This window comes from Ipomoea nil, unplaced genomic scaffold, assembly GCF_001879475.1.
Source record: "Ipomoea nil cultivar Tokyo-kokei standard unplaced genomic scaffold, Asagao_1.1 scaffold2036, whole genome shotgun sequence".
In the NCBI taxonomy this organism is placed as follows: Eukaryota; Viridiplantae; Streptophyta; class Magnoliopsida; order Solanales; family Convolvulaceae; genus Ipomoea; species Ipomoea nil.
This window is the reverse complement of record NW_017618464.1, coordinates 3466285-3530794: the sequence shown is the minus strand read 5'-3', so window position 1 is coordinate 3530794 and position 64510 is coordinate 3466285. Positions and strand designations below refer to the sequence as shown.

Genomic DNA, 64510 nt, shown 5'->3' with positions numbered 1-64510 from the left:
TCACCGCCTGCAACAACTCAGCCTATTCCAGAAGATCACCCTACAAATGAGGTGCTTGTAGCTTGGGTTTTTGTTACAGATTGTTTAAAACTCTGAGATTGTAGTTATTTGATATGCTTGTTACAGGTTGATGTAGGAGATGAGGTGTGGCATAACCTAAATGTGTCATTTTTTCCAGAAAATCCAGCACATGAGGTACTTTTAATCCAACATTCTAACTAGTTTTAAACTTTAATGTGCTTGTAGTGGTTTAATGTGCTTGTTGCAGGTTCAAGTAGGACATGAGGTGGTGAATAATCAAGAACTGCCAATGATACAACCTCCCCCCTACTTCTAAAAAATAGAAGACTCGTGAGTTAAGAAAGCAAGTGAAGACAAAGGCCTCAAAGAAAATACAGAACAAGGTCTACCATTGGTTTAAGTCCAAATTTAAAGGAAATTTCAGTGAACCAATTGAACTTGAATGAAATGTGGTTAAACTAAACTGTTGTGATGGTTTGTTTTGGTATTTTGTTGCCAATGGTGGGAATGGTTTGTTTTTTGTATTGTTAGTTCCAATTTTTTTTAAAAGTCTTTCAATCATAATATAAAAACATTATTGCTGCAGATTTCATTGGTTCAAAGATGTATGGAATCATAAATTTGCATATCAAATCTGTGGTTGTACTTTTGTCTTCTGGGTGATAGGGATTATAGTATAACTAAAATTTGTTAAAAAAATAAAGAAAATAAAACAAAATTATTTTGACTCTAACCTTAGTGGATGTTTTCCTACTATCATTTTGAATTTTTAGTAGGACAAAGGACCAAAATGCATTCAAGCATCACTATTAATAAGAGAAAGAAACACATAAGAAACTTAGAGTGAGAAATATGAGTAGTTTAGCAATCACAATAATGCAATTTAAAATGATTAAGTGATATTTTCCTTGATAAGTAATATTTGTCAAGGTATCATGTAAATATACTTGATATTGGAAAGTGGTTGCTGTAATTTGGGGCAAACAAATAATACCCGGAGTATTCAGGTTGTCGAACCACAGAGAGGTGGGGTACTAATCACTAGCTACTAGGTTACTCATATGAAACTAGTCCGAACAAAACTTGAAGGTTGATTGATTGCATAAAATAACAAGCAGAATAAAATAAGTAGCAAGGTTTTGTAGACAATAGAGCAAAATAGGATTCTTGGGGTCACAATGTTTAATCACCTAGTGCCAATTAACGTTTGTAATATTTGGTTTGGAATTAAGATTTGTATGGGAATGCAAAGTGGAATCGAATTACTCCCGTAATCTCTATTCCTAGTGAATTTCCACTCCCATGGCTTAAACACCCAATAAGATCAAAGATCAGCATTCAATTATTCCTAATTACTACCATCTCCCGATGAGCAATAATCTAGAATAAACTTCCCCTAATAAGTTCCCCTTTCCCAAGGACCAACCATTAGGTGCAATCGTGTGTGCCCTAATTTATGCTCCAACTCCCATTGGTGACACAAACATGACTGTGAAGCTAGTAATTTAGGCCTTTAACTACCAACAACAACAGATTAAAACAAGATTACAACACAAATCATAAAACCAAACATAAATATATTAAGAAATTAACGAACTAGGCACATAGGTTTATAAACAAATTCACCCAAAAATCCTTAAAGAATTTAGCCGAGCATGGCTAAATTATACATAGCAAATATGAATAAAGGATTACAAATCATCAAAAGAGTACAAGAATTAACCAAGCGATTCTCCCAAATCTCCTTGGCTTCCTCCTTGCTTCCAAAGACAACTTGAGCCTCTTGATTTCTCTATTTCTTGTCTACAAAGAACTCTAAAAATCTCTCGGTAATCTCCTAGGGTTGAGGAAGGAGGGATTTTATAGTGGGTACAAAGTTGAGATGAAATAGGAATCTTGTACAAAATTGGACTCAAATTATAATTCCTATATTTAAATAAAGAAATTGCCGTATTTAATTTAAAATTGAAGTTGGAATTGGAATTCAAAATTGAAGTTGAATTGGGATTTGGAATTGAAGTTGAATTGCTGAAGCCAACGCCCTTTTTAATTCCTTTGATTTCAGCGCCTTCGGAAGAATTGTTGCGGCTCTCGTTCGACGCGTCGAATTGAGGCTCGACGCGTCGAGCCTCTTTGGCTCAATTTTCTGATGCTACTGGAAATTTTCGACGCGTCGAGTCCTCTGGGGCCCGAACTTGTCCAAAATTGCTCCAAACTCATCCTTGAACTTCCCTTGCTCATAGAATTGACCTACAATGGTTCAAAACACTAACAAACACCGTAAAACATTCAAAACAAGTGTGAACCATAATTAAATGATAATAGCAATGAAAACATGTATTAAATAAGCAAAATTAAAGAACTTAAATACTAAGATGATTCAAAATAACTATAAAAACAAGCAAAGATGTGATAACATCACCCCCTCACACTTAAGCTTTTGCTTGTCCTCAAGCAAAATCAAGGAATAAAATCACAAGTTAAAACATACAAATTACTCATGCTCTCTCTTGCACAACCTTTCAAACCACCAACCAACTTGCTACAAAACAACAAGCTTCAAGAATCAAATTAGTTTGGCACATAAGAGACCCATTTCCAAGCCAATAACCAAGCACCAAGAATTTAAAGTATGTGAGGATCAAGTGTGAACAAATACTCAGTTGAGATTATGCAAGACACGGCTCATGAATGAGATTCCATAGGCTTGCCCTTCATACTCCCCTAGATCAAATCTAAGAATTCATGCTAAGATCAAATAGGACTTTATTAAGCTTGTAATGGGGCTACGGGTGACAGCTAACAAAGAAGTGGTATGGAAAAATTAATCAAAAAGAGAGAATGTCACAATTTATCTAAACTTTTCAAAATTTGGAAGAGATGAGATAATCATAATTCCAAGGAGCAAATTTCTTTTAAGAACTTAGCAACTCTTTGGTAAAGTGGGGATCCAAACTCAAAAACTTTCAATCTTTTTTTTTTTCTCATTCTTTTCTTTGTCTTTGGACTTCTTTTGGATATAGCAAGATAATTTTAATCCAAACTTTCATGACCTCCACACTTGAAGATTTGTAACACTAGCTGCTTTTTTTTCGTAGCACAACTCCATAAAACTCTTCTTACGGAAAAGATAAAGATAAAAGTTTCATTCTCTCAAGGGTGGAAGGGAAATATTTGGCCACGGGCTAAGGGTTATAATAATGGGGTAAATCAAAGAAAAACAATCACAAAGAGGGGATAAGTGCTTAGCACTTATTTGAACAAACAAAAGGCACAGTGGGGACACGAAGGATAAAAATATATATAGGGACGGGTTTAAAGGCTATGGCTAAACAAAAATGGCCTAAATCACTTCAAAACATGCAAAACTTAGACATCACTTAGGGAGTAATGAGGCAAGTTCTAGCAAAACACCCATGACCGGAATCTCACATAAGCCTTCACTAGCGATGCAAAACACAAGATCAAGAATTTATCCAATTATTAAGTGGTTAACAAAGCTATTGGCAAGGGAATAGATCAAATATGTGTTACACCTCAAATCATCCATCACAAATTGAGATGCAGCAAGCACCACTAAAACAAACCACAAACCAACAAGAGAGAATAATTGTAACTGCATGCTAAGACAAGTAACTTATTCACCAAAAATAGCATATGAGTCATCCAGGCAAAAGCAAAAATTTTAAAAATTTAGAAATATCCCCAAATTAATGATTCCTCCGCCTCACACTTAAAACTTTGCATCGTCCCTGATGCAACATAAAAGAAAAGTAGAATAAGAGAAAAGAGAAAACTAATAATCACGAACTAGAAAGCAATAAAACTAAATAAAACGAATCTAGAAAGCAATAAAATTAAACTAGAAAGCAATAAATATGAAATAAATAAAAGATAACATGGGGTGCCTCCCATGAAGCGCTAAGTTTAACGTCGCTAGCTCGACCTAACCTCGTTATGGAGTGCTCATCCTGGTTGATCCGCGAGTTTGATCTCATCACCCCATAGACTCTTCAAATGCAAATACTCATCATGTGTCACCTTGAGAGTAGGGTCGATGTGCAAAATTGACTTGCATTCAATGATTTTTGGCTCATCAAGAACATTAAATTCCACCTTTTCCTCCCCAAAGTCAAAAATCATGGACCCTTTCCTTGCATCAATCATTGCTCCAATAGTGGCTAGGAAGGGTCTCCCCAAAATGAGTGGAACGTCTAGGTTCCTTCGGACATCTATCACAATAAAATCACAAGGCACAAAATACTTGTCCACGCGAACTGGGACATCTTCAAGAATTCCAATAGGCTTTACGATGGATCTATCCGCCATTTCTAAGGTGAATTGGATTGGTTTTGGTTCTCCCAACCCTAACCCTTGACAAAGAGTAAGAGGCATAACACTCACACTGGCTCCTAAATCACAAAGGGATCCCTTTAAAGGTCGGCCTCCAATCACACAAGGAATTGTGAACTTCCCCGGATCTCTATGCTTAGGTATATTCCTCCCAATTCCCGGGGTCAACGCTTGATACTCTTGTGCCACAGCTACCATCTCTCGTTCCCCATATTTCTTTTTCTTAGCTAGAATCTCTTTCAAAAATTTTCCATAAGAGGGAACTTGTGAAAGCAAATCAAGTAAGGGAACTGAAACTTTCAAACTCTCAACAATCTCCAAAAACTTTTTCCACCTACTTTCTTTTGTTGTTTCAAGATTTTGAGGAAAAGGCAATGGGGGTACATACCTTCTCACAGGTTTCTCTACTTCCTTTTGAACTTGTGGATTATTTTGCACAGCAATTGGCTCATCTCCTATACCATCAAGTATCTCTTCAATCTTCTCCTCAACTGTCTTTTTAGGAATTGATGCTTTGATTGGAAGAGGTGGCTCTTCAAGTACTTTGCCACTCCTTGTAACAATTGCATTTACATGCTCCCTTGGATTTTCAGGCATAGCTGGCAACTTCCCTGTGACTTTAGTACTTGATATAGAAGGTTGATTTGCTAATTGCTTTTCAACCATATTTTGGCGAGCATCCATTTTATCCATCCTTTCTGTAATCTCTAACTGACCTTTAATCAATTTTTCCAACAAAACTTCCGTATTCGATTGTGGTGGGGCCTCTAAAACGGGAAATTTAGATTGAACTTGAGTACCTTGAAAACCCAGAGGACCTCTATTAACAAAGTGTTGAGGGTTGGCAGCTCCCATTGGGTTGCTCCATGAAAAGTCGGGATGGTTCCTTGAATTATTATGATGGTAGGTCCCTTGAGGTTGGAAAGACTGTTGATGAGGCCTATTATATCCCAACATATTAACTTGCTCCATAGAGATTTGGGAATTTAACTCGTCGATACAATCCCCTGACTTGTGTCCACCACCACAAAGTTCACACATCAAAACTCGTCCAAGAGTAGGAGGGTTAGAAACATGACTCACATTGTGATTTTGGATGGTGATTTGGGCAAGTTTTTGAACCATGGAGACCACATTATCCAACTTTGTTGAAAAATCGGCTAATTGCCCCGCATCATGAATTCCTCCTACAAGCTTTTGTGGGGACCTCTCCGTGTACCAAGTAGATCCATTCATAGCAATTTTCTCCAATAGTTCCTCGGCTTGTGTGGGCTCTAGAATCGTGAACGAACCACCCGAAGAAGCATCCACCAAAATCCTAGAATTATCAAGCAATCCTTCATAGAAAGACATCATCAAATCCCAACTTTGAAATCCATGGTGTGGACATTGCCTCTTCAATTCCTTAAATCTCTCCCATGACTCCGTGAGGGACTCAGTTGCCAGTTGCTTAAAGTTTTGAATTGCCCTTCTCATCCTTTGAGTTTTGGAGATAGGATAGAACTTCTTCAAAAATTCTCCATGTAATTTGTCCCAAGTGTCAAAATGGTTATCTGGATGCGAGGATAACCAATCTTCAGCCCTGTCCTTCAGTGTAAAGGGAAAAAGCCTAAGTCTGACAGCATCTTGAGTGACTCCATTTATCTTGAAAGTGCCACAAAGTCGTAGGAACTTGGTGGCGTGAGCATTGGGATCTTCCGTGGGCATCCCTCCAAATCGATCTGCCGCAGCCATGCTGAGTATGGCCGGATTGATCGCAAAGTTATTGGCCTCCACATTTGGAATATTGATGCTACCATGCTCCTCAACATCCGGAGCAAGATAGTCAGACATTGATCTCCCTTCAGCTTGGTTTTCTTGTACCTGTGTCATCCTAGTTTGTTTCCTAAGAAACTTGGCTCTTTTCTCAATCTCAAGATTCAAAGGTAATAATCCTTCTTTCCCAAGAGATCGTGTATGCATAAAAAGCCAAGTTCTTAGATTCAAAGCAAAATCACACTCAAGAACAAGGAACTTGTTATGGATTAGCAAATAAAATAAATAAATAAATAAATAAATAAATAAATGGACTAGACTCCTAAAGTAAGACTTTCACTAATGTCAGTACGTAACGCCACCTCCCCGGCAACGGCGCCAATTTGGTTGCTGTAATTTGGGGCAAACAAATAATACCCGGAGTATTCAGGTTGTCGAACCACAGAGAGGTGGGGTACTAATCACTAGCTACTAGGTTACTCATATGAAACTAGTCCGAACAAAACTTGAATGTTGATTGATTGCATAAAATAACAAGCAGAATAAAATAAGTAGCAAGGTTTTGTAGACAATAGAGCAAAATAGGATTCTTGGGGTCACAATGTTTAATCACCTAGTGCCAATTAACGTTTGTAATATTTGGTTTGGAATTAAGATTTGTATGGGAATGCAAAGTGGAATCGAATTACTCCCGTAATCTCTATTCCTAGTGAATTTCCACTCCCATGGCTTAAACACCCAATAAGATCAAAGATCAGCATTCAATTATTCCTAATTACTACCATCTCCCGATGAGCAATAATCTAGAATAAACTTCCCCTAATAAGTTCCTCTTTCCCAAGGACCAACCATTAGGTGCAATCGTGTGTGCCCTAATTTATGCCCCAACTCCCATTGGTGACACAAACATGACTGTGAAGCTAGTAATTTAAGCCTTTAACTACCAACAACAACATATTAAAATAAGATTGCAACACAAATCATAAAACCAAACATAAATATATTAAGAAATTAACGAACTAGGCACATAGGTTTATAAACAAATTCACCCAAAAATCCTTATAGAATTTAGCCGAGCATGGCTAAATTATACATAGCAAATATGAATAAAGGATTACAAATCATCAAAAGAGTACAAGAATTAACCAAGCGATTCTCCCAAATCTCCTTGGCTTCCTCCTTGCTTCCAAAGACAACTTGAGCCTCTTGATTTCTCTCTTTCTTGTCTACAAAGAACTCTAAAAATCTCTCGGTAATCTCCTAGGGTTGAGGAAGGAGGGATTTTATAGTGGGTACAAAGTTGAGATGAAATAGGAATCTTGTACAAAATTGGACTCAAATTATAATTCCTATATTTAAATAAAGAAATTGTCGTATTTAATTTAAAATTGAAGTTGGAATTGGAATTCAAAATTGAAGTTGAATTGGGATTTGGAATTGAAGTTGAATTGCTGAAGCCAACGCCCTTTTTAATTCCTTTGATTTCAGCGCCATCGGAAGAATTGTTGCGGCTCTCGTTCGACGCGTCGAATTGAGGCTCGACGCGTCGAGCCTCTTTGGCTCAATTTTCTGATGCTACTGGAAATTTTCAGGCTCGACGCGTCGAGTCCTCTGGGGCCCGAACTTGTCCAAAATTGCTCCAAACTCATCCTTGAACTTCCCTTGCTCATAGAATTGACCTACAATGGTTCAAAAACACTAACAAACACCGTAAAACATTCAAAACAAGTGTGAACCATAATTAAATGATAATAGCAAGGAAAACATGTATTAAATAAGCAAAATTAAAGAACTTAAATACTAAGATGATTCAAAATAACTATAAAAACAAGCAAAGATGTGATAACATCAGAAAGTCAAAATTAGATATTTATTTGAAGGAGCCAAAACTTTAATATGCATACTATCAGGATTCAGTTCTAATAATAAATTAGGCAAATTTTATTAAAATATTTATAAATATATACTTATATTTTCTATATTTATATATTTTGCTCATTTTCGTATTTTGTACTTTTAATATTTTATTGTTCAACCCTATTTTTTTATATTCTATGGATTATAATGGAATTAAACTTTAGAGCAATAATAGTAAATTTATAACAATTGCATAACTTCAATTATAATAATAGATACAATCAAATCAAGTGATTGTTTCATTCCAACACAAATCGGATACAATCAAATCAAGTCATTATTTCATCCCAACGCAAATCAAGTTTATGCAAGATTAAGACGGATATAATGAAGTGTTAATTCAAAAGTGTCACATTCGATTTCTAAATCTAGTTTCTGGCCTTGAATATCAAAGAAGCTGACTATTAATCCTCCATATTCAATAACCATGTTGTTTTCCATCCCCTCCCAAAAATACATTGGCTCCATTGGGTTCTACTAGGGGTGGAAATAAGCCGAGCCGAGCCGAGCTTTGGAAAATTAAGCCTGGGCCTGTTACGAAAATCTAAAGCATGGGCCTGGGCCTAAGCCTATATGTAGGCTTTTTGTTAGGCTCAAGCCTGAGCCTGCAATTAGCCTGGCCTGGCCTGAAGCCTTTTTAAAAGCCTGTTTAATATTTAGGTCATTAAAAATGCTTCAAAGTATGTCCTACCTTAGCCTATTAAAGCCTACATGTTAAGACTTTTTAAAAACTTTAATATATCTAAATAATATATACTTGGGGCTATATTGTAAATATACAAATATTAGGTATAAAATAGAATATATATATATATATATATATATATATATATATATATATATATATATATATATATATATATAGGCCAGGCCTGTAGGCCTGAAGGCCGAGCTTGGTATATATAGGCCTGGCCTGTTTAGTTTAATAGGCTTTGAAATTGGCTCAAGCCTAGCCTTTTTACTAAACGAGTTAGGCCTAACTAGGCTTTAATTAGGCCAGGACATAGGCCCCTACAAGGGGCTTGGCCTATTCTCACCCCTAGGTTCTACAAACAAATGGAGAGACGCATTATTTTGTAGAAAGCGAGTTTTATCACTGGTTAAAAAATTTTCTAAAATGTAAAATTGTACATTCCAGGGGTTATCACAAAATGTAATGGGTTTTTTTTTTTTTTTTTCCAATCAGCCTCCGGTTGCATCACAACCTTGTTTAAGAACCCTCAAAACTCTTTTCAACCATGATCTAATGGGTAAATTGCTAAGTCTACATCCCCATCTAAGTTCACATAGGTGACCCTCTAATTAGCCTAAGGCCACAAACATGTGGGAACATTTCATCCGGTGCTGCCTCATTAGAACAACGACACTCCTCGTTAACAAGAGTGGTGTACCAATCATCTACAACAATGCGACCCATTACGATATCTTCGTCCATTCCTGCTCCATGACGTCTGATTACCACTAGGAAAGTATCATCCTCTTCGTTAGAGTCGGGTTTTTTTTCTTGCTCATTAGAATTATCAATATGTTGTTGGTGCTAATATTTTGTTGGATCTATGCAAAACACTATGCTTACTTCCTATTAGGTCTTTCATTTCCGATTAGGTCCTATCAATCACGTGACCTTAGCTCTGATACCAGTTGTTCAATCTTATAATGCACTATGCATACTTCCTAGTAGCTCTGATACCAATTGTTGGATAGATGCTTTTAGATTGGTCTTTAAAAGTGTTTTAATATTTTATTGATGATAATCGAAGTGTTAAGACTATTGGAAAGTCAGAATTGGATATTTATTTGAAAGAGCCAAAACTTTAATATACATAATCTGGATTCAGTTCTAATAATAAATTAGACTAATTTTATTAAAATATTTATAAATATATACTTATATTTTCTATATTTATATATTTTGCTCATTATCGTATTTTGTACATTTAATATTTTATTGTTCAACCATATTTCTTTATATTCTATGGATTATAATGGAATTAAACTTTAGTAATAATAGTAAATTTATAATAATTGCATAACTTCAATTATAATAATAAATACAATCAAATCAAGTGATTGTTTCATTCCAACACAAATCGGATACAATCAAATGTCATTATTTCACCCCAACACAAATTAAGTTTATGCAAGATTAAGACGGATATAATGAAATGCTAATTCAAAAGTGTCACATTTGATTTCTAAATCTAGTTTCTGGCCTTGAATATCAAAGAAGCTGACTATTAATCTGCCATATTCAATAACCATATTGTTTTCCATCCCATCCCAAAAATACATTGGCTCCATTGGGTTCTACAAAAAAAATGTAGGGACGCATTATTTTGTAGAATGCGAGCTTTATCACTAGTTAAAAAATATTCTAAAATGTAAAATTCTTTGTTTAGGAACCCTCAAAACTCTTCTCACCCATGATCTAATGGGTCAATTGCTACGTCTACATCCTCATCTAAGTTCATATAGGTGTCCCTCTAATTAGCCCAAGGCCACAAAACATGTGGGAACATTTCATCCGGTGCTGCATCATTAGAACAACGGCGTTCCTCATTAGCAAGAGTGGTGTACCCATCATATACAACAATGCGACCCATTACGATATCTTCGTCCATTCTTGCTCCATGACGTCTTATTACCACTGGGATAGTATCATCTTCTTTGTCAAATTCCATTTTTTTTTCTTGCTCATTAGAATTATCAATATGTTGTTGGTGCCAATATTTCGTTGGATCTATGCACAACGCTGTGCTTACTTCCTATTAGGTCATCCATTTCCGATTAGGTCCTAACAATCCCGTGACCTTAGCTCTGATACCAGTTGTTCAATCTTATAATGCACTATGCTTACTTCCTAGTAGCTCTGATACCCATTGTTGGACAGACGCTTTTAGAGCAATAATAAATTAGGCTAATAATATTTTATGTTAAGACTATTGGAAAGTCATAATTGGATATTTATTTGAAGGAGTCAAAACTTTAATATGCATACTATAAGGATTCAGTTCTAATAATAAATTAGGCTAATTTTATTAAAATATTTATAAATACATACTTATATTTTCTATATTTATATATTTTGCTCATTTTCGTATTTTGTACTTTTTTTATGTTTTATTGTTCAACCATATTTCTTTTTATTCAATCGATTATAATGGAATTCAACTTTAGAGCAATAATAGTAAATTTTGTTAAAAAGATTTGATGCCCATTGGCCCGTTAGCTTCTAACCGGTGGATTTGCAAGAACAAAAATAAAAGTACACTATGGAAATAGCTAGAGAATATGAAGACCCCAAGAGAAGGAATCAGCCATTGTATTATGAAGAATCAAACTTTTATAGTACAAAGTGATGTCTGTTACAAATCAATACATAATGACTAATCAATATCACTAAATGGGAATAATGTCCATAAATAATATGTTTTGTAACACTCCCCCCTTGGACATTATTTAACCATATTCATGCCTCGTTAAAAACTCACTAGAAAAACCCGGTGGGAAAAACCTAAGTGAGAAAATAGTACACGACATATGGGTAATGCATGTGTTGCTTCGGTTGCCTCATTAAAAACCTTACATTGAGAAAACCCTGTGGGAAAAAACTCAGTAAGGGAAAAAGAGTACAACCGTAAACCTTCTGGGTTTAGGTATAAATCATAATAATATATCTTGATCTTCTGGATCAAAGTGAATGAATTAATCTTCTGGACTAACAATTTCATTATATTTAAAGTGTTGTTGCTCCCCCTGAAGACACCAGTCTTCCTAATCTACGCATACCAATTTTATATACATACTTTTCAAAAGTAGATGTAGGTAAGGACTTAGTGAATAAATCTGCTAGATTTTCACTTGATTGGATCTTTTGGACTCGTATTTCACCACTCTTCTGGAGTTCATGTGGATAAAAGAATTTTGGTGCAATATGTTTGGTGAGATTACCTTTAACATATCAATTACTCATTTGTGCAACACATGATGCATTGTCCTCATACAGGACAGTGGGGATCTTTCCATTATTCATTATTCCACACGAGTCTTGAATATTATGTATTAATGACCTCAATCGTACACATTCTTTGGAGGTCTCGTATAAAGCAATAATCTCAGAGTGGTTTGACGAGGTAGCAACTAATGTTTGTTTAACTAAATTCCATGAGATAGCAGTACCTCCTAAAATGGAGTACTACCATTGGAGTACTAAGTGGATGAGACTTATCCATGTAGAATTTCTCCAATAACTTGTCTGTGTATTTGAATTAGTGTATGCATATCCCTTCAGGGAGGTGCTCGATCTGCAGGCCGAGACAGAACTTGGTTTTTCCCAAGTCTTTCATTTCGAATTCCTCCTTTAAGCACAAGCATGCCCTCTTGACATCCTTGTTTGTCCCTATGATGTTTATATCATCTACATAGATGGATATAATACAGAAACCATCAGTTGATTTCTTTGTAAAGATGCAAGGACTAATACCTTTATTTTCATATCCTTGTTTTAAGAGGAATTCACTCAATCGACAATACCACATTCTTCCTTATTGTTTTAAGCCATACAATGACTTTTGTAGTTTTACGCTGAACATATTTTTATTTGTATTTCCTTTACATAAAGGATTTTGGATGCCCTCAGGCACTTTCATATATATGTCAGCGTCTAGTGACCCATATAAATATGCGGTCACGACATCCATTAACTGCATTTCTAAATTCATTTTTATTGCCAGCGATATTAGATAACGGAACGATGTGCCATCTAAGACAGGAGAGTAAGTTTGTTCAAAATCTATTCCAGGTCTCTGTGAGAACCCTTGAGCTACCAGTCTCGTTTTGTATCTGACCACCTCATTTTTTTCATTCCTCTTCCGTACAAAATAGCCATTTGGATCCTACTAGGATCACGCCTTTAGGGGTAAGTACAGGAGGACTAAACACTTTTCTTTTATTTAGCGAGTTGAGCTCAGCCTCAATTGCTTCTTTCCATTTCAACCAATCGGAGCGCTTCTGGCACTCCATTATAGTTTTTGGTTCTGGATCCAGATTATTGAAAGAAATGTGAAGAGCAATTGTAGAGGCGAATTGGTCGTCGACGACTGTTACATTTCTATTAAGATTTTCTCCTGTTTTGAAAAAGTTTATGGCAGATTCTATATTTACTTCAACCAAGTCTTTCTCATTTTCTATCATATCTTGGTGAAGGTGTTCCGTATTCCCAGTGTTAGATTTATTTGTAGCATGTGCATTTACACTGGGTATTTCGTCTTCAGGACGATTTTGGAGTAACTGTGGTTGTTTACTGTTTTTAGTTTTCCGCGGATTTAAATCTTTTGTACCAACTGGTCTTCCACGCTTCTGGCGTTGGGTAGTGTCGGTGTTAGTATTTGGTCCTTTGGGGACAATTATTCTTGATGGAGCATTTTCTGCAGGAATATAGGACCTAGTTACTCTTTTATAATCAGTAAATGCATCTGGCAGATTATTTGCTAGTTTTTGCAAATTTATTATTTTCTGAACTTCAAGTTCAGTTTGATTAGTACGTGGGTAAAGATATTGAAGATCTTTTTCATCCCATGAAATTTCGTGGCATTTTTTCAAAGTTAGGTTATTCTCTCCCCCTAATGCCGGGAAATGATCTTCATCAAAAATGCAGTCAGCAAACTGGGCAGTAAACTGATCTGCTGCCATAGGCTCGAGGTATTTAATGATAGAAGGGGATTCATACCCAACATAAATACCTAATCGACGCTGCGGGCCCATAGAAGAACGATGCGGAGGTGGCATAGGTACGTAAACCGCACAGCCAAAGACACGCAAATGAGAAATGTCTGGCTCATTACCACGTACAAGTTGTAGAGGGGAATAATCGTGATATGCAGTTGGCCGGAGTTGAATTAGATTTGCAGCATGCAACACTGCATGTCCCCAACAATTTACTGGTAGACTAGACCGTTGCAGTAATGGTCTAGCTATTAGTTTAATTCTTTTGATAAGAGATTCAGCTAAACCATTCTGGGTGTGGACGTATGGTACAGGATGTTCCACCTTAATTCCCATGGCCATACAATAATCGTCAAAAGCTGACGAAGTGAACTCACCAGCATTATCCATTCTTATGTTCTTAATAGGATAATTGGGGAATTGGGCATTCAACCTAATGATTTGGCTCATGAATTTTGCGAATGCCATATTTCGAGTGGAAAACAAGCACACATGTGTCCATCTGGTGGAAGCATCAATAAGGACCATAAAATATCGAAATGGTCCGGATGAAGGATTAATTGGTCCACAAATGTCACCCTGTAGCCTCTGCAGGAAGACAAGTGACTCAAAATCAATCTTAGGACGCGAGGGAAGAACAATAAGTTTTCCCTGTGCACATGGAACACATGTGTAATCTTTTGTAGAAAGAATGTTTGTCCTAAGAAGGTTATGTCCAGTTGAATTTGAAAGAATCCGGCCTATCATAGTTTGCCCAGGGTGACCTAAGCAGTCATGCCATAGACTGAAAGAATGTGTATCTTTAAATTTCACTGCGATTGCAACGCAGGAGTGCTGGGGCCTGATATAGGAATAATACAGGCCTGAAGAAAATGAAGGAAGTTCTTCAATTTCCTTTTTCTGGTTATTGACCGTTTTGGTCAAAACAAGGAATTCGGTATTGTTTTTAGTTTTAGCTTCTATGTGTAAACCGTTGGACCGAATATCCCTGAAACTGAGCAAAGTTCTTTTTGATTGAGGATATAGGAGGGCTGAATCAATTATCAACTTTGTTCCGTTAGGAAGAATAAGTGAAGCTCTGCCGGAGCCCACAATAGGAATATCATCATTCGCTATAGTTGAAAGGTTGCCTTTGTGTTCTTTGAACTTTTGGAAAAATCTTCGATCTGTCAGAATAGTGTGCGTAGTCACACAATCAACCAAGCACAGGGTTGATTCGTCTCCCATATCTCTAAAGAAAAAGAATGGGTATCAAGATAATGTGTAAGAAGGATCCATTGAATTTATTCAAATAGAACAAAAGTGTTCAAAAAAAAAAAGGATCCATTATTCATATAGGACAAAAGAGTTCAAATATAAACATGCACGCAGGCATGAAGTAAAAAGGATGTCCATAAGGGAAAGAGAGTAAAGAATAGGAGTATCACTCCTGATCTCCATAATCAGCTAGTTCATCGCCTAGCAAGTCATCATTCCCTAAGATGAGGGCATTTGCTTCAGGCAAAGATGATTGCCCAGAATCTTTCTTCTTTTGTCTTTCTTCCTGCTGGAGCATCTTTTGGTAAGCCTCAACCAGATGCTTAGGAGTCATGCATGTCCTAGACCAATGTCTTTTGCAACCACATTTATATCATGGCTGCGACTGATCGGAGTTATGTTGTGACTTGCTTAGTCTATTTCTTTGAGTTTGCTTGTTCTGAGGACGGGAGTCACTACAACTAGCTCCCCCTCTGCCACCTCACTTTGGTCCCCTGCCACGACCTTTCTCCCTTCCCCGGCTTCGACCCCGCCGATTGTTGCTCTGCTGGGCAACAGTGTGTGCTTCAAGCACAGGTGCAGCGCCAGTTGGACACACAATGTGATTATGCATCAATAACTGGCTATGCTTTTCAGCCACCAGTAAAGCTGTAATGAGCTCTGGATGCGTATCATACTTTGTATTCCTGTACTGCTTCTGGAGCACAAGGTCATTTGGATGGAACGTGGATAGAGTTTTTTCAATCAGATCCTCGTCCGTAATTGTTTGCTTACAGAGCTTCAATTGTGACACAATTTTGTGTAGGGCGGAGTTGTATTCAGTCACAGACTTAAAGTCTTGAAATCGGAGGTTAAGCCAATCATGTTGGGCCTGGGGGTGGACCAATGACGTCTGTTGGTCAAAGCGTTCCTTAAGAGACTTCCAGAGGACATAGGGGTCTTTTTCTGTTAAGTATTCATTCTTGAGATCGTGGTTAAGATGGTGGCGGGGGAAAATGAGCGCTTTTGCCTTCTGGGCTGCAGTGCTTGTAGATGTCTCTTTAATGGTGTCCAGCAGTTCTGTAGATTGGAGATATATCTCAACATCAAGCGCCCAAGTGAGGAAATTGCTTCCATCGAGGGCGAGTTCAGCGAATTCTCTTTTTGCGAGAGCAGCCATTTCTACCGAAAATATTTAAATGAGGACCATGGAAATAGAATGTGAGACCTATTTAAATAAATTAAGGCCCAAAGGAATATATCACAAGAAATGGTCCAACAAAATAGAACTTGAATGAGTATAAGAAAATAGCCCATTAAAAATGGTCCATATAAATGATGGTGATCCAAAATAAAACAATGGCCCAAAAAGAATATCAATAGTAGTAGATTGATAAAGGAAAATTATGCTATGCGCACGTGCGCACCTTGCATGACCTTGCAAGGTGCGCACGTCTCTAAAACAACATCGTTTTCAGGGAAAACGACGCTGTCCTAACTAAAAAAAAAAAAAAAAAATTGTTCAAAAGGCCGTTAACGGCGTTAACAGCGTATTCGTTATGAAATTATGAATGTACAGTTATGACATTATGAATGTACAGTTATAGAATTATGAATGTACAGTTATGGAATTATGAACTTACAATTATGAACATAGAGCTTCGAAAATTATGAATGTACAGTATGAAATTATGAATGTACAGTTATGGAATTATGAATGTACAATTATGGAATTATGAATGTGCAGTTATGGAATTATGAATGTACAGTTATGGAACTATGAATGTACAGTTATGAAATTATGAACACAGAACTCTGACATTATGAACTTACAATTATGAACATAGAGCTTCGAAAATTATGAATTTACAGTTATTGAATTATGAATGTACAGTTACGGAATTATGAATGTACAGTTATGGAATTATGAATGTACAGTATTATGAACACAGAGCTGTGAATATATGCTCCGATAACGAAGCGGTCTAAAATTTAAAAAAAAAAAAAAAAAAAAGGAAGATAACGGTGCCACTGACGACACCGTTACCGTGCCCATGATGCACGCTGGGCACGAGTCCACAGCATAACGATTGATTGATAAAGGGGAAAAAGCCTAAGTCAAAGCCATCCTAAGAAATAACACTTTTGGCGTTAATTTATTTAGGAATAAAAGCTTATTAAAACGCTGCTAGCGTTTATTAGGCTGAAAATGAGGCATTTATTTTATGCCAACTGTTTCGATTAAACCGAAGGGGAAAACGAAGAGGCCTCCAACCGTCGATCGCCATCACCGCAGCCACCATCTTCGCGAGCTACCGACAGTCGCCACTACCGCGTGAGGAAGCCGGCCATCACCGCCTCCTCCTGCCGCTGGTCGTCTTCGCCGCATCAACGGTATCACCTCGCCGCCGTGCACCGATCGTCATCTCCGATCGTAGATCGCACCGCAGAACAGGTAAGGGTTATATATAAAAAAAAATGCATTTTGTTTTGTTTTTTTTTTTAAATAATTTTGGATTCAAAGATTCGAAGGAAAGAAAAACAATGTAAACAATCTTTGTATTTCGAAAAAAAAAAAAACAAAAAAACAAAAAAAAAAGGTTGTTTCGAACTAGCCGTAAAAGAAAGTTCACTTCAGTTTTTTTTCAAAACTTAATACATTTTTTTTGAGAAAAAAACTGAGAAAATTTTGTTATTTCCGAAACTTTGTTTTTTGTTTTAAAAAAAATTGTTTTTGGTTTTGAAAAAAAAAACAGTAAACAAAACTGTATTATATATAGACATATTGAAAAAAAGATAATATTATACTGGAAATGCATATATATATATATATATATATATATATATATATATATATATATATATATATATATATATATATATATATATATATATATAAATATAAATCAGATAAGATCACAGTATCAAAATATACTATTTATGCATATATGTGCATTACCTAGTAAAAGTATAATCATATTCCCAAAATTCACATATTCACATATATGAGTTAAAAGGTAAGCATATTTCAAAGTTCATATATTGATAGATGCATAAAACAGATATGTTATTAGATGCATACATAGAGATAAAAACATTTTTGAATTTATCGTCCATATGAAATCCTCACATAGTAATGAATATCATAGTGAGAAATAAGCAGTACATATATTCATTTACAGATAGTGAAGCAAAGCACGGATATGATAGTTTTTAGCAACTATGGGAAAAAGAATACTGTTCACCGAAGAAAATTGGGAGCGTGCAGATAACGTGTTAAAAGATTTGATGCCCGTTAGCCCGTTAGCTTTTAACCGGTGGATTTGTAGGAACAAAAATAAAAGTACACTATGGAAGTAGCTAGAGAGAATATGAAGACCCCAAGAGAAGGAATCAGCCATTGTAATATGAAGAATCAAGCTTTTATAGTACAAAGTGATGTCTGTTACAAATCAATACATAATGACTAATCAATATCACTAAATGGGAATAATGTCCATAAATAATATATTTTGTAACAAATTTATAATAATTGCATAACTTCACTTATAATAATAGATACAATCAAATCAAGTCATTGTTTCATTCCAACACAAATCGGATACAATCAAATCAAGTCATTGTTTCATCCCAACACAAATCAAGTTTATGCAAGATTAAGACAGATAGAATGAAGTGCTAATTCAAAAGTGGCACATTCGATTCCTAAATCTAGTCCTGGCCTTGAATATCAAAGAAGCTGACTATTAATCCGCCTTATTCAATAACCTTGTTGTTTTCCATCCCCTCCCAAAAGTACATTAGCACCATTGGGTTCTACAAACAAATGGAGGGACGCATTATTTTGTAGAAAACGAGCTTTATCACTGGTTAAAAAATTTTCTAAAATGTAAAATTGTATATTCCAGGGGTTATCACAAAATGTAATGGGTATTTTTTTTTTCCCATCAGCCTCCGGTTGCATCACAACCTTGTTTAGAAACCTTCAAAACTCTTCTCACCCATGATCTAATGGGTCAATTTCTACCTCTACATCCCAATCTAAGTGCACATAAGTGGCCCTTTAGTTAGACCAAGGCCACAAAACATGTGGGAACATTTCATATGGTCCTGCCTCATTAGAACAACGACACTCCTCGTTAGCAAGAGTGATGTACCCATCATCTACAACAATGCGACACATTATGGTATTTTCGTTCATTCCTGCTCCATTATATATGATTACCACTGGGATAGTATCCTCTTGTTCGTCAGAGTCAGTTTTTTTTCTTGCTTATTAGAATTATCAATATGTTGTTGGTGCCAATATTTTTTTGTATCTCAGCACTGCACTGTGCTTACTTCTTATTTGGTCATCCATTTCCGATTAGGTCCTAACAATCCCGTGACCTTAGCTCTGATACCAATTGTTCAATCTTATAATGCACTATGCTTACTTCCTTCCTAGTAGCTCTGATACTAATTGTTGGATAGACGCTTTTAGATTGGTGTTTAAAAGTGTTTTAAATTTTATTGATGATAGTCGAAGTGTTAAGACTATTGGAAAGTCAGAATTGGATATTTATTTAGAGGAGCCAAAACTTGAATATGCATACTATTAGGACTCAGTTCTAATAATAAACTAGTATAGTACCCGTGCGATGCACGGATAATAATATATATTCAATAATTACATTATTTATCAAATTTAAATAATGTAATTAAATAAATAAATACTCAAAATATTATATAATATTCTAACAATATCTTATTATAATAAAGTATGTATAGTACTTAATATCAAATTTTGCTTTATAATGACTTAGTGTTGGTTATGTGTATTGTTTAAGGTGTTCAAGATAATATATTTCTTTAGTAAATGCAGCTCATGCGTGTTGCTTCCATGGTGGACCAGCTGGGTCACCTTCCATGGTGGATCATGGTCCAAAACGACATCGTTTTATATCAAATGTCAATTAGTACATCATATTTTATAACATTATCATAGACTATGTTCATAATGTTTGTTCTATACGTCCATAAATCAAACTTTAGTGTCCATAAACATAAAACTAAATATACATTATATGCATTTTCATTCATCTATAGTTTGTTCATAATATTCATTCTGTATGTTCATAAAAATAAAGCTTAATGTTCATAGACAATATACTATGAACGCATCATGTTTAGTAATATTCATTGTGTGCTATACTCATAATATTTGTTATAGATGTCTATAAACATAAACATTAAAGTTCATGAACATTAAACTAAATATACATCATATGTATTTACATTCACTCTATAGTAGGTTCATAATGTAATAGGAACCAGCACACATGGAATCCAATAAGGGTCTATAGTGGGCTCATCACAAGGCCAAAAAGTACATCCTTAAAGCATCATTGGTGGAAAAAATCAAGGAATTCCAATAATAATTCCATTCGATAGAGGAAAGTATTATAGTGGCCCGTTTCAAGTGATGTCACGGATCGAAGACAATGTTTATAAGATTCGAGGTCGAATCATTTTTCAAGAAGGGGAGGATGATGCGGCCCAACATAATGAAGATCCATTAAGATTACAAATTGGGCCAATCACAAGATCCGAGGCCCAAATCAGCTTTATTATTTGTGGTCATCATTTATTTTAAATTGTTTAGAATTAAAGAGAAAACACTAGTTGTATTTAGAAAGGATTCCTTAAATCCTTTTCTAAATAAAACTCTATTTACTTGTTTTCTAGATTAGGTTTAGGACTCTTTTTCCCATTGTATTTAGATTACAATGCTGCCCTATACCTATAAATAGGGCACATCCATATCAGTTTTGAGGAGGCTTTAATTCAATAAAATTCTTAAGTCTTTCTTTACACTTGTGTAAGAAACCTTATGGCTAATTGTGGACTCAATTAGTGGCTAGTCGTGGACTCGACTAGCAAATTGATTCGTGGACTCGAATCAATCTTACTTTCTTCAACCTTAGATTTAGGTTCGTGGACTCGTTCTTGAATCGAAGGAAACTAGATCCGACTCTAGTTGATTGAAGATTGCAATATCAAGGTACTTGAAGCTACATGGGATTCTTCCAAGTCTTTGAGGATTCGAGACAAAGGGTTTCTTGTGAGGTCTAAGGTATTTTGATCCATCTCTATCTTTACTTGTGAGAGCATTCTTGGGATAATATTCCATCTTTATGTGAACCTTGGACTAGATTCATATCATAATGTTAATAAAAACCAAGTTTAATGTATATAAATATTACTATAGACGCATCATGTTTAATAACATTCATCACGTACTATGTCAATAATATTTAGAAAAAATTTCACTTTTAGTCCCTTGGCAATAATACATGAATCACATTTGGTCCGTGACTATTAAAATTTTTTAATTAGGTGCATGGCTATATAATTTGTATCACATTTGGTCTTGTCGTCCAATTTCCCAACTAACTATTGTCGGAAGTGCTGCATTTGCTTCTTCCGGAATGACTACTTATGGAAGGAGCACTGCATGCATTTACTTATTCCGGAAGGAGCACTTCCGACAATAGTTGGCCGAAAAAATACATAGACATGCACCTAATTAGAAAATTTTAATAGTCAAGGACTAAATGCGATTCATGTATAATAGTCAGTGGACTAAATGTGAAATTTATTCTAATATTTATTCTATATGTCTATAAACATAAGTTGTAATGTCCAAAAATCCTAAACTAAATGCACATCATCATATGCATTTCTATTCATTTTATAGTAGGTTCATAATGTTATTTCTATATGTTAATAAAAACAAAGCTTAATGAGTTAATGTATATAAATATTACAATAAAGTAATGACTTTATGTACCTATAGATTTATTTAAAAATTAAAAATAAAATATATCAATATGTATGTCATTCAAAATATCTTAATTAGAGCTGTTTAATGATACATTTTTTATACATAAGTTGTATTTTAACAAAAAGAAAAAAGAGAAAAACATAAACTCAAGTTAAAATTAACATAAAATTACCATATGAAAAAAAAAAAGTGTAATTAATTTTAATTTTAAATGATATTTTTGTTCAAATAATTAATATTACAAAAATGCTCCTAAATTTTGGGGGAAAACCTTTCCAGACACTTCTATTATTATTATTATTATTATTATTATTATTATTATTATTATTATTATTATTATTATTATTATTATTATTATTATTATTATTATTATATATATATATATATATATATAAAAGGCTAATTTCATTAAAATATTAAATACATATATGCTTATATTTTCTATATTTATATATTTTGCCCATTTTCGTATCTTGTATTTTTTTTATGTTTTATTGTTCAACTTTATTTCTTTAGATTTTATCAATTATAATGAGATTAAACTTTAGAGCAATAATAATTAATTTATAATAATTGCGTCACCTCAATTATAATAATGTATACAATCAAATCAAGTCATTGTGCTATTCGAATCAAGGTTGCAAAGTGTTCCTCGCCTAACACCTAGGCACCCGTATTTTTTTTTAATTTAAAAAAAATTAAATTCATTTAAGACTTGGTAATTATAAACTATTTAATACTTTAATAGTTAGTACTAAAATATTATAACATCTAGAATTGTAAATTGTATAAAAATTTAAAGAATCAAAACACAACACAAATTATTAATATTAGAGTACCTGATTTTAATTTTTAATTACATTTGTTGGATTTGTCACCAATTTGAACCATTTTGGGCTATTTTAAAATTATTGATTAATTATTAAATTAACAATTTTGAAATTATGTATTTATTATGATTTATGAAGTTTCTCTTTTCTCAAAAGTTTGAATTCCCAATTCAGAACCCTCACACTTCAATCAAACAGAGTGTTTAGGAGTCAATGACTCAGTAGATATGTTCAAATGCTACTGTATATCTATTTACGGGATCTGTCCATTTTAAACATTTTTTGAAGGGGTCCATTTTGAACATAATTTCACACTGCTGTTACAAATTTTGGTCTCTTTTATCAAATACTCTCTCTATTGAACTAGTGAGCTAACCTCGTACGTGCATTTATGAAGTTTCTCTATGGATGGAAGATGGACGTGTAATATTAGCGGTAAAAAGTTGGATTCGATCTCCTTATCCACACTTTCCTTTCATCATCTCCAGCAAAGCCACGCTTTCGCAGTTGAGCTCGCTCGCTCGCTCTCATTGAAGCTCAGCTCAGCTCAATGACAATGGCTGCTGCTTCTTCTTCTTCATCTATAATCCCAACCCTGTCCTCCTCACCCTCCACCTTATCCCTGCTTCATTCTCCCTCTCCTTCATTCGTCGTCTTCAAGGCCGTCCCCGGCGCCTCAAGGCCACTGCTGCGCCACAAAAAATGGAACAAGCATTCCGAGGTGGTCGTCAAGGCCGAAACATTGGAGTTCTCCGGATCGTTATTTGAAGGCGGGATTGGAGAAGACGACGAGCCGCCATCGATTCCCGGCTGGGGTATTTCCAATATTGAAGATAAAGAGGAGCCCCAGTGTCCTCCGGGGCTGAGGCAGTATGAAACCATGGCGGTTCTGCGCCCTGACCTGTCGGAAGATGAGCGCCTAACTCTCGTCTCCAAATATGAAGAGGTATTCAACTTAATCCTGCCCTTTCTTGCTCAATCCATTTTTTTTCTAGTGTAAATTGTATAATATATATATGCTCAATATATCAAGTGTGTATGTGTCAAAGATTGAAACCTTTGTATATACATGATGACATAACCCAGAGCTCATAATCATAATTTATTCAAAGATTAAAAGGAAAGTTTCAGGTTTTGTTGAAAAAAAAAAAAGAGGGGTGAAAGGGGACCCTTTACCATTTTATGGTAATGTAGGATATTGAAAATTTCAGTACATAAATACATCAAAGAATTCATTTCATTGGGTCATAATGTATGAGATTTATGATCAATACATGAGAGCATAAAAACATGGGGGGTGTGGATCCTTAACCAAACGTCAATGGTTCGATCTTTGGCTTTGAATATGGAACAACCTTAAATCTCAACCTTGTGGTTACCAAATCAACACCTTCACCAACTTGGTTAAGGTTGCCCCTTATTTATTGGACATTTGATAGGGGATTTGAGATTGATACATGAGGGCATATGGCATAAAGCAAGCTAAAAGTATGTAAACATACCTTTATGAAATAATTGGAACAATATACACCAGGAAACTAAATGAACTTTTCCCTATAGAGCTCTCCAATGAGTTGAGGAGACCTAGCACTCTTTGCCTGTCTTATGGGCCTTCCATTCAGTATCACACCTCTTATATTTAGAGTTCAAGTCTACTTTAGAATACCATAACTTTCTGGCCTTAAAAAATATCTCAATATTGCCCAATAAATAATTATAATCGAAATGAATATAATATACAATGAATGACAGCTCACATGAACATTCCAACACATAACACCAATAAGACAGTGTAGTAAGTAAGCATTACAGTTCAGAAATAAGGACAAGGGGCTTATGAATTACGATTAAAGTCTTCATGTTGCTCCATCATTTGTGATTCTCATTGAGAGATAGTGGCTTATGTCTGGGGCTTTCACCGTTTCTTACACTGAGATAAGTGCATTTTTGGAATGTACAGAAGCCAATACAGGTAAAAGCAAGATGTTTGTTTGATAATTTCTGCTAATCTAGCATTCTTTATAGCTTATCATCGTATGACAAGTGTTTTGGCTTTCAAGTCGATCTCAGTTTCTTATTTTTACTTATTCCCTGGCCCCCTATGTGCATAAGACATCAACTGCTGCTTCTGCTTAACGTTTCTAAGCTTGCGTTTAGTATGGCATTACGGAAGCTTGACTCGAAGTAGTTGAAACTATGAGGAAAAAAAAATCAGAACTAATTAAAACAATAAGCAATTTTCTATTTTCATTTTCTTTACTTTTGTTTGCACGGTGATTGCTGAGCATATAATATATCAATCTATGAGCTTAGGCTAGGCTTTTAGTTGAGATGGAGCATATGCTTCTATTGTGATATCTATCTTGGAGTTACGCTTTTGCACCAAATTGAATAATAGAAAGGTAATGATAATACACATTTGCTTGTGATGGGAGCTGAGGTTTAAATATTTTAAGCATCAGAGCTCTGCACTAGAAAGTAGAAACCTTAATAACTTTTAAGGACATTGACATAAATGATGCCACTAAAATAGTTAAATCACTGTTAATACTAAATACTTGAAACTTTGAGCTCTGCATTTGAATTTCTATTTTTCTTTCCTAGAGGGATCTAAAACAGTAAAACCAGCAATTTGTTTAAGCCATACTAACAGCAATAGTGAATTCCTTAATAGTGGTAAGATTGTATCTTGTAAAAAATTTTCAATTTTGACTCGGTGAATCCCTCTTTAGTTTATCCCACGTACTTCTCTGATTGTATCGAGTCCTGGGATCGTTTTAACTAAAACTGCAAGATCCAACATTTGTGAAACCTGGTACTGCAATTGAGGTTTCGACCATGGCTAGCTAACTCTAAGTGCTCTTCTATCTGAGTTTTTTTTATTTTCTTGGCAGTTGCTTGTTGCTGGTGGCGGGATGTATGTGGAGGTGTTTAACCGAGGGGTTATTCCTCTCGCTTACAACATCAAGAAGAAAAACAAAGCCGGAGAGACCAACACCTACATGGATGGGATTTATCTCCTATTCACCTATTTTACCAAGCCGGAGTCCATAGCAGCCCTTGAAGCCACAATGAATACCGACGATGATGTCATCCGTTCATCCAGTTTCAAGTTGAGGAAAAGGAAGTTTTGATTTGCTTGCTTGCTTACATCATCCAGGAAGCTGTTCTTTTAAGATTTAGCCATGTTTTTGAGGTAATTTGGAAATAAGGACAAAAAAAATGCAGGTATATTTGTTTCTACTGACAATCTGACATGTACAATGCAATTTCATGTTATGAAGCTGTGCATAGGATTTTAGTATGAGAATCTGATTAATCCCCAGATTCTGCACTAATCCTTAAACAATTATTCTTCAACTCAAATTTGATCATGAAAAATTTTTCCACTGTCAGTTTGTGCCAATACTTTTTATGCTTGCCCACTTCCCAGATATGCCTATGTAATTGCTCATTCCCCAGATATGCCTACTGCCTATACAATTACTTTTTTTTAAAAAAAATTATAATTACATTACTTTATACCAATGATATCCAATTTCTTTGGACATATTACAACTAACTATAGATACAAACACTCTGACCAAGTTAACAATTATATATACATATTATGCTTTAGAAATTTTGAGTGTATACAAATGCGGGAAAGTTTGCAGCCGTTATTGGATGGTGCATTTTGGGTTAAACCCGTCTTGTGATCCTAGCTAACAAAGGACTATAAAGAAGTGAAGCAGCATAGATTGCCTATAATGATCGGTTCAAACAAAGGGTGTGTGTAGTTCGCACATGGGAATCGGAATTGGAATGAGAATCAAATACTTGTTAATGATAATGTGTTTTGTTAAAAGTATTTTGCATATTTGATAGTATGGTGGAATTGGAATTATTACCAATATTGATGTTTGGTTGTGTATGATCCTATAATGGGAATAAAAGTTTTAAAAATACAGAAAAACAAAAACTCAAGGCAATTGATCTTAATATAATAACATCCAAAGCATCCATATTAACAAAAATCTAAGAGTACTAATCCAAACTTATAAATTAGATTACCAATAAGATGGAATGATGCCATTTTTAATTAGAGAATAAAATTTTTAATTGAATGGATAATCAAATCTCATAGTTGTGTTTTAAAAAGTTGTCAATCAATCACTAATTATAATTTTAATTCGCATTTCTAGTATGTAAACTCATGAACCAAACGCACCCTAAATGCGTATCCAATACTTAATTATAGAAGATATGAATATTCTTATTCTGTCCTTTTGATCATATCTTTAGACAATCTCATACATGGTGGTGGGGTTTGATTGATCCCACTTTGAGAGAAAGGGAAATGAGGAGAATCTTCATAATCCACACCCAACAAGAAGATCTTATCCAGGGCAATAGGGCATTTAATTTTCAGGAGTGCCTATAATGAAAAAAAAATAAAATAAAAATTGAAAAAAGGTTAAAATGTTTGATGACATGATCTACAGAGGGGAAGAAAAGTCAGACTTAGAAAAGATTAAGGTGGATTTGCATAACTAGGTTTAGATATTTCTTAACAATGATTTGTCAGTCCACCTTAATATAATCTCAGTGGCCAGTGGCCACTGCGTCATTTCCGAACCCAAAATCCCATTTTTTGTTTTGGAAAAATTAAGGAGAAATATTTTGAATAAAATATTAGGGTAAATGGTCGTCATAGCCAATAATTCGAAAACTTAATTAGTATGATTTGGGTGGCCTTGTATAATATTATGTTAGGTCATTTGGTAGACTAGTAACATGTCGTAGAGTAGGCTCTCATGTTGCATCACGCTTGGTGCACATAGTTAATTGTTGGTTGGCAGTCTGAAAAATGAGAATCAGAATTAGAGGTGGTCAAATCTCAGATCTGAACTGGTCTCATACTGGGTTCGAATCGGGTCTGAGCTTAAGTTAGCACTGATCAGGACTGACTCTTTCAAGTTTTTTTTTTTTATTGTGACGCTCAACTAGAAGGTAAATAGTTGATCAGGTGGCTTAACTTTGATCCATTAGTCTCAACTAGTTAGTTAACAAGGTTGAAGTCCTGAACTATTCTTCCGTGAATTTGCTTGGTCAAAGTATTTATGAGATCCCTATACCATAGTGTTTTGTTCAATTTAGTCTTTGTACTCAAACATTTACTATTTGAGATTGAGTGACATTCATCTTAAATTATAGTCATTCCGTATTAAAATTAGGGATGACAACGGGACGGGGCCCGGCAGGGAATTAAAAATAGTCCCCATCCCCGCCCCCGCGGGGAATTAGGCGAAGACGAGGATTCCCCGTCCCCAGTTGACTCCTTGTCAAAATTTTAAATTATTGTAATTTTTAATTTTAAAAATTAAACTTTTAACTTTAAAAAATTAATATATATATATATATATATATATATATATATATATATATATATATATATATATATATATATTTATTTATTTATTTATTTATTTATATTTATATTTATATTTATATTTATTATTACTATTATTATTTTTAATTTTTAATTAAAATAATTAATCGGGGACGGGGCGGGGTGGGGTATCCCCATCCCCATTTCCGTCCCCGCCGGGGAATTTCAAAAATTTCCCGTCCCCATTTTCAATTCCCGAAATTTTTCCCCATCCATGTTCCCATCCCCAACGGAGACAGGAATCCCCAATGGTAACGATACATATTACCATCCCTAATTAAAATCATTATATTATACTCCTACACCATACAATACGATTTATATTCACTGTCTATATGAATTGTTAAATAAAAAGTATTATATTAAATGTGTTTTTTGTTTCCAAACAATATAATAATTCGGAAAAGTTGAAGAGAGACTGTTGTGCGACAAACATAAGGCATATAATGTCTGTTGGATGGGCCATCGATCAGTACTAAATTGCTATTACTTTACTCATCGGATATGTTTATCTCTCAATTTATAAATTAAAGACCACTTGAGCTGAGTGTGATAATATCCTGGAAATCATCTTCTTTAATTTGTGGATGACAGGCAGAATAAATTCTGTACTTCATACATTATATTATGCACAATAAACAATCCCACCTCTTGCTAACCGTTAATCGTGCCAACATTTCAAAACTTTTAATTATAATTAGTCCAAACTAAAAATCTTATTAATATTTTTTTTTAATGTCGAGTTTAGTTATAGATTTGAACTAATGTATGTTGGCTGATATGATTCAAACTTCTCTCGCTTGAGTTAATGTTTTTTTGCTAATTTAACCAACAATTTAAATGGGAAAATGACGCTTTTCTCGTTTTCTAAGTATTTGGGTATAGTGAACTTAATTTCTCAATTATAGATATTTTGAGTTTTGATCCTCCAGTTATAAGCGTAGTGGCTTTTTCCCCCTCTTCAAAATGGAGTCACTAGAGATTGCTAATTTCAATCTCAAAATCTAATTTCTTGGGACTAATTAAACTTGTAAATTCACCTTATTAGTTGTCTATTTCCTCCAATAGATGGATTACAGTGACAAAATCCCTAATTTTTTTTCAAAATCTATAACTTTAACAAAATAACTTGAATGCATATGTTTTTCCTCGATGTGGAGAGAAGGGAAAGATGGGAAATTGAATATATGAAGGATGAAAAAACTAAGGTAAATTTACAAGTTTAGCCTTGAAAAATTAAGTTTTTAGGTTGTAATTAGTTGCCACTAGCAATTTTGTTTTTATGGAGAGAAAAAGCCACAAAACTAATAATTGGGGGACTAAAAATAATCGTAGGATTTGTGAGCAGTCTCTTGTTTTAGGAAGCAAAGCGGTGGAGGACATAAAGTGCTACTAGTGGAGGACAAAAAGTGTCATCCTTATAATGGTAGGATTTAATATAATATACTATATTGTTATAATTGGAGGACAAAAAGTGTCATTTTTTCGAAAATATAAATATTTTTTTATACTATTAGAAAAAGGAAAATATACATGATGAAGTTTTTCTATTGAAAGAGTTGATAGTTACATACATGCATAGAAGGTTTTTTTTTTTTTTTTTTTTAAAGGTGATATAGCAAGTATTGTTAACAGTCTTAGCAACAACTGTTCTGAAATTGCTTTTTATTTTTTATTTTTCTTTAATATTTGTGTATAAATGATAATAGTAAAAGTAAGATAAAGTCACACTAAAATTCAAAGATGGTAGGAAAAAATATATTACTTTAGTAAGTGTTAGGAAGATAATTGTTAAGATTAGGCTATGCTTAATAAAATAATGGAGTGTAATTAAGTTAAGGCTGTGGGGGTTGGAGCTGTAGTGGGAAGCTATGAGCTTGTCCCATCACTGCAACAACTAATCATGAAATGGTTGATCAGATCAGATCACTTTTTTGATCTCAAAAAGCACTCTCATTTCTAGCAGTCTCTACACTAATTGAAAAGAGTTTTATGGTAGTTAGTTAATGGCCAAATAAAGGACCTGCAAATTAAAGGCAAGTAGATGTTATGAATTATATTGACTGAAGGTGAGTTAGGCTTTCATCTATGACAAGAAATAAAGTCTAAAAGTGTCTCAAGACATAGCTTGGTTGGTTAAGTAATTCAAAGAGAGTTAATAATTCTGTTTTGTTGAGAATTGCAAGGTGTCAAAAGGTATAGCTTATCCTCTCAGCACTTGTCAGCAGTGTTGCAAAAATCGCGTCTAGGCGGTCGGCTTCCTAGGCGCCCGTCTAGGCGTTTTAGGCGGCCGCCTAGGCGCCCTAGGCGGTCCCCAAGCGCCTAGAGGGCGCCTAGCGATTTTTTCAACATTGCCTGCGAGCCATGTTTTCAAAGGAATTCAATTGCACAGCATGCTCTTTAAGCCGACATGTTCTGATATCAATTGTCAAGATTAAACGCTTACCATTATACCAAAAACTATAGCTAGTAGCGAAGATATAATATTATTTCCTAGCTTAATTAACAGTGAGGGCCACGTTGGAATGATTGAATATATGCTGGACTTGACTCTCTGAGCCTCAGCCAATAATTTGTTTAAAGAATAAAGCTAAAAAGTGGATGATTGCCACTTATTATTCTTAAAAAATGGAAGTGGGAGTGACAACAAAGGAGGGTGGGGGTGGCTATAGTGGGAAGCTATGAAAGGGTTGATCACTTTGTTGGATCTCAAAAGCACTACTACCATTTCCAGCAGTCTTCTACACATGATTATTATTATCTTTATCAATGATCATGTCTTCCTAAATTTCATCAAATCTTGATTCCTAAAACAACACAACACAACCCTTTTTTTTTTTCTCCTCTTCCCCTATATTACCCACCATCTCTCTGCACAATCCTCTCCTCAACTGCCCTTTTCTCAATTTGATCATCAACTAAAACATCTGTTTTCTGCTCTTCTTTACCAATTAAGTCTTTGAGGTTGATATCATGGGGATGCCTGAAAGCAGTACTGCCAGTAGCCCACCTCACTTGTACCCTCAAACACTTCAACTCAAACTCTACCAAGCTTTCATTTTCTCAATCCCAATACTGTTCTCCATCATACTGTTTCTCTTGTTTTACTTGTTCTATCTCAAGAGAAGGATTTCCAATGCCTCACCCACTCTCCCAACAAGATCAACTAATCATCCTTCTCTGCACACTCCCATGGTATACTAATTTCTTCTTCTTCTTCTTCAATTTCATATTTCTTGCCTAGTAGGTACTACAGATTGAAGAGTCGAGTCGAGTCTAGCATACTGTTATTGAAACGTAACTCTAATTGCTTGAAGATGATTATATTGTCTTCCATTTTTGCAGAGTGGAGGAGGTTTAAAAGGGGTGATCCAGAAGGTCAAGCTTCCAGTAATAGTGTTTGGTGAAGATTCTGCTATGAAGGAATCGCAGTAAGATCAAACACTTACCTTAATTATTTGCTGCTAAACTTTTACTGCATAATCAAGAAAATAGCAAAATTAGCCCACGTAGCTCAGTCTTGTTCCTAGGTGGTAGTTTGTGGACAAGTATACAAAGTTGAGTCCCCGTACTGGAAATAACACCTAATATGGTGGGTTCTTTGTGGGCACCGGCCAAATTCTCTCACATGAACTGTTAAGTTACTGCAATTTAATTACCCATTTCACTATCAAGTTGGATCGAAATGGGGAGCCCTAGGCAGAGAGAATTTCACCTTTTGTGGGCAAGAAAATAACAAAATTATTAAATTTGCAGGTGTTGTTGTTGCATTTGCTTGGGAGAATTCGAGGAGAAAGAGGAGTTGCACCAGCTTCCACCATGCACGCACATATTTCACACTCAGTGTATAACCCACTGGCTGCGTTCAAACTCCACTTGCCCAATGTGCAGAAGCCCCGTCGTGGTCGTCACGACGGCGCCCAACTACCCGCCGCCGGCTTCCCCTCCGGCGGCATCCAGTATTCCCGACATCAGCAACGACCAGAATAATGCCACACGACATCCTCGTACCAACGACGACGACCAAAACGAGGAACATAGAACGACGGACGACGGATTGTTGTGTAGATCCGATTGTGGCAGCAGAGAAGAGGAAGTGGTGATCACCATTAATCTGCAGGGCTCATCATCATCATCATCATCATCAAACAGCTTGTAACTAGCTAGTAGAACTTAGATAGATAGTGCTTCCAACAAGAAAGAGAAAGTCAAACCAAACTTGTCATGATATGCCATAGGAATCACAAATGAAACCTGCAATCGCAACAATTGTGTCACGTTGCACTTTTTTTGGATGACATACCCAGAATTTCCACAGTCTAACATAGTGACTAATCCCTAACTGAATTGTAGGCACCTCTTTTGGGTGTGACGTCCCACTTTAACAACTCATTAACTACTCTACCAATTCCATTTAATTTGGATCATATCATGCCTACCAGCACCATCTACTTTTGTACATACAACTGTTTTATTAGGGTGAATAAAGAGTACAAGTCAAGTGAAGTTAGACTAAAGGAGTAGTTAGGTGATTGGTGATGGTAGATTGAAGCTAAGGGTTCCTGTCTTGTATATATGCTCATTTTGATCTAAAACATGAGAAATGTGACATTTATAGTGGAAGGCGGCTATCAATCAAAATATCAAATGATAGCTTTTGTATGAGAAAAATTGACGTGTCATTAATAGATTATGAACTTAACTGATATTATTGATGTAAAACAATCAGCTTTAAATAGCATACAAGGGAGAGAAGATAGTGAGGAGTTGACAGGTTGTTGTAACAACCAGTCTAACAATGCTACATAAAAGGGATGCAACTAGATTTAATTATATACAAAATATGTCAGCCACAAATATCCTTAACACGCCCCCGTAAGATGGGGGAGATCGGAAACTCCAATCTTGGAACGGAACCGAAGAAACAGCGAACGGCCCAACGGCTTTGTAAGAAAATCAGCAAGCTGAGCCGACGAAGAAATATGTCGAACCACCAACGAACCATTAGCAACCAAGTCCCGAACAAAGAAATAGTCGAGCGCGAGGTGCTTCATGCGTGAATGGAACACTGGGTTCTTACACATATACGTAGCGCTGAGGTTGTCACATAGTAGAACCGGAGGCCCCAACAGCTGCAATCGAAGCTCATGCAACAGGTTCTTAACCCACAAAACTTCTGCAGCAGCATTCGCCAAGGCTCGATATTCGGCTTCTGTAGACGAGCGCGAAACTGATTTTTGACGAGTGGATTTCCAAGAGACGAGATTGGTCCCAAGATACAATAGATAAGCGGTAGTGGACCGCCCACTGGCAGTGCAGCCACCCCAATCAACATCCGTATACACACTTAGTGAGAGAGGCTGCCCGGCACGGAGGTACAACCCATGGTACACCGTACCCTTCAGGTAGCGTAACAACCGTTTCGCAGCTTGCCAGTGCACCTCCGTAGGCATATGCATGAACTGTAAGACCGGTTAACTGCATAGGACACATCAGGTCTAGTGATGACCAGGTACTGCAACAAGCCAAGAAGACGCCGATACTGAGTTACATCCACCGTAGCAGTACTAGATTGCGCAGGGAGTAACTTGTCTGATGTTGCAAGTGGTGTTGAAACAGCTTTTGCACCATCCATATAAAAACGAACCAGTATGTCTGTGATATATTGACTCTGAGACAGGAACATGCCAGTGGGTGTTGAAACAACCTCAACACCTAGAAAGTGATGCAAGGGACCAAGGTCCTTAAGGGCAAAGCGAGCTGCCAAAGTTTCAACAAATTGATCAAGCCATGCAACATTGTTTCCTGTTAGTATAATATCATCGACATACACCAGGAAATAAACAATAATATCATTAGCAGAATAAACAAACAAAGATGCATCTGCCTGTGACTTCAAAAACCCACAACGCAACAAGAACTGGGAAAGTTCCAAGTACCAAGCCCTGGGAGCCTGTTTAAGACCATATAAGGCTTTGGTCAGTTTGCATACATGAGCTGGAAAGGACGGATCAACAAATCCGGGAGGCTGCTCCATAAAAACCTCCTCATGCAATGTTCCATTAAGGAACGCATTATTGATATCTAGCTGGCGCAGACCCCAGCTATTACTCAAAGCAATGGTCAGAACGATATGGACCGTGACCGGTTTCATAATCGGGCTATATGTCTCAAAATAATCTCGACCAGCAGTCTGCAAGAATCCTTAGAGACAAGCCGCGCTTTAAAACGATCAACCGACCCATCCGATTTGCGCTTAACACGGAAGACCCATTTGCAGCAAATCGGAACAGCCGCTCCGCGGGGAACCAGTTGCCACGTGTTGTTACGTTGCAGCGCTTCAAACTCCTCATCCATTGCTTTCCTCCACCGAGCATCTTTAAGAGCCTGGGCGACAGTAGAAGGTTCTAAAGCAGGAGGCAATGGATGGGAAGTGGTGTGGTTAATGACATAATCGGAATACCTAGGATTAGGACGACGCTCCCGAGTGGAACGACGAACATTATTCAATGGTTGAGACGATTCTGAGACAGTGGGAGACGATGAATTGGACGCAGCCGACGGCGATGGTGTTGGAACTGGAGTTGGAATCGGAGTTGGAACTAGACTTGGAATCGGAGTTGGAACTGGAGTTGGAACTGGACTTTGAACTGGAGTTGGAACTGGTGTTGGAACGGGTGTTGGAACTGGTGTTGGAACACCCACGGGTTGTACCTGTGTAGACAAAGGAGACGATTTGCACAAAATATGACGTGAGTCTAAAGCATTAGAAGCAGAAGGTAAGCTGGTAGATGACTTCTGCAAATCGTTATAAGGAAGCACATAGGGCACAAATCTAACATGCCTAAATACATAACTACGATTCGAACCAAAATCTAGACATTTATAACCAGATTGGGTGTTCGAGTAGCCAAGGAAAATACATGGACGTGACTTTGGTTGTAGTTTCTTGGTGTTATAGGGACACAACCAGGGAAAACACAGGCAACCAAAGGGTTGTAACTTGGCATAATTAGGCAATTGTTGGAACAAGACATAAAATGGGGATTGATTACCTAAAATTGGAGTAGGGAGTCGGTTAATAAGATATACGGCTGTCTGAAAGGCGTAGGTCCAGTATGAGGATGGCAAAGACGCGGAGTGAAGAAGAGACATGCTAGTTTCCACGACATGCCTGTGTCGTCGCTCTGCGACACCATTGTGCTCTGGAGTGTGTGGCGGGGTGGTGAAATGAGAGATACCGTGAGTATTAAAAAACGGCCTAAGTCTCATGAACTCGCCCCCATTATCTGAGTAAACAGAAATAATTGACAGGTTAAAATATTTTTCCACTAGCTGTTTGAACTGAATGAATATTGTAAACACATCCGATTTACGTTTCATGGGGTACAGCCAAATGTATTTTGAGAAGTGGTCTACAAAAATGACATAATAGCGAAATTCATCAATAGGGTTCTCAGTAGGTCCTCACACATCAGTATAAACAAGTTGCAAAGGTTTAGTGCTAACAAGTGTATTTTTAGAAAAAGGCAGTTTATGACTTTTATGAACATTGCAGGAGGAACAGTAAAATTTTCGCAGAGATGACATGGAGACTGGAACATTACAGCGTTGCAACACCTTATTCGACGGGTGGCCAAGTTGTTGGTGCCACTGAAACAAACAAGCCAACTGCGTAGCATGAACTGTTGGGTGAGAGGCAACTGGTCCAAAATAGACATCATTAATGTTCACTCCCCATAGCAGCGGAATCCCCGTTCGAAGTTCCTTGACCAGAAAATGAGAATCAAAGAATTCAACAGACACACGATTAGTCTTGCATAATTGGGAAATAGAAACTAAATTAGTGTGTAACTGTGGGACACGCAAGACATTATCTAGAGTGAGAACATTAGAAGGAGCGGGAATGACAGATTGGCCAATATGGGATATATGTAAGGAATTACCGTCACCCAGACGCATTTCATCCGATCCACTATACTCGGCGAAAGTCTGCAGAGGAGCGAGACTTGGTGTCACATGGTGCGACGCCCCACTATCAAACATCCAGGGAGGAGAAGCCCTAGTCATTAAATTGGCTGTAGGAGATACATAGGATTGCACAGGAGGAACATCATGCTCCTTTAAAAATCGGGCTAGCTTGCGACACACCCTTGTTTCATGACCCGTAAGATAACAAAACTTACAGACGATACCTGAGCGATTGTGTTCCCCTTGTTGCCAATTGGAGCCATAATGATTGTTATTGTTGCGGGCCCTCCGGTTGGTGTTGGACTGGTGGTTGCGCCGCGGAGGTGACGAGGTGCGTTGACTCGTTGAGTAACATTAGTAGTAAAAAAGGACTGACGCAAAGCATCTGCGTTTGTCAATTGGCGTTCATGGTCAGTCAGCACATCTGCCAACTCGCCAAAAGAAAGAGGCTTCTCACGAACGCGGATGGCCGATGTGATAGAACTGTAATTCTCGCCTAGCTGAGTCAATACGTAGACGATTAGATCTTCGTCAGGTACGGGACACTGAGCCAACGCTAAATCATCAGCTATGGCTCGCATGTCATTGAGATAAGTGGTAATGGACCGAGACCCTCGCGGATTCCTCGTGAGTTTAGCCTTGAGGGATATGATACGTCCTCGTGAGGCATTGGCGTAACTAGCAACAAGACGTTGCCACGCATCATGGGCTGTCGTAGCCGAGGAGATAAGGGGCTGTATGGTGTCAGTACAGCTCCCAAGTAGAGCACTGACAATAACTTGGTCTTGACGATACCAAGCTAAATGAGCCGGGTTGATAGAAGTTTGAGCAGGATCAGTGAATTTGGCTGGTTCCTTGGTTGTACCATCAACATAGCCAAAGAGATTAAACCCAACAAGTGTGGCATGAATTTGACGCCGCCACACCGGAAAATTCACGGTTGTGAGTTTAATTGGGAAGTGTGTTGGGGCATTTAATTTGATTATTATGGTTGTAGTAGCGGAAGCCATTTGGAAGGGGGAGGAGAAAAAAAAAACTTTGTAGGAGAAATTAGGCTCTGATACCATAATAGATTATGAACTTAACTGATATTATTGATGTAAAACAATCAGCTTTAAATAGCATACAAGGGAGAGAAGATAGTGAGTAGTTAGCAGGTTGTTGTAACAACCAGTCTAACAATGCTACATAAAAGGAATGCAACTAGATTTAATTATATACAAAATATGTCAGCCACAGATATCCTTAACGGTCATTACTTCATGAGTTAGGTAGAGAGTCAGTAACGTGACAAATTAAACCTAACAAAATATATAGTGACTCACTCATTACAGGTAATGACAATGTCGCAAACCTATATGATATGTTGAGAAGTTAACATGGAATGTTTGGTCCAAGGGGATCGATGTTAAAAGACGAAGAAGTGTTAAGCCATGATATTGACGTGTATATTATCGCAAGTTACGTTCAAGAACCTCTTTGACTTGATCATCTTGTCTAGATTAACCTTTAGAGCTAGGCTAGCTCTTTGTTGCATCATGGTATTGGGCTTAGTTGCTATATTCTGGCAATCTAGCTATTGGACTCAATTAGTTATTAGATCTTGGACTAACTATTGAATTTGACAAATCTAACAAAAAAGTTATTAGTAGCTTGCTCATCGATTAAAAGCAATGATGGTTTGATCTTGCGTTCTAGATATATGAAGCTTTGTTCTTAGATTGCAGAAATAATGATAGTTATAGTGTTGATATTGGATTGATGAATTCAAGAAGATGACTTTGGAGCAGATCAGAGGGTTTAGAAGATTATTTATTTTGGAAGCTGGAGAAGATAAGGGATGGTACCTGGCCTGAGCACTATATTATCAAATTGCATTCATTTCATCAACTCTCATTATGTATTTGCTTGCATGAGATCCTTCTGATTATATATTTCATAATGGGTCAGAAATAAACATTATTTTTAATTTAAATTTTTAGTAAGAACCGATTTATTCTTCTTGTGATGGATTTGTATAATATTTCAATCGTAGTACATTGTTGATGCGTGCATATTCATTTTGTTTACTGATTAGCTTCGATAACTTTGTGAATATTATGAGTTTCTAACAAATAATATTTGGATTCATTTTGTATGTAGATCCCTGATTTTGAGATTTGCATGAAGTTTTTTGCTTCCCTATTCTATAATAATAATAATAATAATAATAATAATAATAATAATAAGAAGAAGAAGAAGAAGAAGAAGAAGTTACCTTCTAGCGTCCTTAACTTCCGTAATTACAAGGAGAAGAAGAAGAAGAAGAAGAAGAAGAAGAAGAAGAAGAAGAAGAAGAAGTTACCTTCTAGCGTCCTTAACTTCCGTAATTACCATCCGTCATCCTCCGAGTTGTGAAAAGTTACCTTTTAACGTCCTTCCGTTACTTCCTTCCGTCTCGGCCGTCAAAATGGAGGGTAATATTGTCATTTGACTTATACGAAAAGAGTTAATACCAACCAAGGTCCCTCGAGTTTTGTGGTTTGGCCATCTTTAGGTGGAAATTAGAAGCAGAGACGTGGGGAATCTATACTACGTCCATAATTAAAAGGAATTTATTAAGCTTAATGTTAATAAACATACACATATTACGTCCATAATTAAAAGGAAATTAAACGTACACATATTACACTCATATTAAGGAAATTGTTTTTAACTTTCCATAATATAGATTTTATCTAATCAATTAAGGAAATTAATGGTACACATTACAAACATAGTTAAATAAAATTAAATATGAGTTCTACTACATAGACTCCCAAATTCTACTCTCTCATTTATACTCCCTAAGTGGCAAACCAGGATTAGTTATTTTCATCATGTGGGTCCACTGAAAAGTGTCTATATCAAAAGCATGTGAGAGGGAGTACAAGTTGAGAGTTTAAAATGGGAGTGCACCAAGTATTTTTCATTAAATATACACATATTACGGATACAATTAAAAGAAATTAAACATACACATACTACGTCCATAATTAAACGAAATTAAACATACACATTATTTTATTAAGAATAATATATACTCCTTAATTACCATAGTTATTCACATATTACGCTCATATTACCAACCTATATTTAACACTTTAATCTTACTATGGTAATTAAACATAGAGATTCCCTTCATTTGATAATAATAAATGGCACTTTTTCCCCCTAAGTTATATACTTATAACACTTTTCCCCCCTTAATTATTTAGGTAAGCACATTAGCCCCCTCAATTATTCTAAAAGTGGTGGTTTTTCCCCCTAATATATTAAATTGACATTTCTACCCTTAAAGTAAACATTTTATTTATTTTACTTCTCCAACAAATTATTGCGTATACGTAGGGATCACCACGGTTCGGTTCGAACTGAACCAGACGCTATAGCAATCGAATTAAAAGTTTCCGATTATGATTCAGATCGAGAACCCAATATTTGGATTTCAATTTATTAAAATTATGAATCAAAAAAATTGGATCCTAAACCGTGAATCGGCGGTTCCGAATCCGGTTCGCGCTTTTGAACCGTCTTTATTTTAAAATTTTATTTTTTATTTTAAAATAGTCTAACTTCAACAATAAATGTATTTTATTTTTTTCAGTTCGGAACATGAACCGTCCGTTCCAGTTCGCGATTTTGATAAACTCTAAATATCGAGTTTCGATTCTAAATTGTAATTGAAATATTTCGATTTGGTTGCTATAGTGTTTGTTTGGTTTGAACCAAATTATGATCATAATTTGTTGGAGATGAAAAATAAATGAAATATTTATTTTAAGGGTAAATATGTCCATTTAACATTTTAGGGGGGAAAACAGCCACTTGAATAATTAAGGGGGGAAAAGTGCTATAAGTATATAACTCAGGGGGAAAAAGTGTCATTCTCCCCTATATTTTTATTATTTAAAATAATATCAATTAGCCATGCTCTTCCTTTTATTTTTTGTTTAGACTTTTCTTAATATAATTTTTATATTAAGTAATCAATTTCAACACTAATATACAAATCTTATAATTTCAAATAAATGTACACTTTCAAATATTATAATGGTTTATAATTTCATCATTAATTTTATTATTTAAATATATAATAAAAATATTTATCTGTGCATCGCACGGGTAATTATAATGATTGAAATAATTCTTCTCTTGCAAAGGTTAAATCCTCAATCTAAAGGGCTCTCCACACCCCAGCTCGATAAAGCATTTGAGAGAATGTAAATTACAATGACTCAAGGCTCAGTATATGGGGACAAATGGCAGTGTGCACAAGAGATCTATCTGCCCACTTTGAACATAATCCCTATACTGCCGCCGCCGAGATTCAAACCTTGATTTCTTTTCTTAAATACTGTCTGAACCATTGAGCGATTAAAATAATTCTGAGAATAGGTAATAAAAAGATGAGCAACTAAAAAGAAGGGCACCAAGGTGGTGCCACTGTTACCTCCAATCAGTTGATACCTTAACAGAGTTTACAGTTCAAGTCAGAGATTCCAAATTGACCAAAATACAACATTTTCCATATTTACAGAGATACAGAAAAACCAAACTACACTTGCCCACTGCAACTGGAAAACAAGTTTACACATTAACAGAGTCCAATGCCCCCCCCCCCCCCCCCCCCCCCCCCCCCCCCCCCAAACACCCCCACACCTCAACTTGTTCTAACTTGGGAGTTTTACCCCCAATCAGATGGTGTCAATATAGAACTGCCAACTAGCATTCTAGTACTCAGACCCTTCCCATTCTGCAAGAATTTCATTTTTGTTACGCGACAATAATTCTGACAGCCTAAAGGAAAAGAAACTAGAAAGGCTTGTTCGTTCTCCCAACGTCTTTTCCTTGACCATGGGAGTGGACAAGAAAAACAATCCGGGAAGATGGTATACGACTAGAAGGGGGAATTTCTGTCGTTTACAGTTATTGATTCGGTTACTGAAGACGTTTTCTTCACCTCAGTGTTCGAACAAATAAGAATCCTCCTCACCACACTACAGAATTCCCTGCAAATATCAATTAAAATAGCCGTGTTAGGTGACAAAGAAGAGTGAAGCACTTCAACTTTAGTAGGAACAGTAAAAAGGAAGAATATATACTTACAGCCATGGATGATCCCCCATAAGCATCGTGTCCCCCTCATCGTCTGTGAAGACAATTTCCCATTTTTTTCTTGGGCGAAGCTCTCCGTGGATCTCAAACATATCTTCGAGTTCACTTATGAGTTCATCATATCCTTTTATTGCTGTCAAGTCCACTGCCCGCCCCACTGCCACCCCTTGCATTTGAACCTACTCAAAGGATTCCCGTGAAAACACAGAAAGTTTAAATTTTTAGTATTTTCCTTTCAATGGTAGTGAATTCTAAACAAATTACACCGGGGTGTAGTATACCTTGGTACGACTTCTAATAGAAGAATTTTGATTGGTTTGGCCCTCCTTTGGTTGAGTGACCTGTGATAGCTCTTGCTTCAGAGCTTTGGTATCAATAGAAAGGTCGGATTTTTGCTCTGAATCCCCAAAGGACGGTGTCTTGGAGATCTCGATACTTAAACCCCCCGAGGTGCTATTCAGGTCAATACCAAACAACCTACAAGGCGGGGCAGCATCGGATTTTCTTTTATCACCGAGGCGTGTTATTAGATTGCCCTTCTGTTCTACAGTGTGTGCGGGAACGTGGTTTGAAGCATTCGGTTTCACATGAGAAGGCCACGCACACTCCACGACTCTTTGTCCCCGAGGACTACTATTTGCTTGCAACGAGTCTAGGGAAGGATTCCAAACGGTGGATGCAGTTGACAGTGTAGGCTCTGACCAAATTAACAATAAAATTTAAGGGAGGAATTCTTAGGGGCGGGCTCGATAAAGAAGAAATTGAAGGCACATGGCTCACCCAAAACGGTGGTTTCAAGAACTTGTCGAGGCCTTTTGTTCTTTGGTGCTACCGGTAAAGCAAGTGACGAAGGGATTGAAGGCACAAAAGGTTCTATATCCCATGGAGAAACCCTGTCGGGCCTCGTAATAGGGACAGGCTCATCCCAATGAACCTGAAAAAAGGAAGCGAGAATTTAGTAAACTTATGTTCCAAATCCCCAGAAATATATATGCAACATATAGGAACTAACGTCAACCTTCAATGATCGCCAATCAGAGCCTTTCCACTGCGTAGAAATATCTTCAACCCCAACTATGGTGCCCATAAACCTGAATGAAGAAAGTAAAAATCAGACCTTTAAGAAAAATAGAGATAATAACTTGTGAAAGTTCTCCCACCTTCTCTCCGGAGAATCCTCCACTTCAAATCGCATCTTGAATCTCATGCCAACCGAGAACCCTTGATGAACAGCTTCTTGATATTTCCTCATGCCTACTATGAACTGACTCAGTCTGAAAATTTTATCGTGAAAAGCAAGTATAAGTACATACAGAACCAAAAGGCTTCGATTGCAGTTTCAGATTCTACGATATACACTAATAAGATCTAGAAAATTAAGACTTGGATGTTTCACCTCGGCTTGTAGTTAACAACAAAGAGCGTTTTCGTGGTAACAGCATGCGAAGCCGTTGCAAGCACTCCCAGATGCATATTTCGACTTGAAATAACCGAGGATGGAATAGAGTTTTGTTTCTGAGCATGGTGTCTGATTCCAACTCGCAGTTCCCCGTTCTCTCCCCTAGAAGCCAAATTGGTTCCAACAAATTAAAGAAATCATCAACTACGAGGTTGTAGATTATGAAACAAATGCAAAAGACAAAAAACAGAGAGAGCAGCAAATACCTCAAGAATAAAAATGAATCCCCCGCAACCAATCTCTTTGAAGATACAAAGTTACTCCACCCCGTTGTAAGCAGATGTCTTCGAGGTTGGCCTGCACGATAAAATATTAAAAGATGACTTTATCTTGTTTCTTTTGTTGGGAGATGAAACTAAAAAGCAATGGGATACGAAAAATCTTTCTTTAATTCTTTCTACCCAAAGATATTAAAAGATGCAACATAGCATAATATCCCAGAAAATAGTAATTACCTCTAAATATGTGTTTAAAACGCCATTCGATCCCATGAAGATCCAAGGCAACCAGATCTTGTGATGGAGTCTGCTGATTCAAGTCCTACCATAGACCAACCATAAACGGGTTAAAATTTTGAAATAGAGACAAAACATGTCCAATAATAGAGACGGGCAAAAGAACGAAATAACTTGGGACAAGATAATACCAGGGGAGGAAGGCATTCAGTCGCATGCTTCCTTAGAACAGAAAATCCACCATGAGTACTCGTATCTGATGCCGTTAACACCTTGCAGAAAGAGTAAACTTTGGGCCTTGAAGGCTCATGAGAACTCGAAGTCTCACGAGAATAAGAATCTATATTTGTATGCTCCATCTCCTACAAATATCCACCCAGGAATATAAGTTTCATGTGCAAACAAAACGATATTTTTTAAGTAGTACAAGGAAATAGTTTTAGATCCGTACATCTTCGGGCAACAAAGTGATTTGTGCATAAACCTCATCAGTCTCTGGTTCAACCTACAAACAACAATCTTCACATGATCAATCCCTTCACTACAATCAATATATTAGCTCAGTTTGTTAAGGTAAGTATAGTACTCCATATATGATATATCCCAATCTAAATAGCATGTCTGGTCTAACAACACACACACATATATATATGTATGTATATGTTGCTCAAAATTGTTACCTGAAGCTTAATGTTAACAACTTGACAAAGAATCTTGGGTGACAAAGAAAACATGGATGTTTTCTGATCCAACTCTTCATTTGTTGATGCCACCAACTAAACAAACCAAAAGATGGTCAAGATTAAAGAAAATTGACAATTCCCAAAAGTAGAAAAATATCCATAAGGAATCCAATAATGAGAACTAAGATTTAATCAAAGGGTTGAAACACAACAGCCATATAATAAACCAGAAACAGAAAGAAATTCAAGAGCTTTGTAAAATATCTGAACAAAGAAGGGCAATAATTGAACAATTTTTAACTCTAAATTACAAAAAATGAAGAACTCCACCTAAAGCAAAAAGTTGAAACCAACCACAAGAGAATATTCTTACTTGTTCCATGTGCCCCTGCGGGAAATAGTAAACCCTGTCATGATTTCTCGGAACATCCACCAATGGACCTGCACATAACTTCCATAGCTCCTCATAGAGATGATCATCTTGCCCTGAAAATTTCAGACCAGACATTTAAACATTTTCAACCCAAACAAAATCATAGAAAAACAGATCTTTATCTAAGAAACTAAAGTACACCCACCTGGGGCTGAGATGTAGCTTTGTTGTTGCTGAGAAGAAAGGGAACCTCTAGTCGCCATGATCAAAGCAAAGGGAGTTTAATTTCAGAAATTCATGAAAGCCCAGATATCCTCACCCTAAATTCTCCGCATTGCTGGCATTTTATCACATCATTAACCTAGTAACTAGTAATAGCTATTGAGATCAACAACCCCACAATAAATACTGGGTATGTATGAAGCATAACCCTTTAAACAACCGAGAAAAAAGCTGCAAACTTTATCACAACTCCGCCCTTTTGGCTTTTGGTGACCGTTCCAGTACCCACCGTTCAACTTCTCAGCAGGGCATATAGCTTTTATCTTCGACTTTGGTGCCTCAACCCAGAAGAACAAGAATACTACTGCCCACCTGTACTGTGGCTACAAACTTTCTCTACAATCAATGGAGGAAGGAGAAAGAGAGAGAGAGAGAGAGAGAGAGAGAGAGAGAGAGAAAGGAGAGAGAAACGCCATTAGAGCGTCCCGGAAACCAGCATAATATACGCCTCGATTTGTTGCTTTCTCTGTGTGTCTTACACCGAACGTGGATGTCTCCTTTTTCCCTGTAGTGTTGAGTTTTTTTTGTTCATTTTTACATCATTGGTTCAGGGCCACAGACCATTCATTATTACTGTTTTAAGAAATTTAGATTGGTTTATTATTATTATTTTTTTGAAGAACCTAGATAGGTTTATTAATGGGAGAAATGTTCCATTGCTTTATTTTTTAGTTAGACTACGAAGTGTACTGAATATATTTACCTATCGACTTAATTAATGGATAAAGTGTTAATTAGATTAGTCTTTTTTATACGAGAAAATATTTAAACTCTATACCTCACTTAAGAGATAGAGAGTGTACAGGCAATCACGCCAACCAAACTGCTTAATTGCTATTACCTTTGTTCTTCATATTTTTTATAACCAAAATTTTCAATTTCGCTAGATTATATTTCAAACTCCATGAATTTATCTCAAGCCTATTAAGAATTAAATTGAGTCAATCTAAAAAACTCAACTCTAAAGAAATAAAGTAAACATTTTTCATAAATTTGAACTTTGAAATTTAAATTTTATAAATGAAACAATACTTACTTAAAACTTTTGTCAATCAAACTTTAAGTCCCACGAAAAATGATAAAAATGCATTATTATTTAACATGAAAACTTGTTGAGATTGTATGTAATATTTTGTTAACAAAAATGTAATCTTTTTTATTATTTAACAAATACTACATTTTCACTTTAAAGTATTAATTGTTCCTTGAAAAATGAAAAGTATTAAAAGTATATAGGCAAAGTGAGATTGTATTTTTTTTGGATTAAAAATTATAATTTTTACTAAATATAAATGTTGGATATTAATTTGTGAAATAAAGTAAACATTTTTCATAAAATTTGAACTTTGAAGTTTAAAATTTATAAAAGAAACAATACTTACTTAAAATTTTTGTCAATCAAACTTTAAGTCTCACGAAAAATGACAAAAATACATTATTATTTAACATGAAAACATGTTGAGATTGTATGTAATATTTTGTTGACAAAAATGTAATCCTTTTTATGATTTAACAAATATTACATTTTCACTTTAAAGTATTAATTTTTCCTTGAAAAAATAAAAAGTATTAAAAGTATATAGGCAGAGTGAGATTGTATTTTTTTTTTTTTTGGATTAAAAATTATAATTTTTACAAAAAATAAATATTGGATATTAATTTTTGAAATAAAGTAAACATTATTCATAAATTTGAACTTTGAAATTTAAATTTTATAAATGAAACAATACTTACTTAAAACTTTTGTCAATCAAACTTTAAGTCCCACGAAAAATGATGAAAATGCATTATTATTTAACATGAAAACTTGTTGAGATTATATGTAATATTTTGTTAACAAAAATGTAATCTTTTTTATGATTTAACAAATATTACATTTTCACTTTAAACTATTAATTGTTCTTTGAAAAATGAAAAGTATTAAAAGTATATAGGCAGTGTGAGATTGTATTATTATTTTTTTTTGGATTAAAAATTATAATATTTACTAAATATAAATGTTGGATATTAATTTGTGAAATAAAGTAAATATTTTTCATAAATTTGAACTTTGAAGTTTAAATTTTATAAATGAAACAATACTTACTTAAAACTTTTGTCAATCAAACTTTAAGTCCCACGAAAAATGATAAAAATGCATTATTATTTAACATGAAAACTTGCTGAGATTGTATGTAATATTTTGTTAACAAAAATGTAATCTTTTTTATTATTTAACAAATACTACATTTTCACTTTAAAGTATTAATTGTTCCTTGAAAAATGAAAAGTATTAAAAGTATATAGGCAAAGTGAGATTGTATTTTTTTTGGATTAAAAATTATAATTTTTACTAAATATAAATGTTGGATATTAATTCGTGAAATAAAGTAAACATTTTTCATAAATTTGAACTTTGAAGTTTAAATTTTTTAAATGAAACAATACTTACTTAAAACTTTTGTCAATCAAACTTTAAGTCCCACAAAAAATTATAAAAATGTATTATTATTTAACATGAAAACTTGCTGAGATTGTATGTAATATTTTGTTAACAAAAATGTAATCTTTTTTATGATTTAACAAATATTACATTTTCACTTTAAAGTATTAATTGTTCCTTGAAAATGAAAAGTATTAAAAGTATATAGGCAGAGTGAGATTGTATTTTTTTTTTTTTTGGATTAAAAATTATACAAAAAATAAATGTTGGATATTAATTTTTGAAATAAATTAAACATTTTTCATAAATTTGAACTTTGAAATTTAAATTTTATAAATGAAACAATACTTACTTAAAACTTTTGTCAATCAAACTTTAAGTCCCACGAAAAATGATGAAAATGCATTATTATTTAACATGAAAACTTGCTGAGATTGTATGTAATATTTTGTTAACAAAAATGTAATCTTTTTTATGATTTAACAAATATTACATTTTCACTTTAAAGTATTAATTGTTCTTTGAAAAATGAAAAGTATTAAAAGTATATAGGCAGTGTGAGATTGTATTTTTTTTTTTTTTGGATTAAAAATTATAATATTTATTAAATATAAACGTTGGATATTAATTTGTGAAATAAAGTAAACATTTTTCATAAATTTGAACTTTGAAGTTTAAATTTTATAAATGAAACAATACTTACTTAAAATTTTTGTCAATCAAACTTTAAGTCCCACGAAAAATGATAAAAATGCATTATTATTTAACATGAAAACTTGCTGAGATTGTATGTAATATTTTTTTTACAAAAATGTAATTTTTTTATGATTTAACAAATATTATATTTTCACTTCAAATTATTAATGGTTACTTGAAAAAATGAAAAGTATTAAAAGTATATAGGCAGAGTGAGATTGTATTTTTTTTTTTGGATTAAAAATTTTAATTTTTACTAAATATAAATGTTAGATATTAATTTGTGAAATAAAGTAAACATTTTTCATAAATTTGAATATAAATATAAATGTAAACATTTTATGAAAAATGTTTACTTTATTTCACAAATTAATATCTAACATTTATATTTAGTAAAAATTTTAATTTTTACTAAATATAAATGTTAGATATTAATTTGTGAAATAAAGTAAACATTTTTCATAAATTTGAACTTTGAAGTTTAAATTTTATAAATGAAACAATACTTACTTAAAACTTTTGTTAATCAAACTTTAAGTCCCACAAAAAATTATAAAAATGTATTATTATTTAACATGAAAACTTGCTGAGATTGTATGTAATATTTTGTTAACAAAAATGTAATCTTTTTTATGATTTAACAAATATTACATTTTCACTTTAAAGTATTAATTGTTCCTTGAAAATGAAAAGTATTAAAAGTATATAGGCAGAGTGAGATTGTATTTTTTTTTTTTTTGGATTAAAAATTATAATATTTACTAAATATAAATGTTGGATATTAATTTATGAAATAAAGTAAACATTTTTCATAAATTTGAACTTTGAAGTTTAAATTTTATAAATGAAACAATACTTACTTAAAACTTTTGTCAATCAAACTTTAAGTCTCACGAAAAATGATGAAAATGCATTATTATTTAACATGAAAACTTGCTGAGATTGTATGTAATATTTTGTTAACAAAAATGTAATCTTTTTATGATTTAACAAATATTACATTTTCACTTTAAAGTATTAATTGTTCCTTGAAAAATGAAAAGTATTAAAAGTATATAGGCAAAGTGAGATTGTATATATTTTTTTTTTTGGATTAAAAATTATAATTTTTACTAAATATATATGTTGGATATTAATTTGTGAAATAAAGTAAACATTTTTCATAAATTTGAAATTTGAAGTTTAAATTTTATAAATGAAACAATACTTACTTAAAACTTTTGTCAATCAAACTTTAAGTCCCACGAAAAATGATGAAAATGCATTATTATTTAACATGAAAACTTGTTGAGAAAATGCATTATTATTTAACATGAAAACTTGCTGAGATTGTATATAATATTTTGTTAACAAAAATGTAATCTTTTTTATGATTTAACAAATATTACATTTTCACTTTAAAGTATTAATTGTTCCTTCAAAAATGAAAAGTATTAAAAGTATATAGGCAGAGTGAGATTGTACTATTTTTTGGATTAAAAATTATAATTTTTTACTAAATATAAATGTTGGATATTAATTTGTTAAATTTTAAAAGATTTAATTTAATTAATATTCATAATTGTCATCCAACACAAAAGTTTGAGTTTTAAAGATCAAAATTTAAATGTTTAATTGGGAATAATTATCAACAATACCTAAGGATTTAAAATTTTTCTATGTGGAAGGTCATGAGATCGAGCTTAAGTGGAAGCTTTGTTGATTTTTTGTGTTTCATTAGGTTAAGAAAGTATGTTTGAACAGATACTACAATTTAATTGAGTCAGCATTCAAACAAAAAATGATTAATTACATACTTTTTGTCTTTTTGAGTCCCCATGGCGATATCATTAGACTATATGGCATATCATCATCATCATCATCATCCTCATCATCATCATCATCATCATCCTCATCATTATTATGGAAATCACAACCATTATTTGAAAATATGAACTGAATAAAGATTGGTTGATGTGTAATTACACATTTACGTACTATAGTTACTACATACAGTATGTAATTAAATTCATATAATATAACATGTAAATTTTTTTATTTATTTATCATAGCATGCATATTATTTTAACAACGGTTTACATGTTCTATAGATTGGTATCTCCGAAACTCAATCATTATTGTGTAGATCATATTTTGTAAATGTACATTCAGTACAAAAATAATGTATATTCAATACAAAAATAATGTACATTATATTAAGGGGATGTACATTATTTTTGTACTGAGTGTACATTGTATTGTATAATGTACATCTTACTTTAAATAATTAATATTTTGTCTTGTTTGATTGTGTCAATTTGAATAATGCCTTGTGTGGGGCTCAATCTTATCCATCTTATGTTAGTGTTTTGGCCCATCTGTAAATTGTTCAATCGTTATGCGTTGGACCCGTGTCCAGCATGCTTGCTGGACACTGGTAACAGTGCCGTTAGGCACAGTTATTTCCTTTTTTTTTTTTTTTAATTTCAGACCGCTTCATTGTAAGAGTATATGTTCATAATTTTATTACTATATGTTAATAACTATACATTCATAACTCCATAACTGTACGTTCATAACTCTATAACTGTACATTCATAACTTCATAACTGTACATTCATAACTACATAACTGTACATTCATAACTCCATAATTGTACATTCATAATTTTCGAAGCTCTATGTTCACAATTTTAGAGCTCTATGTTCATAATTTTATCACTATATGTTCATAATTGTAAGTTCATAATGTTAGAGCTCTTTGTTCATAATTTGATCAATAACTGTACATTCATAATTCCATACTGTAGATTCATAATCTCATAACTGTAGATTCATAACTCCATAACTGTAGATTCATAACTCTATAACTGTACATTCATAACTCCATAACTGTACATTCATAATCTTCGAAGCTCTATATTCACAATTTTAAAGCTCCATGGTCATAATTTTATCACTATATATGTTCATAATTGTAAGTTCATAATGTTAGAGCTATGTGTTCATAATTTCATAATTGCATAACTGTATATTCATAACAGCATAACTGTACATTCATAACGGCATAACTGTACATTCATAATCCAAAAAAAAAATAACACCGTTAACGGCAAAACGCGCGCGAATTTTTTTTTTTAACTAAATGACACGTTTTTTTTTAAAAACGACGTCGTTTTGGGCCCGTGTCCACAATTCAATGTGGACACGGGTCCAGGGCATAATTTGCCAAAATTGTTAGGTTCTTCGTTTAGTTCGGTGTCATTCTCTTAAGTTAACTGTTTATTTAATATTATTATTCATGTTTTAGCTAAAACGAGTGCTGCCCAGGAGGACTATCAGTCTTGGGATGATCTACCGCTTGAGTCTATTGTTAATTTGTTTCCCATTTTGGTTTAATGAAGCTGGTGGTTTAATTTCAACTGGTCATAGAGGTGAAACTTTGAAAGAATGACCAGAGATTGAGTCTCACCAGCGACAGTGTGGGAGCTACCTCTCAAAGTGAGATCAGAGGAGTTTCTTGTGTGCAGTGAGCAAATGTCTAGCCTCTGTGGTTCATGTTCAGTTGAGTTACCATGATTTACATCCTCTCAAATGCTCTGTCGGGTCGGAGTGTGGGGGGGACCTTAGGGTTGGGGTTCAACCTTTTGGAAGAATTTCTATATATATATATATATATATATATATATATATATATATATATATATATATATATATATATATATGTGTGTGTGTGTGTGTGTGTGTGTGTGTGTGTGTGTGTGTGTGTGTGTGTGTGTGTGTGTGTGTGTGTGTGTGTGTGTGTGTGTGAGATCACATGTGGTCATTAGATTAGATAGATCCGATTAATCATATTAATCAAGATTTTTTCAGTATTTTCGTGCACATTCTCCTACCTAGCAAACTGCAAAGGTAAACTCGTCATAAAACACCAGAATAGGAAAAATCACATTGTTGTGTGTTTTATTACACTATTGGTGCATGTTGTCAACACTGTTGGTGTATTCTGAAACCCGTCCGCTATAATTGGCCACTGTAATTACCATAACACGGGAATACACCATTGGTGTGTTTCAATGTGGTGTGTTTTATTACACTATTGGTGTATGTTGTCAACACTGTTGGTGTATTCTGGAACCCGCCCGCTATAAATGGTCACTGTAATTACCATAACACCATCACTTACCAAAACGGGCGGAAATCCTCAGAATTACCACAGCCGTTAGATTAAACTGATTCAACGACACAAATACGACCACATGACCACACCTAATGACATGACCACATATGAGCGCTCTTATATATATATATATATATATATATATATATATATATATATATATATATATATATATATTTATTTATTTATTTATTTATTTATTTATTTATTTATTTATTTATATTTATATATTGACCATGTTCGATAAATGGTTGTTAGCTATTAGCTGATTGAGTTAATTAGAGGGTATAACTAGTTGATAATATTATCTGATTGTAAAAAGATGTTTGGTAAATTGGCTATTAGTTGATAGCTATTTGGTATAATTTCTTTTCTCAAAAAGCTAATTGAAAAATTGTTTGAAATAATTTTTTAAATTTTAACATTTTATTCAAAATGCTAATGAACCAAACATTTATATTGATACTAGAACCAATAACATTCAAAAAAATAATTAATAGTGATCAAATAAATCAAAATTGAATGATAGACTAACTATTTACGCAAGGCCGTCCCTAGCCATGTCTGGCCAGGGCCCCCAAATTTTGGGGCCCCAAATATTACATAAGTAGTATATATGTGCATTGTGCCCCCAAATTTTGGGGGCACTTTTATTAAAAAAAAAATTATTATTTTATATTTATATTTTATATATTAGTGTAGGTGTAATTTATGTATAAAGAAATCAAGACGGTCTAAAATTCTAAAAAGTTTATATTCCTAATTCTTAAGGACTTGATTTACGTATAGAGTTATAGTCCTCTAATTTATAGGAATTGAGGCAGGCTTATTTGATTATTGTAAAAATTATTATATATAAAGAGTACAAAGTTACTCTTATTCCTATTATAATGCAACACGCAAGAATTCGATCTCAGTAATCATTAATTTGAAGTGCGTTGTTTGTGCATTTGGCATTCTCAATTTTTTTATTCTTCACGATAAAATGATGAAGGAATGTAAATAATTAAATATTTTAATTCTTTAATTTTATTCAAAATTTTAAAATTATTAATTCAATAACTAACCCTAGTTAGGAATTTTTTTGATTGGTGAATAACAATCTAATTTCTTGTATTTTGATACTACAATTGCAATATCAATTAGTCTTGACTATTTTCATTACTGTTGCTTATGCATAAAGAAGTTTTTTAAAATTAAAGTTGTTGAAATCTTACTTATGATAAACTATATTGTAAAAAAGACTCAATGGATTGGTGAATAATTTTACATCTAAATATAGCCGAAGAAGAAGAATGTCACTTTTCAAGTGAAATTTTGAAAAAATAAATTTTTTTATAGACTATTATATATTTTGGTACAATACAATATATCTTTTATATATTTATAATTATACAAAAAGAAGGCCAATGTTAATTTTCGTACAGGACCCCAATTTTCTTAGGAACGGCCCTGTATTTACGAAACGGGGCATTGCCTTGACAAGAATTTCAAAACCCATGAATATAATTTGTGCATGCCTGTGATTTAGTTCTTGCGTATTTTTTTTTTTTTAATTGATATTTACGTTAAGAATAATAGTAAAAATAATAATTGGAGTGTTTTGACGTACGAATGCGCTCATGATCCTGACCGGATTGTGAGACGTGGGGCCCACAACCTGCACCTAGGTTTTCCTCCCTACGGTTGGATCCAGGAGAGCGTGGAGTGGTCCCGGTAGACAAATGATCAGATGCGTACAGGTGGCAGAGGTGGGCCACCTGTGAGGTCGATCAGTCATACAGATACAGTACTGAAATCTTTTTATTGCGTAGGGATTTGGGACCAGTTTTGATGTTAACATTGGCAAACGACGTCGTCCTGGTTTGCGCACATTATTATTACGATAAGTCACGTCTGCAAGTCTTCCCCGTCAGTGGTCTCACACTCCCCACCTCACCTGTGCCGTATCGTTCATGCTCGGATTCTTTTGTACACCTGATAAAGATTGAATCATCCCCATCTCCATCCATCTTTTTTTTTTTTTTTTTTTTTCCATGAATAATAGACTAAAAATCAACAATTAGTATGCATCTTTCTTTTTAATAGGAAAATAGTGTTTTTTAATCTCTTTTTCCAAAAGATTAAATCCCCAACTTTGATAGAGCATTTGATGACTTAACGGTGCGCACAAGAAATCTGCCCACTTTGAACATAATTCCCACACTGCCGCCGCCAAGGTTCAAACCTTGGTCTCTTCTCTCAAATACTGTCCAATGAACCATTGAGCTAAGCCCGTGCGAACATATTTTTTAATCTCTATTTATATGAAATAGTAAAAAAAAAAAAAATGAAATAAAGGAGGGGTATACCCAAGGTCAGTATTTAACCCTTACAATAGTATCACTGCCAAGAAGACCAAGCTCATCCTCTCTGGTTTTAACTTGTTTAATTGGTTTAGAACTTTATGTAACCTCTGATTTTTATTAATCATACTTTTCAATCGATTTTTAGTAAAGTCCTAAACCAATAAAACCGGTTGAAATAAAAAAAAAAATAACAAAAGAAAAATATGAAGAGACAAAAATGCCCTTACTAAAAATAAAAAAAGTCATAAGAATGACTAAAAAGTGTCTAAAAAATAACAGTCTCGGATGTTAAATGACAAAAATCGTAACCAGAGACTAAATTTAGAATTATCACCAAAGGCAAGGGATCTCTGGTAGGATTAATTCTTTAAAATAAGTTTCTATTTAGATTAAAATAGTGTTATTAAACTGTATATTCAAAAAAAAAAGTGATTAAAATATAATTCTCAAATAAAGTTTTTTTTTTTTTTTTGGAATTTGGAGCATGTTACTAGGTAAGATTGGTTCATTTCTATCCCAAATGGTGTACCATGTTTGGTTCACTGCACCTTTGGTCTAATAACAAAATTTCCATTTCCAAAGCTAATAGAAAACATAAAATAATTCCACATCTTTGTCCACCCCACTAGCTTCTAAATTTCAAACATTCATAAATTAAAATTCATACACAAAGAGAATTCCATGGTTCATAAGTTCCTTGGATCTTACACTTCATTTACTTAAGCCAATTATTGAAGAAGAATATACCAATTTGTGTTCTTAATTTGACCTGGTCTCCCTAGTCCCTATCCCATGTTCAAATTTGGCTTGCTTCATGCTGTGCTAACAATGGCCAATTGTTGTGAAGATTTGAGGAAAAATCTAAAGTAAATGTCATAGTCATATGTGATGTTTGGCTCCTCTAGGGGAGCTGTGTGCTGTTTGATGGAGTCTTTTTAGGTTTTTTCTAAACAGCAGAAAATTGACTATAGTATACAATTGGGCATATCATTTTCACCAAGTCATCCTCAATTGGAAAATCCTAAATATATGTTACTTGTTTTAGAAAATTAGACAAGTCCCTTGTTTTTGTAAATGAAGTTTTCTTGTGGAATCACATGATTCTTGTTTTTCTTAGAGCAACCACAATAGTGGTTTTTGCTCAATTTTTTAAAAATTTTTGACTGAAGTGGAAAAGAGAGAATGATGAGAGAGAAGAGGTGAGAGCTTCTTGTAAGAAGTGATTTTTTGTCTCTGAAATGGACCCCACCAAAATTGAAAAAGGGACGCTATTTCTCGCGTGAGGTGCAACAACAGCGCCCAGCTGTGTGCGTTACCATATCTTCTTTTTTTTTTTTTTTTTGAAAACTCATTTTATTGTTTTTTATTTTTTAAATTTTTTCCCTCACTCCCTCTCTCCTACTTGGCATCTTAAAATTTGTGCAAAAAACGAACTATTGAGGATGCTCTTAGCCCTAGTGCAAGACTTGCGGGGCAATACATAATTCACAAGTTGTAACCTACTAATTGCAAGATAAACTTTAATTCTTATGTGATATTAGGAAAGTTTAATTTTTTTTGACAATTTAAAAATGTAAGAAAGTTATTACTATATTTAGTATATGGTTTGACTTGAAAAAGTTTAACGGGGTGTTTGTCAATTAGGGTAACTTAAACATTTAAAAAGAAAAATGCAATAAACCAAGCAAAAAAAAAAAAAAAAAAAAAAAACTATTTACCAAACACGCATTTTAACTATTAGACCAAGTTAAACACGTAAAGTCGTTAAAACAAGCAAAAAATTGATTGATAAGTCATTATTCAAACACCCCCTAAGTCAACTAGGAATGTGATTCCTTCAAATCAAGATAAGTAAATCCCGGCTAAGGTGACTTGATTTTTTTTTTTTTTTTTTTTTTTTAACGCAAAGTTATTCCCTACAAGCATATCTCATGTAACTATTTTTTTTTCAAATTTAAATAAATGAGAAAACACCAAACCGTGTCTTAGCATATTACTCTATGTTTTTATTTTCTTTTTATGATGAACTATATAAATAGAATACATATAAATTCAGTCGAATTGGTCGGATAGTTAACTTGGTAATCACAAGATTTCAAGTTCAACTTCAGAAACTACCCATTACCTTCTCAGTTTGAGCCGATTATCTATGAACAACATAAGCTAATTTGTCTCATTGTAGTCATTTGTCAACTAAGATTACAAAATGAATTATATTTTACCAAGAGTATACTTTTTGAGTAATGATGGTTCGTGACTTTCTCGTAAAGTAAAAATTACTTATAAATATGAACATTTTAAATAGGAGAATTGATCCAAACCAGCTGATGACCGTAGCTTTAATTGGGAACATGAGCATTGGGCAGTGCCTTTAGTTAATTAGCAATTAATTATCAATTAGTGAAGACAATGGATAAGTGTGTGTACTAGGTTCGGTCTTAAACTTTATGATTAATTCTTGTTTTTAATTAGAGAACATGACAATAACCAAAGTACTAACCAATAATGTCGCAGTTTTGTGTGTTCGTGTGCCTATCTTTTTACATAATTACGCAATAAACTACATTAATTATGATTAGCTTTATGGGTTGACACCTGTATTCTCGTACTTTATAGGTAAGAGTTAGGACAAAATACTAATGTCCCTTGCTCTATATGAAGAGCTATTATTCCCTGCCTAATATAATCTTAATCTAATTTTTACTTTATTTCAGTGACATATATATACTATTTTTTTTCCACCCAACATTACTAACTGATACACAAATAAATTGACCAAATTACATCAACTATAAATACTAACTCTTACTATTATAACAAATAATTGCAACACCTCTAAATACGGAACAATAAAAAAAAATTAAAGTTACCCAGTAAAATTGCTTTTAATAAAGTTAAAACTCAAGGGTGTGTTTATTAATTGAAGATTTTTTTTTTTTTTGGAGAAACAAAAATAGAAAACGCGTTTAGTTATATTTCTTCCATTTATTAAAAGAGTGTAGAATGAAAAATTGGAGAATCAAAGTAAATACAATCTTAATCTCAAGATCTTTATTAATTAGCTAGAATTTTGAGGTTAGTGATATATAAAGTGATTTATGTTTGTTCGCATGGGCAGCTCAGTTAGTCACAAGGGTGAAGTTTGAGGACAATGACCCGCGATTGAGTCTCACCAGCGGCAGTGTGGGAGTAACCTCTCAAAGTGAAGGAATCCTTGTGCGCAATAACAAAGGTCTAGCATCTGTATTCAGCTAAGTTACCATGATTCACATCTTCCTAGATGCTTTGCCGGGCCGTGGGACCCTTATAGTTGGGGAATTAACCTTTTGAGAACAACGATTTATGTTTTTTTTTCCTACCTTTTTTGTAATTAATAACAATTTTTTAGAAGTTGAGATGCATGTCTTGTATTAGTGAGCACTCTCTTTGAGAATCTTATGGCATTTAAGAGTTCAATTTGACGTAGTTGGCCTCAGATCCATCCATATAAACCAAGGGCATCAAACACTCATTGTTTATAAAGTGAATTATTAAGGTATTTAAACCTATTTGCTCCACACACTTTTGAATTTCAACGTCAGTATAAAATTGTCTTTGCTTTTGATATTTCTTTAAAATATGTGTAACAGATTTATCTAAATTAACATCTACAAATAACTTTAACATATTATTGATGCTTTATCTAGTAGATTTGATGCAATTGTTTACAATGTATCAAAAAACAACAGATTATATAGGGCATGTGAATCTCACATTCCCACCAGCCGGCCAAAGAGGAAGATTCCATTTGACAATAATTAAACGCAACCCCATCCAGCAGTTTGCAGTTAGAGAGAAACCAAAAGGTCTAAGTGGTGGTTTAATGATGGGATGTGAAGATGTTGTAGGGAGGGAGGATATGCTTTTTACTGCCTAAACATGGGGACAGGATCAAAAATGTTTGTTTCAAAATGACTAGGACTAGGATTGGTCGGAGGAAATTAAATAATAATACTATGATGGATGATTGATTTAGCTAATGATTTTGAATGCACACCCCATGTGGAGACCATTTTGGTTGGTGTTCTTTGGCTGCCTAAGCCACCAAAAGTTTCTTCAACTGACCTCATACATGGCCCACCCCCAATACTTAAACTTTTAATTTGCCCTATTTAACCAAAAGTAGTTCAAAATGACTCAAGGCATACTGACGAAGGACGAGCCTATAAACGTAACATTAACATTTTTATAAGATTATACATCATTTTTAATATTGTATCATATAAAGTCGTTTATAGATAGTTGTCTCCTCTCACATAATCTGAGATGTACCTTTTTTTTACAAGACTTCAAGGTAATAGTTGTGAGGAGCCAGTTTGAGCATGTCTAAGAGCATCTACATCAGAGGAGAAATGAGGGAGAATTCAATACTTTTGAAGTCAAAATGCCATGGTGACAGAGAGAGAAGGGGTGGGGAACATCTGCAAAGGTTGGGATATTACTCTGCCCAAGAAAAAGAATTAATGATGGAGGAGAGAGAACCAATAGAGAAATGACATGCTTATTATATATATATTGATACTGCTAATTACACGTAAGCAATATATAACAATACGAGACCAATTAAAGCAAGTAAATATCTTTATTGATCACGGTAAAGGCCCTAAGTACAATCTACTTGGTTGCTCTGAGTACCGACTGACTGCGGTCGGGATTCTCTAACAACAACCTAACGATCGTCCAAAAGTCCCTTCCACTGTAGCTACTGTGGGTATTTATAGCCACTATGCCGGGGACAAGATTCCAGCCGTTCGGCATGCCCTCCACGTAGCTACCACGTGTCATCCTCCCGGGTGCCCTGCCTGTCGATGTAGAGAGCCGCCACGTGTCCTTCGTCAGCTCTTTCGCCAAAGGGCTATCGCTCGGTGGTCGACACCGTCGCTCGGGCAACTCCCGGTCGATCTACGACCGGGTTCTTCTCGTGGAGCCCGACCTGTTACCTGCAAAGACAAGGAGAAAGAGACAAAGGCTCCTCGGTCGTGGTGAAGCTATGTCGGTCGGGATATTCCCTACCAAGAGCCCCCCAGCCCGGGCCTTTTTGATTGTCCGGGAAAAAATGGGCCGGGATGAAGAAACCCAACCATCGGCCGCTAAACCGACCGGCCAGCTGTCATTCCCTTCTCCGCCACGTGTCGGCCACTGCCGGCCTCTGCGACTGCAACCGTTGCCTCGGAATCAGCGCGGGTCGTGTCGCGCAAGTGGACGACTTTCCCGCCTAAATGTCCTCCTATAAATAGGCCCTTGAGGCCCTCATTGGAACTTTCCTCAATCTTCTGGAGCAATCGGTACCCTCAGAGAGTCCCGAGCAGCAGATCGGCAATCCGACCAAGCAAAGCAAAAGCTCAAATCCACTTCCAAGTTTCTTCACTCGGTAAGCTTCTAGCCCTTCTCCTTTCTTTACACTTCCATGTTAGGTAGAGCTGCTAGGTCAACTAACTGTCCCGGACACTTTAAGTCCTTCACTAACCCCGACCGACCTTTAGGTAGATTGAAATGACGGACTCTGACAGTCAAAACGCATCGATCGCGGATTACGACGAGGAGGTCGAGCACCTCAGCGACGAGGAGGTGGACATCATGTCCTACTCCCCCGAAGCTACCAGCCGACCGGGGCCAGCTCCCGAGCAGGCCGCCGCACAAGACACGTCGTCCAGCTCATCCGGGTCGTCGAGCTCTAGCTCAAGCGGATCGGGGAGCTCCGACGAGGAAGAAGAAGAAGGAGCCACGTCGGGGAGACAAGGATCCCCGACCGAAGGCGTTAGGGAAACGCCCACCCGGGTGGTTGGGGACCACCCGAGTCCTGCTCCCGAGCCGGCCGAAGAGGACACGGCCGGGCCAGCCGCCCCAGCCGTAGCGGAGTTCGAATTCTTGAACAGCGAGAATGTCGAACAACAGATGAGTCAGCTAACCAAGGGCGAGGCGGCTAGGATTGCCGAAAGGCTCGTGGGTCGGGTAGAATTTGACACGAGCCGGCAGTTAGGGAATGTCATCGATCGGCATCGGGGCAAATGGATTGGGATGCACTACGACTCCCTGATGGCCCCGATCGCCATTCCCTTCACCCCCCTCCTGAATGCCTTCTTGGCCTACTACCGGGTCGTCCCGGCCCAGATCTGCCCTAATGCGCACCGGATCATCGCCTGCTTTCCGCAGATATGCGCTCGGCATGAAGCCGCCTGCACGATGGAGTTGTTCAACTTCATCTACCAGGTCAAAGTTCTCCCGGGCAACTATGGAGGCGGGTTCCTGATGTTGCAATCCCGGGCCGATATGTGCGCAATCAAAGGCCTGCCCGGGAACAACAGGGGGTGGAAGAATAGGATCTTCTCCCTCAAATACGACCCCTGGATCCTCCCGGTTGATCGCGCTTGGAGCACCCACTTTCGGAAACAAGTGGTGCCGGTCGAGACGCAAGCGCTGAGGGAAACGGTCAGCCGGATTTCGAGCGAGCTGCACGAATACACAATCTTCCGGACGGCTGAAAGTCTCGAGGCGGCTCAACTCCCGCCCCCCACATACGAGCTGCAGGAGAAATATCTGCCCGTGCCGATGGGCGTGATGGTCGCCAAACCCGCGAGGCGAACGAAGAAAGGTTTAACTCGAGCTAACCCTCCCGACTCATCTTTATGCCTCGATCACACTAACGATCTCTTTGTTTTGCAGCTATGGCAGACTTCGGTGAAGAAGAGGCCCCGCTTCCCCCGCCCGCCAAGATCTCCCTTGGCAGCAAGAAAAGAAGCAAAGCGAAGCCGGCCGGGGAGAAGGAGATCCCCTTGGCCCGACCACTGAGCGCCTCGACCGTGACGACGGGCGAGGGCTTCATCGTCGAGCCCTCCGACGTCCTGATCACCCGGGAAAAAGAGAAGGTGCCCGAGCAGGGCGTGAAGGAGGTGGGCGGCATGAAGCGCCGCCGCGAGCAACGAAGCCCGAGCCCTTCGGTCGGGCGAGAAAGGGACGGCTCGTCCATCTTGGCCCGCATTGGCAATGCGGGGCGGGCCAAGGAAGATCTGGGGAAGATGACCCCGACCCAGGTAGCCGAGAGGATCGGCTACGACCTAGCAGAGGTAAGCCTTCTTTAACTATCCATCTTTCATTTTTTGTGCAAGTGCCATCAATCGGGCTGACCCGTCTATTTTCGCCTTCGCAGATCTCCCGAGCGGCCCAACTCCTTCAGGGCCGGGCTATGCTGGCCGAGGAGGCTGATCACCACAAGAAGACGGCCGCCCGTCGCCTTCTGGAGGTTAAAGAGCTCCAAGCTGAGCTCGAGAAGGTCCAGAAGGCTTTGAAGAAGAGCGAGGAGGACCGGGCCCTCGCGGAGAAGGTCGCCCAGCGGGCTATCGGCGAGAACAAGGAGCTGAAGACCCGGCTGGAGAGCCCGGAGGAGTTGGCCCACTCGGCCTTCAAGGACGACCAGATCGGCTCGGCCTTCCTCACAGCTGCTCGGAGGACCAAGGTCGGGGAGGACCTGATTCTCTCCTTCGGTCGGTGGGCCTTCAAGGCCGGCCAAAGGAAGATGCTAGAAAAAGCTCAGAAACGGTTGGGGGAAGCCCTCGAAGGCGACGACCTCCAGCTCGTACTATCTGCCCTTCCTCCCGACCTAGCTGACCCTGGCCCCTCTCCCTTTGCTCCGAAAGAAAGAACGGCTGAGCCCGGTGGAACCTCAGCGGCCACCCCGAGCGGAAAGGAAACGGCTGCCGGAGCTCGGGAAACGAAGAAGTAGAATAGGCTTCTTTTCTTCTTCTTCTTTTTTGTAAAGGACCATTGATCGGGAGCCCGGTCCCGATTTGTACCGGGCACTCCATTATATCAATGAAACTTCTTCTTTTTTTTTTTTTTGTTGAACTCCTACTGCTCGTTCTTTATTTTCGAATTTTTATCATTAATCGCGTAAACGCCGACCCTTACTGCTCGACCTCGTGGCCTTTTGGCCCGGCCTTGCACTGCTCGATCCATTCGACATCCAACCTTAGGGCTTTATAGCCCGGTCGTGCGTCCGAGATTTTAGACATCCAACTGGCCAACCTGATCAGGCTTATCCGATCTTCAGGCCTTGTCAAAATGCTCGAAAATAGATTCGTCCTAATATCGACCTATCCGACCGAGTTTACCCGGTCTCCAGGTCTTGACGAATTTTCGAAAAACAAGCCCCACGGTCAGGATATACCGAGCGATATGGGCTTCTCAGCACTTCATATATCCCAGCCCCCACACTATTGTGCCTTCGAGGCACGAGTGGGTGCGATAGTGGACAGAAGTTGGACGAATCGGGGAATTATGCTGTGAGCTCCTGGCTTCCCCGATCAATGGCGTGACTCGAATGTCCGCCGATGTGGAGCGCATCTGACCGGTCAATAGATTCGCCCGGTCGGTGTAGCTTGAAGATAAATTAATCTGCACGCACTGAAGGTATAGAAAATAACCGATCGGGCCGCCGTATGCAAACGGTCGAGCAATCACCGATCGTATATACATTAATCTTTCCCGCTCGCAGGCGGTTAAGTAAATATTTACAAACATAGGAATTTAATTACAAACGACGACCGGGACCCACACGCAGGTCAAGCCCCCTCTTCGTCCAAAGATTACAAAAAAGAGGCTTAATGCCTAAACATAACGAGGTGCTCGGAATTCCAAGTCCCCTCGATTACCCGACCAGTTGTCGTCTCCAGTCGGTATGTTCCCGGCCGTATGATCGCACTGATGATATACGGCCCCTCCCAGTTCTGAGCTAGCTTTCCGCCCTCTAGAGGTTGGCTGGCCTCCCTTCGTCGTAAAACGTAGTCTCCGACCTGAAAATAACGAGGGTTGACCCGAACATCTTTAGAACTCTTGACGCGCTTCTGATACTCGGCTATGCGTCGAGCGGCTAGCTCTCTTTTTTCTTCGACCCCATCGAGATCCACCGCCATGGCATGTTCATTTTCCTCGGCGTTGTAGGTTCTCTCTCGATCGGTCGGGATCCAAGCCTCGATCGGGAGTCGGGCTTCTGCTCCATAAACCAAGGCGAAAGGGGTCTCCAAAGTAGCTTCCCTCGGGGTCGTCCGATAAATCCATAAGACATATGGCAACTCATCGGCCCAACTACGACCAGCCGAGTGTAACTTCTTTTTCAGACCTTCCAAAATCGTCCGGTTCGCGTTCTCCACTTGACCGTTTCCCTGAGGGTAAGCCACCGACGACCGGACGTGAGTCGTCCCGATCGTGGCCAAGAAGTTCTGGAAATATTGGCTTACGAATTGGCGGCCGTTGTCGCTGATGAGATGCACGGGCACACCAAAGCGGGAAACCACATTGCGCCAAAGGAAGCGAGCACATTGCTGAGAGGTAATCGTGGCTAAGGGTTCGGCTTCTATCCACTTGGAGAAGTAATCGATAGCGACGATCACGAACTTTCTTCGACCAGAGAGCTGAGGGAAGGGGCCCAAGATGTCTACCCCCCACCTGGCGAAGGGAATTGCGGTCGTGACCGGTTGATAGAAGGTTGCCGGTCGTCCAGGCATCCGGGCGTACAGTTGGCACGTCTCACATTCCCGAGCTAACTTTTCACAGTCTAGCTGGAGGGACGGCCAATAGTACCCGATCAGCATGATACGACGGGCCAGGGATCGGCCTCCTTGATGTGAAGAGCAAATTCCCGAGTGTAGTTCCTTCATGACTAACTCAGCCTCAAATGCGGTCAAGCAACGCATGAGGGGGCCTCCATACGATCGCCGATATAGACGACCATCCAAGACTTGGAACCTTGGGGCTCTAAGCTTGGCCTTCCGGGCACGCTGTGGGTCGTCTGGGAGGCGACCGTGCTCGAGGTACTCCTTCAGATCAGTGATCCAACTGTCTTCTACCGGTTGGATGGGATTGACCGGTAGACGGTGAATACTGTGCCTCGGGATCACCAAGATCCGAGCTATCTTCGACATGTGTTCTGGGGCGTCTTGAGCTAATTTGGATAAGATATCTGCATCGGCGTTATCCAATCGGGGTATGTGCCGGACGGTATATCCCCGGAACTGAGCAAGCTTCTCCATGGCAAGATCTCGGTAAAGCTGCAGACGTTCTCCATTGATTTCATAATCTCCGAGAACTTGCCCGACCACGAGCGCGGAATCTGTCTGAGCTCGGATGTACTCAGCCCCCAAGTCCCGAGCGCACTGCAAGCCGTTAACGAACGCTTCGTACTCGGCCTCGTTGTTGGTCGGGTGGAACTGGTACATAAGAGCAAAATAGACCTTGAATCCTTCCGGGCTCGTGACCACCACTCCTCCTCCTGCTCCTTTCTTGCTACTCGACCCATCTGTAGCCAGCGACCACCACTCAGCCTCGGGATCCGCAACCTCAGGTGGCCGGGTATCCCGGGCGGTGCACTCAACCAAGAAGTCCGCAAGAGCTTGACCTTTA

The 64510-nt window shown here is 36.3% G+C and overlaps 4 protein-coding genes and 1 long non-coding RNA gene across 6 annotated transcripts; 3 read left to right on the top strand and 2 right to left on the bottom strand.

Annotated features, from left to right (window-relative positions):
* Nucleotides 1-15561: 15561 nt before the first annotated feature.
* Nucleotides 15562-29324, top strand: LOC109148241. Its single transcript, XR_002048774.1, has 3 exons — nt 15562-15695; nt 27652-27661; nt 29315-29324. It is a non-coding gene; the product is annotated as an uncharacterized LOC109148241 (long non-coding RNA).
* On the top strand, nt 23096-26068 carry LOC109148240 (30S ribosomal protein S6 alpha, chloroplastic-like). Of its 2 annotated transcripts, XR_002048773.1 has the most exons (3): nt 23096-23608; nt 25557-25937; nt 25973-26068. XR_002048773.1 is itself a non-coding variant. In XM_019296115.1 (2 exons), the coding sequence occupies exons 1-2, from the start codon at nt 23213-23215 to the stop codon at nt 25794-25796; spliced, it is 636 nt and encodes a 211-aa protein (XP_019151660.1). In that variant the 5' UTR covers nt 23096-23212; the 3' UTR covers nt 25797-26057. The 2 variants fall into 2 exon arrangements, 1 of the variants encoding a protein (XP_019151660.1); XM_019296115.1 differs by having other exon boundaries at nt 25557-26057.
* A 1414-nt stretch (nt 29325-30738) lies between the features above and the next one.
* Nucleotides 30739-32312, top strand: LOC109148239 (probable E3 ubiquitin-protein ligase RHA4A). Its single transcript, XM_019296114.1, has 3 exons — nt 30739-31288; nt 31439-31524; nt 31850-32312. The coding sequence occupies exons 1-3, from the start codon at nt 31067-31069 to the stop codon at nt 32250-32252; spliced, it is 711 nt and encodes a 236-aa protein (XP_019151659.1). The 5' UTR covers nt 30739-31066; the 3' UTR covers nt 32253-32312.
* A 1931-nt stretch (nt 32313-34243) lies between these two features.
* LOC109147814 lies at nt 34244-37074 on the bottom strand. The gene is made up of 4 exons (XM_019295470.1): nt 36441-37074; nt 35701-36171; nt 35186-35382; nt 34244-34891 (listed from the first exon to the last, which is right to left on the bottom strand). Exons 1-4 carry the CDS (start codon nt 37072-37074, stop codon nt 34244-34246), a joined length of 1950 nt encoding a protein of 649 aa, XP_019151015.1.
* A 3426-nt stretch (nt 37075-40500) lies between these two features.
* Nucleotides 40501-44939, bottom strand: LOC109148207 (auxin response factor 9-like). Its single transcript, XM_019296065.1, has 15 exons — nt 44376-44939; nt 44171-44283; nt 43795-43890; nt 43566-43619; nt 43306-43476; nt 43115-43199; nt 42866-42956; nt 42597-42761; nt 42361-42474; nt 42219-42291; nt 41981-42134; nt 41482-41897; nt 41192-41379; nt 40742-41094; nt 40501-40693 (listed from the first exon to the last, which is right to left on the bottom strand). The coding sequence occupies exons 1-14, from the start codon at nt 44431-44433 to the stop codon at nt 40983-40985; spliced, it is 1890 nt and encodes a 629-aa protein (XP_019151610.1). The 5' UTR covers nt 44434-44939; the 3' UTR covers nt 40501-40693; nt 40742-40982.
* Nucleotides 44940-64510: the final 19571 nt, after the last annotated feature.

Bases quoted from the DNA above. Each gene is read 5' to 3' on its own strand.
- LOC109148240 (XM_019296115.1), top strand. From the start codon at position 23,213: ATGACAATGGCTGCTGCTTCTTCTTCTTCATCTATAATCCCAACCCTG. The intron at 23,609-25,556 runs GTATTCAACTTA...TTTTCTTGGCAG, and splicing joins TCGTCTCCAAATATGAAGAG to TTGCTTGTTGCTGGTGGCGG.
- LOC109148239 (XM_019296114.1), top strand. From the start codon at position 31,067: ATGGGGATGCCTGAAAGCAGTACTGCCAGTAGCCCACCTCACTTGTAC. The intron at 31,289-31,438 runs GTATACTAATTT...CCATTTTTGCAG, and splicing joins CTTCTCTGCACACTCCCATG to AGTGGAGGAGGTTTAAAAGG. The intron at 31,525-31,849 runs GTAAGATCAAAC...TTAAATTTGCAG, and splicing joins TCTGCTATGAAGGAATCGCA to GTGTTGTTGTTGCATTTGCT.
- LOC109147814 (XM_019295470.1), bottom strand. From the start codon at position 37,074: ATGGCTTCCGCTACTACAACCATAATAATCAAATTAAATGCCCCAACA. The intron at 35,383-35,700 runs GTAATGTTCCAG...CTGTTTACTCAG, and splicing joins GAATAAGGTGTTGCAACGCT to ATAATGGGGGCGAGTTCATG. The intron at 34,892-35,185 runs GTATATCTTATT...AACGATTTGCAG, and splicing joins CCTACGCCTTTCAGACAGCC to AAGTCATCTACCAGCTTACC.
- LOC109148207 (XM_019296065.1), bottom strand. From the start codon at position 44,433: ATGGCGACTAGAGGTTCCCTTTCTTCTCAGCAACAACAAAGCTACATC. The intron at 43,891-44,170 runs GTAAGAATATTC...TGGTTTGTTTAG, and splicing joins CGCAGGGGCACATGGAACAA to TTGGTGGCATCAACAAATGA. The intron at 43,477-43,565 runs GTACGGATCTAA...GGATATTTGTAG, and splicing joins TCACTTTGTTGCCCGAAGAT to GAGATGGAGCATACAAATAT.